The 71,137-nt window shown below is 47.1% G+C and overlaps 3 protein-coding genes and 1 long non-coding RNA gene across 11 annotated transcripts; 2 read left to right on the top strand and 2 right to left on the bottom strand.

Annotated features, from left to right (window-relative positions):
- The first annotated feature begins 27,754 nt into the window (after positions 1 to 27,754).
- Positions 27,755 to 31,293, top strand: LOC125537666 (Homeodomain-like superfamily protein). 2 transcript variants are annotated; one of them, XM_048700984.2, is made up of 3 exons: positions 27,755 to 28,759; positions 29,413 to 29,454; positions 30,727 to 31,293. In XM_048700984.2, exons 1-3 carry the CDS (start codon positions 28,078 to 28,080, stop codon positions 31,017 to 31,019), a joined length of 1,017 nt encoding a protein of 338 aa, XP_048556941.1. In that variant the 5' UTR covers positions 27,755 to 28,077; the 3' UTR covers positions 31,020 to 31,293. The 2 variants fall into 2 exon arrangements, with proteins under 2 accessions (XP_048556941.1, XP_048556940.1); XM_048700983.2 differs by having other exon boundaries at positions 30,724 to 31,293.
- On the bottom strand, positions 30,538 to 33,739 carry LOC125537665 (uncharacterized). 2 transcript variants are annotated; one of them, XR_015616739.1, is made up of 4 exons: positions 33,150 to 33,739; positions 31,630 to 32,562; positions 31,167 to 31,371; positions 30,538 to 31,058 (listed from the first exon to the last, which is right to left on the bottom strand). XR_015616739.1 is itself a non-coding variant. In XM_048700982.2 (3 exons), exons 1-2 carry the CDS (start codon positions 33,579 to 33,581, stop codon positions 31,657 to 31,659), a joined length of 1,338 nt encoding a protein of 445 aa, XP_048556939.2. In that variant the 5' UTR covers positions 33,582 to 33,739; the 3' UTR covers positions 30,538 to 31,371; positions 31,630 to 31,656. The 2 variants fall into 2 exon arrangements, 1 of the variants encoding a protein (XP_048556939.2); XM_048700982.2 differs by having other exon boundaries at positions 30,538 to 31,371.
- A 1,064-nt stretch (positions 33,740 to 34,803) lies between these two features.
- On the top strand, positions 34,804 to 35,904 carry LOC125541630 (uncharacterized). Its single transcript, XM_048704986.2, has 4 exons — positions 34,804 to 34,983; positions 35,077 to 35,190; positions 35,285 to 35,347; positions 35,655 to 35,904. The coding sequence occupies exons 1-4, from the start codon at positions 34,950 to 34,952 to the stop codon at positions 35,756 to 35,758; spliced, it is 315 nt and encodes a 104-aa protein (XP_048560943.1). The 5' UTR covers positions 34,804 to 34,949; the 3' UTR covers positions 35,759 to 35,904.
- Positions 35,905 to 57,288: 21,384 nt separating this feature from the next.
- On the bottom strand, positions 57,289 to 60,642 carry LOC147985521 (uncharacterized). Of its 6 annotated transcripts, none has more exons than XR_007296022.2 (5): positions 60,326 to 60,641; positions 59,526 to 60,248; positions 58,836 to 59,113; positions 57,828 to 58,732; positions 57,289 to 57,630 (listed from the first exon to the last, which is right to left on the bottom strand). It is a non-coding gene; the product is annotated as an uncharacterized LOC147985521 (long non-coding RNA). The 6 variants fall into 6 exon arrangements; XR_015616737.1 differs by having other exon boundaries at positions 57,828 to 58,051; positions 58,686 to 59,113; positions 60,326 to 60,639; XR_007296019.2 differs by having other exon boundaries at positions 57,828 to 59,113; positions 59,526 to 60,254; positions 60,326 to 60,642.
- Positions 60,643 to 71,137: the final 10,495 nt, after the last annotated feature.

Here is a 71,137-nt window from a genome sequence, read left to right as displayed (position 1 = left end):
ACAACGTAATCTCGATGAGACCGATTACACAAACTCGGTGGGACCGATTTTGGTAATAAGCTAACCAGAGAGTTGGTCAGGCAAACTCGGTGGGACCGCTTCGCTCATCTCGGTGAGACCGAAACGTTACGAAGGGGAAACAGAGAGTTTACAGTGCGAACTCGGTGGGACCAATCGCTCATCTCGGTTGGACCAAAACATTACGAAGGGAAACAAAGAGTTTGCAATTCCATCTCAGTGAGACCGAGATCCCTATCGGTGAGACCGAAGTGACTAGGGTTTGTGGCAGTGGCTATGTCAAGAGAACTCATTGGCGCCGGATGGAATGTTTCAGTGGGGCCGAGTTTGACTTTTGGTTTGTGACATATGTGGATATGAGAAAGTGGTTGAGGGTTTTGGGGGCATATCATTAAGCATTTTGAGCAAGCAACCCATTAAGAAACACCTCATCCCCTTTTAATAGTATTGGCTTTTCCTATGGACTCAATGTGATCTTGGATCACAAAAAGTAAAATGTAGAGTCTTGAGCTTTAGATCTTCAGCCAATCTTTTGTCCTTAGCATTTTGAGGGGTCCACATTTCTAATCCATGACATGCCAATCATTTAGCTTTCCTGAAATATTTATCTTGAAATAGCATTAGCTCAATGAGCTATATGTTGTTAATAATTACCAAAACCACCAAGGGATAGTTTCACTTTCAATCTCCCTATTTTTGGTAATTGATGACAACATATAGATCAAAGCTTCGACAAATGATCATAAGATTGAAATACATTGTCACTTTGAGAAGTATGTGATAAGCAAGAGCTCCCCCTAAATTTGTGCATTATTTAAAATTTTCTCTTGAATGCAAATGCACAATCGATTAGGATCATGGATTACTCTTCCATGTCACATACATCTTGGTGGAGCGCTCAAAATGATAGAGATTAAAAGCTTGCATTCATCACCAAGCAAAGTGAATGATCATATATGGGATATAAGAGGTAATATCATCCAAGCAAGCATTAAAGTAGCATATGATCAAACACATGATCAAACAAGTATCTCACACAATCATAAAGTATCAACCAAGCACACAATAAAGTTCAACCAAAAGCAAGAGAGACAAAGAAGCAAAACACTCTCTCTCGAAGCCTATGATGTATATATTTCTCCCCCTTTGGCAACAAGTTACCAAAAAGATTAAAAATGCATAGTGTTATGCGTCTCTCAGGCTCGGTCTTCGAGAGGTGGTGTAGACAGAACTCCAAGGACAAAGACATCTATTGATGTAGTTGGAGCTGGTGGAGTGGGTGCTGGAGGTGGCACTGAAGTAGTAGCTGCTGGTGCTGACGATGTAGCTCTAGAATCTGGTACTGGCACTACAGCAGACCTCTGACCTCGTGGACACGCTGAAAAGCATCCATAGTTGCCTTTCCTCTCCTCTCCTCAGCTTCCTCCTGGAGTTGCTCAACAGTTGTCTGTATCTCAGTAACCTTTAGATCAAGATCATAAAATTTTGTCTCAACAATCCTCTTCAAGCTCTCCTGATTCTGAGTCAGGGTGGCCAAGCCCTTCTCAATCCTCAAAGTAGACTGTCAGATATGCTAGCTGATCTTGCTTGCTGTTCAGGAACACCTGAGATGCTTCCTCTACACTTGGCATCCTTGCAGCTTTCTCTGCCTTAGCCTTAGCTCTCTTCTCTTGTGCTTGAGCTGATGAAGGTTCATTCTCAGCCATCACAACTGTGTTGTCTTCAAATTCAGGGTACATAGGTAAGTGCTCCTTGTCCAACAAGTAGGTGCCTATGCCCATCTTTGAGTTGATGAGCTCCTGAATGTGTGGAGAATACCCCCAAGATCTTTTCTAATCTGCTGCTGTCCTCTTGATTGTATCTACAATCAGACTCATGACCTTGAATTTCTGAGGCACATCAAATATTTGCAGCAAGTTGATGGAATGTCCTCTAATCATCTTGTGTTCTCCAGACTTGGGTAGCAAAGTATGCCTTAAGATGGTGTTAATGGTAGGCAGACCAGACAACAGATAGTGTGCAAATCCAAGCTTATGTGTCTCCAAAGCTTTATCAGGGATCTCTTTGTACATGTTTTCCATAGAGTTGTGGTATTTCTTCTTCTTGGCATACACATCCAAGTCATCCTCATGCTCTTCTGGGGCATTGATCATCTTGGCCCATTCTTCAATGGTAGATTGGTACCTTGTACCTTCAGACATCCATACTATCCTTCCATCTGGATAGAAGTGAGCAGTGGAGTAAAATTGCATAACTAGCTCATCATTCCATTTGGTCAACTTTTGACCCACAAAATCATCAACTCCACAAGCTTTGAAGCTGTCTTGTACACATGGGAAGTGATCTTCAATCTCTTTGATGTATTCCCAATCAACCCATCTAATGTCACAAACAATTGGCTTCTTTTCAAGAAGAATAGTCTCATAGAAGTCTTGTTGTTCCTTAGTGTGAAACATGTAATCAACTGCAGTCCTCCTCCTCACAGCATAGGGATCAGACTGTCTCCACAATCTCAGTCCTGCATCTTTCCTGATATGCATGTCCTCAGCCATAGGATGAGCATCATTGTGGTCTGGAATCTTGGCTTTCAGTTTCCTCAATACAAGGGATTCATCATCCTCTTCTTCAGCTTCAAGCACTGGGGCCTTGTTCTTCTCTTCAGCTGGGATATTTCTGGTGCTTCTCTTGGGCTTAGAAGGCTTCTGAGCTTGAGTTGTTGCTTCGGGAGCAGTTTTGGGCTTTGATGTGGCAGCCCCTGACTTGATTGCATCTCCCATAAGCTTTTGGGACTTTGGTGCTGGTGCTGTCGTGGTTCTAAGTCTGACAGTAGAATGGGGGTAGGAATGTAGAGGCAAGATCCTAGCTATGGAGGAGTTGTACACGCGAGTTTTACGAGTTCAAGCCTTTCTCAGAGGAAGTAACAGCCCTACGTCTCGGACCCGGAGGCGGTCGACTAGATATATGCGTGTGAGTTACAGGGGGTGCGAACCCTTGTCCCAGAGGAGGGGGGTGGCTTATATAGAGTGCGTCAGGACCCCAGCTCCCCTACGTTACACAGGGTTCAATGTTCATAAAGGAGGAGCGTTACTGGTAACGTCCGGAGTAAAGTGCTATAAATGATTATTAAAGCTATGACTTAAATCCTGACCGTTGCGGAGTGAGTGGCTTCACATCTTCTGGTGGTCGAGTGGTTGTTCGTATGGTCGAGTGTCTTCAAGACTGTCGAGTGGAACATAGCTTGGTGGTCGAGTGGATGATGATTTCTCTTTGACTGCTTCTGGTTCTTTTAGAGATGTCCTCAGGGAGGGTATCTTGGACAGATCCATGACCCTACCCTAGGTACATAGCTTTGTCATTAGCCCCCGAATGGATCAGGGTTTGAGTGGGGAAGGAGTTGAGAACACTTCCGACTCATTCTTCATGTTGTCAGTATAACTTGCTCCGGAGCCATGAACTGAGGAGACAACGTCAACTTCTTTTTCAGTCGCCTTGGTCCATTCTTGGTTTTTGTCGAGTGAATTTTCACGGTAGAATTCCGAATGATAATGCCGAGGACGTTTTCAGTCTGACAAGCTGCTCTGCTCCCCGCGGATTTCGTGGGATTCGAATTTTGGGAAGCGCACCGGACGGGTGAGGCCGTGGTAATCGGGATGGATTAGGCTGGTTGCCTCGATCTCCGCGCCACCTTTTTCGCCACGTATTGCGCACGCGACTGTTGCGGGATTTGTTTAGATCGCCTGGGCCTACCAGTCAGTCACTCGGGGAATGACCTTATAAAAGGTACCGGACCGGGTCTTCGCACCGCACGCTCCCATTCTCTTTCTTCTTCCTCAGACCTCTCCGCCATGCATGCTTCCGCTCTCTGCGTCAAAACCTCGCCCGAACTCGATCCACCGCCATGGGAAAAGAGAAGACGATGGCGCTGGAGCGCGCGAAGAAGGCAACCGCAAAGGCGAAGGGCAAGAGGACCAGTCAGGGCGGATCCTCATCAAGACCCGGCCTGCCGCCGGGCTGGATCCAGGGCGATTGGATCCGCTCGACGATCAGCCAGGACGACCTCGACGACCTGGTGGAGGGGGGACTGATCCCCCACAAATTGGCGCGGCTCCCGGGGAACGAGACCGAGCCACAGCCGCGGGAGGGTGAGTGCATTCTCCTTGCCACCCACGTCGATCGCGGGTTTTCTCTGCCTCCCCATCCTTTCTTTCGTGGCTTTCTGAACTTCTTCGGGGCTCAACTTCACCACTTCACTCCAAACACCATAGTTTATCTGGCTGCCTTTGTGTCAATGTGTGAAAAATTCTTGGGCTGTCGACCGCACTGGGGTCTCTTCAAACACATCTTCACCTGCTGCTCCCAGTCAGTCAAAAAGGCCAATCCGAGTGATGAGAGGACGCACGTGATTCAGATGTGTGGGGGTCTGGGGATCCAGATGAGGGACAAGAGCACCTTCCCAGCGATGATCCATCCCGACTCGGTCCGGGGCTGGCAGTCGACTTGGTTTTACTGTAAGGACCAACCGACTCCGGGCCAGTCGACTGGACTTCCTCCCTTTTCCCTAGCTCGAGTGGAGAAGTCCTCCTCCTTGAAGGTGGTCCCAGAAGACAAGGCGCAGGTCAAGGTGTTGGTCGAGCGGGTCGTCCAACTTGTCCGCGACAGGGTGACTGGGATGGACCTGCTGGAGGTCTTTCTCAGTCGACGCATCCAACCGCTTCAGGACCGTGACCATCCGATGTGGATGTACTCGGGCTTGAGGACTCCACTCGGATCCACCCGAAGGACGTCAGCGAAGACACCTTGGAGAAGTGGCTGAAGGGAATCACCAGCAACAAAGACAATCCCCGGGGGTCTAGGAGGGTGATTCCATTCGACCACTCGTGCCAGCCGGAACAGGTATGACTCTGCTTTGTCGAGTATCTTCTTGATTCTTTGTGTGACACCTTGTTGATGGTCGACTGAATTTCTTTCGATCGTTGTCCTTTCAGGCCCTCGTTGACATGTACTCGATGCCCAATGGAGTGCAGGGGCAAGACGTCGAGGAAGGAGCAAGCGGGGGTGTGAGCGGCGAGTGGCACTCGGATGCCGAGGAGGACGAGGAGAGCGATGACTCGAGTGATGACAAAGAGGTCGACTCGCCTCCTCGCAGAGAGAGAAGATCCAAGCACGCTCATGACCCGGCGAGCACCCCGGACCTGGCGACCGCGCCGACTGGGCAGTCTTCGAAGCGCCCCCGGATGTGTTCCCCGGCGATGATTGAGAAGTCTCCGAAGCAGCCCAAGGTTGTGCCGCCTCCAGTGCCAAAAGCATCGAAAGCCACCTCCTCCAAACTGCCAAAGGCTTTGCCCAGGATCAAAGTGACCGTCCCTACCATCTCCGGGTAATCATCTGACTTGTTCTTTTCGTCGACTCGAGCAACAGAATGTAACCAACTGGGTGCGGGCTTTGCAGTGCTGCTACATCAGGAACCTCTTCTTACCAGTACCGAGATGAGGAGATGGAAGATGCGGTCACCTCCAACCCAGGTAAAAACTCTTATGATCTTGCTCTTGACTACTCGGTCGATTGAATTCTAGCGGTTCACTTTGGGGTCAACTGATCTTCTCCGCAGCTCCATCCAGCGTCAGTGATCTCCCAGATGACGATGAAGATGTGGCTCCTAGGCCCAGGAAGAATAAAAAGGTGGCGGCTGGTAAGGCGTCTCAGCAGGGGCCGACGACAACACCAAACGTCCATCAATCTGAAGAAGCGGGCGGGGCCTCTGTAACCTTCGCTGTTCCCTTGTCGAGTGAGCGCCCCGCACCGTCGACTGTACCGGTGATTCCTTCAGTCGTCCCATCTCACGCCTCGGAGATCCAAGCTGCTGCACCTGGGTCGTCTGCCCTCTTCTTCACCAGCTACCCTGTCCCGGAAAACCAGTCGGATGCGGCTGCGGAAGCCATCTGTCAGGCTAACGTGATGATGGAGCGGATGAAGACGGTGCACGACAATAGTCAGGCCGCCTACGACGCCAGCGCTGCTCTCCGGGCCAAAGTCCAGGTAAGTAAACTTTCAACTGACCTTGTTCTATCAGGATATGCTACCCGAAATTTTTTTCTTCTATACAATCTCCTGTCGTTTGCGTCGAATCAGTGCACCCACTCGGTGTTTTGTTGTCTTTGGTAGTTGTGTTCTTCCACTCAGTCTGGGCGAGTAGGATCTGAACCGATGGGGGCACGCTAAGTGCACCCACTGGGTGTAGTCCCCGAGACCGCAGTCGACTGCTGGCATTCGACTGGGGTCTGAGTTCTTCCTTCCTTTCTTTTCTTCCACTCGACCCAGGCAGACCGGTCGAATGAGATCTAAACCGGTGGGGGCACGCCAAGTGCACTCACTGGGTGTAGTCCCCGAGACCACATTCGACTGCTGGCAGTCGACTGGGGTCTCAACAGTTTTTTTTACTTGACCCGGGCGGACCGGTCGAGTTGGGTCTTAATCAGCGGGGGCACGCCAAGTGCACCCGCTGGGTGTAGCCCCCGAGACCGCAGTCGACTGTGTGCATTTGGCTGGGGTCTAAGCGAACTTCCTTAAGTTTTATCCACTCAAAAGTGAACAACCTTTGATCTTGTCGATTGACACGTCTTTTGCCTTCTGCAGAAGTCTTGTACTCTCATTTCCAAGTTTGCTGAACTTGAGGAGAAGCAGAGGCAACTCAACCTCGACTTGGAGTTGGCCCAGCAGAATCTGAAGAAAGCTCAAGACGAAGCTACTGGTATGGAAGGTAACTGCCTGTCGACTGTCTTTTTAAAACATTTCTTCGAGCTCTTGTCTGATCTGATTGCTTCTTTTGCAGAGAAAATGAAGTTGGCTCTGGAGAAGAAGGACTCGGACCTCGCCGCTGCACAGAAGGAAGCCCAAGATAAAACTGCCCTTGTAGACCAGAAGTTGGCTTCAGTCGAAGCACTGGAAGGGGAGGTGACCAAGCTGAAGTCATGTCTCAACGAGTCTAACCGAAAGGTGAGTCATCTGAAGAAGGACAAAATTACCCTGAATGAAAAGTTGGAGTCTGCGGTCCACAAGAGGAATGACACAGAGGCTTATCTGAGAACTCTTGCCAAGAAGCTTTATCCTATGCTGGAAGGTATTTCTTTTAAACCGAATGTGTTGATGCTTGCGAACGGATCCTGTCCGGTCGACTCACTAATTTTTGGCTGCAGAATTCTGCCAAGACTTTGACGAGGAAACTGGAAAGGTCGAGACAGGTCTGGACCCTATCGCTTCTCCAGTTTGCAACGAAACTGCAATGAACGTGCTCCGACTGGAGTCTCGTGTCGCCAGCGTCACAAGCTACCTCGCGCGTCTGAAGGAGGCAGTCTCACGAGTCGACTCATTGCTCTGGCCAAGGGCGACGCTTCAAAATGACCTGGAATCCCTGATGGCTCAACTCAACGAGATCACTGACTGAGTGCAAGAATGGAAGAAGTCCTCCACCCGGTGTGGTGTTGACGTGGCGCTGTCCTTGGTGCGAGTCCACTGCAAGGAAGCTCGTGAAGACAAGCTGGCGGCGATCAAGGTCGCTAACACCAAAAGGCATGACTTCTAGTCCTTCATGGAGACTTTCATCGCTGCTGCCACTCGGATCGCGGATGGGATCGACCTGGACGAATTCGTCGAGCCTGCCAGCCCTCCTCCTGCCGAGTGAACAAACTTATGAGACTTGAATCTGCTTTAAATTTTCCTCGGAATGCCGAGTGGTTGTTGTAACCGTTAAACTCCTTCGGGCTTGATGCTCGAATACTTTTGGTTTGCTGCTTGGAACTTTAGGATTTATCCGAATTTGGTTTATTTCCGAATATGCTTGTGTTTTGCCTTCAAGTGGACTTTGTTCTTTGCTCGGAATAGTCTTCGCGTTGGAGATGCAGCTCTGAGGTGGCGACTCCAGTCGACCTTCGCTTCGTCGTCCTTGCGGATAGGGATGGAGCGCACATTGTACTTGTGGCATAGTCCCGAAGGAGAAGGTTGTAGTCGACTTGCACCTCGTCGTCCTTGCGGATAGGGATGGAGCGCATGTTGTACTTGTGGCGTAGCTTCGAAGGAGAAGGTTGCAGTCGACATGCACCTCGTCGTCCTTGCGGATAGGGATGGAGCGCACGTTGTACTTGTGGCGTAGCTCCGAAGGAAAAGGTTGCAGTCGACCTGCACCTCGTCGTCCTTGCGGATAGGGATGGAGCACACGTTGTACTTGTGGCGTAGCTCCGAAGGAGAAGGTTGCAGTCGACCTGCACCTCGTCATCCTTGCGGATAGGGATGCAGCTCTGAACTTAGGCGAGTAATAGACTGCAGCTAAGCCTCCGAGTGGGAGGGTTGCTCTCCACTCGGTAGGATTTTTTAAACTTATGCGAGTACTGGACTGCAGCTAAGCCCCCAAGTGGGAGGGTTGCTCTCCACTCGGTAGGATTTTACGAACTTAGGCGAGTACTGGACTACAGCTAAGTCTCCGAGTGGGAGAACTTAGGCGAGTACTAGACTGCAGCTAAGCCCCCGTGTGGGAGGATTGCTCTCCGCTCGGTAGGATTTTACAAACTTAGGCGAGTACTGGACTGCAGGAGCCTCCGAGTGGGAGAACTTAGGCGAGTACTAGACTACAGCTAAGCCCCCGAGTGGGAGGATTTCTCTCCACTCGGTAGGATTTTACAAACTTAGGCAAGTACTGGACTGCAGCTAAGTCTCCGAGTGGGAGAACTTAGGCGAGTACTAGACTGCAACTAAGCCCCCGAGTGGGAGGATTGCTCTCCACTTGGTAGGATTTTACACACTTAGGCGAGTACTGGACTGCAACTAAGCCTCCGAGTGGGAGAACTTAGGCGAGTACTAGACTGCAGCTAAGCCCCCGAGTGGGAGGATTGCTCTCCACTCGGTAGGATTTTACACACTTAGGCAAGTGCTAGACTGCAGCTAAGCCTCCGAGTGGGAGGATTGCTCTCCGCTCGGTAGGATTTTACAAACTTAGGCGAGTACTGGACTGCAGCTAAGCCTTCGAGTGGGAGAACTTAGGCGAGTACTAGACTGCAGCTAAGCCCCCGTGTGGGAGGATTGCTCTCCGCTTGGTAGGATTTTACAAACTTAGGCGAGTACTGGACTGCAGCTAAGCCTCCGAGTGGGAGAACTTAGGCGAGTACTAGACTGCAGCTAAGCCCCCGAGTGGGAGGATTGCTCTCCACTCGGTAGGATTTTACAAACTTAGGAGAGTACTGGACTGCAGCTAAGCCTCCGAGTGGGAGAACTTAGGCGAGTACTAGGCTGCAGCTAAGCCCCCGAGTGGGAGGATTGCTCCCCACTCGGTAGGATTTTACACACTTAGGCGAGTACTGGACTGCAGCTAAGCCTCCGAGTGGGAGAACTTAGGAGAGTACTAGACTGCAGCTAAGCCCCCGAGTGGGAGGATTGCTCTCCACTCGGTAGGATTTTACACACTTAGGCAAGTGCTGGACTACAGCTAAGCCTCCGAGTGGGAGGATTTCTCTCTGCTCGGTAGGATTTTACAAACTTAGGCGAGTACTGGACTGCAGCTAAGCCTCTGAGTGGGAGAACTTAGGCGAGTACTAGACTGCAGCTAAGCCCCCGAGTGGGAGGATTGCTCTCCACTCGGTAGGATTTTACACACTTAGGCGAGTGCTGGACTGCAGCTAAGCCTCCGAGTGGGAGAACTTAGGCGAGTACTAGACTGCAACTAAGCCCCCGAGTGGGAGGATTGCTCTCCACTCGGTAGGATTTTACAAACTTAGGCGAGTACTGGACTGCAGCTAAGCCTCCGAGTGGGAGAACTTAGGCGAGTACTAGACTGCAGCTAAGCACCCGAGTGGGAGGATTGCTCTCCACTCGGTAGGATTTTGCAAACTTATGTGAAATGGATTCGCGGCTAAGCCTCCCGAGTGAGAGGCTTACCCATCACACGGTGGGATTTTCTTTCGAACTTAGGCAGAACGGATTCGCGGCTAAGCCCACCCACTGGGGGATTTCAGAGGTAAATAAAAGCAACAACAATCATGCGAGAAGACTGAAAAGCTCTTATCTTTGACGAACAAATTACAAAGGTACTTCTTATTACATTTTATTCGAATGAGTGCTTAAGTATAAAAGGCGCGGAGCAACTCTGCGTTCCAAGCCCGTGGCTCGTCTTTCTGATGCTCAACACTGTAAAGATGGTATGCTCCATTGTGGAGAACTTTGGTGATGATGAAGGGGCCTTCCCAAGCCGGGGCGAGCTTGTGTGGTTTCTGTTGATCCACTCGAAGAACCAGGTCTCCCTCTTGAAAGGTTCGGCCCCTCACGTTCCTGGCGTGGAATCGACCGGATCAAGGCCATCTCTCTTTCCTCCTCTAAGAGATCGACTGAATCCTGTCGGGCCTGCTCTGCTTCTTCTTCGGAGAAGAGCTCGACTCGGGGCGCATTGTGGAGCAGGTCACTCAGCAGAACAGCTTCGGCTCCATAGACCAAGAAGAAAGGAGTTCGTCCAGTCGACCGATTGGGAGTTGTCCTCAAACCCCACAGAACTGACGGAAGTTCATCGACCCAAGCGCCTGCTGCGTGTTTGAGGTCACGCATCAGTCGGGGTTTTAATCCTTTGAGAATCGGGCCATTAGCTCTTTCTGCTTATCCGTTTGACTGCGGGTGAGCGACTGAAGCATAGTTGACTTGTGTGCCTTGAGAAGCGCAGAAAGCTCTAAACTCGTCAGAATCGGAGTTCGACCGTTGTCCATGATGATGATGTGTGGAACTCCATATCTGAATGTCAATTCTCTGATAAAACTGACAACGGTGCTGGCTTCAAGACTCTTGATAGGTTTAGCTTCGATCCATTTGGTAAACTTGTCGACTGCCACGAGCACATGAGTGAAGCCGCTCCTACCAGTTCTCAGTGGTCCAACCATATCCAAACCCCAAATAGCAAAGGTCCAGACGAGAGGAATGGTCTTTAGGGTTGACGCTGGCTTGTGAGACATGTCCGAGTAAAACTGGCAGCCTTCACATCTGTCGACTATATCTTTCACCATTTCATTTGCTCACGGCCAACAGAATCCGGCTCGGTATGCTTTAGCCACGATGGACTGAGAGGACACATCGTGGCCACAGGTCCCTGAGTGGATGTCGTTGAGGATCATTCGACCTTCTTCTGGCGTTATGCATCTCTGACCGACTCCGGTCACGCTTTCCCTGAACAATTGTCCTCTTATCACAGTAAAGGCCTTGGATCGACGGACGATCTGCTGAGCCTCTTCTTTGTCTTCTGGGAGTTCTTTTCTGATGATGTATGCAATGTACGGCACTGTCCAGTCGGGTGTGATGACCAGAACCTCCATGATTAGGTCGACCACTGCTGGGACCTCGACTTCAGTCGGATCTGTGGCGCTCTTAGGCTGCGGGGGCTCTTCAGTAAAATGATCTTCTTGAACGGTCGGTGTGTGAATATGCTCCAAAAACACATTGCTGGGAATGGCTTCTCTCTTGGAACCTATCTTTGCCAAGTCATCGGCTGCTTGATTTTTCAGTCGGGGTATGTGATGGAGCTCTAACCCCTCAAACTTTTTTTCCAACTTCCTCACCGCGTTGCAGTAACCAGTCATGGCCGGGCTTCTGACGTCCCACTCCTTCATCACTTGATTGACTACCAAATCTGAGTCGCCATAGACCATGAGGCGACGGACGCCGAGTGAGATGGCCATACGCAACCCATATAGGAGTGCTTCATATTCAGCTTCATTATTGGAGGAATCAAAGTGAATCTGGAGGACATATCTGAGCTTGTCTCCTCGGGGGGATACCAGAACCACCCCAGCACCAGAACCATTCAGCATTTTGGATCCATCAAAGAACATGGTCCAGTGCTCCGAGTGAACTTGAGTCGGCAGTTGTTGTTCAATCCACTCGGCAAGGAAATCTGCTATTGCTTGGGACTTAATAGCTTTCTTTGCCTCGAACTTGATATCTAAAGGAAGGAGTTCAATCGCCCATTTTTCCACTCGACCAGTTGCATCTCTGTTGTGCAGAATCTCTGACAACGGAGCGTCGCTGATGACTATAATAGAGTGATCAGAGAAATAGTGTGCAACCTTCTTTGTGGTCATGTAAATCCCATAAACAAGCTTCTGATAGTGCGGATATCTCTGCTTTGACGAAGTCAGAACTTCAGAAATATAATAAACTGGGCCCTGAACTTTATAGGCTTTTCCCTCTTCTTCCCGCTCGACCGTAAGTACTGTACTGACGACTTGTCCAGTGGTTGCTATATAAAGCAGTAAAGGCTCTTTGCTGATTGGGGCAGCAAGCACCGGCTGGGTGGAAAGCAGGGCTTTTAGCTCTGCAAATGCTGCATCAGCTTCAGGAGTCCACTCGAACTTATTTGATTTCTTCATCAGTCGGTAAAGAGGCAGTGTCTTTTCACCGAGGCGAGAAATGAATTGACTTAGAGCGGCCAAACAACCAGTAAGCTTTTGGACATCGTGCACACGCACAGGGCGTTTCATCCGGAGTATGGCACCCACTTTCTCTGGGTTAGCATCGATGCCTCGTTCAGAAACAAGAAAACCGAGTAATTTTCCGCCTGGAACTCCAAACATGCACTTTGATGGATTAAGCTTGATATCATACCTTCTGAGGTTGGCAAAGGTTTCAGCGAGGTCAGTCAGTAGGTCGGAACCTTTACGTGACTTGACCACAATGTCATCCATATATGCTTCCACATTCTGACTGATCTGAGTGAGCAGGCACTTCTGAATCATCCGCATGAATGTGGCTCCAGCGTTCTTCAAACCGAATGGCATAGTGACATAACAGAAGCATCCAAATGGGGTGATGAAAGCTGTTTTTATCTCGTCGGGTCCGTATAGACGGATCTGGTGGTACCCAGAGTAGGCGTCCAAAAAGGACAAACGCTCGCACCCCGCAGTTGAGTCGACTATCTGGTCGATGCGAGGGAGAGGAAAGTGATCTTTCGGGCAGGCCCGATTGATATGTTTGAAGTCGATGCACATGCGAAGTGAGTCATCCTTCTTTGGGATCATGACAACATTGGCTAACCACTCGGAGTGGTAAATCTCACGGATAAACTCAGCTGCCAAAAGCCGAGCCACCTCTTCACCGATTGCCTTCCTCTTCTGTACGGCGGGCCGTCGAAGATGCTCTTTGACTGGTTTCACTTTTGGGTCGACCCGCAAACGGTGCTCAGCTAGTCCCCTGGGAACACCTGGCATGTCAGAAGGTTTCCATGCAAAGATGTCCCAGTTCTCACAGAGGAACTGGATGAGCGCTTCTTCCTATTTGGAGTCGAGTGTGGTTGAAATGTGAGTCGGAGCAGCATTGGGGTCTGTCGGGTGAATGTGAATTGACTTTGTCTCGCCAGACGACTGGAATGCTGAATCTGTGGCGGGCCTCTTGGCTCGCAACAAATCACTCGGATCTGCATTTTTATGATATTCTTGCAATTCTACTACAGCCATCTGTGCATCGGCAATCTTTGAACCCTTCTGGAAGCACTCTTCCGCCTTCTTCAGATTACCAGTGATAGTGATCACCCCTTTGGGACCAGGCATCTTCAATTTGAGGTACACGTAACATGGTCGAGCCATAAAACGTGCATAAGCTGGCCTGCCCAGAATAGCATGATATGCACTCTGAAAATCCACAACTTCAAATGTCAACTTATCTTTGCGGTAATTCTTGGAATCACCGAAAACCACGTCAAGAGCAATTTGGCCGAGTGATGCAGCCTTCTTGCCTGGAATGACCCCATGGAAACTCATATTACTCTCACTGAGTCTGGACATCGGAATGCCCATTCCTTTCAACGTTTCTACATATAGTATATTCAGGCCACTGCCACCATCCATCAGAACCTTTGTCAGTCGGGTGCCTTCGACTACTGGGTCGACCACCAACGCTTGCCTCCTAGGGGTGGCTATGTGCGTTGGGTGATCGGACTGGTCAAATGTAATGGCGGTCTGGGACCACTTCAAATAACTAGGTGTCACCGGAGAGACCATGTTCACTTCTCTGTTGATGACTTTCAATCAACTTTTACTCTCAACGTCAGCGAAAATCATCAAGGTGGAATTCACGTGGGGATAACCATCATCATCCTCTTCCTCATCCTCAACCTTGTCTGCTTCCTTCTCCTTTTCCTTGGGTTGTTTCTCTCGGAACTGTTGGATTAGGAGTCGACACTGTCGAGTGGTATGCTTCGGGTAAATGAAATTACCCTCTTCATCTTTTTTGGTGTGGATGTGGCATGGCAAATCCAGCACATCGTTTCCATCTTAATCTTTTACTTTCTTGGGGTTCCACGGCCCCTTGGGCTTCCCTTTGAACTTTCCTTGAGTCACAGCTAAGGCTTCACCAGGGGCGGCTGGCTCGGCCTTGCGCTTCTGTTTCCGACTGGAGTTGCCTCCTCCGGTTTCATGGGCGACTGTTTTGTGCTTGCCACTCCGGAGTCGGTCTTCTTCTTCACCGTTGGCATACTTGGTCGCAATTTCCATCATCCGAGTCAGGGTCATATCTCATGTCCGACCGAACTTCATATTCAATTCCCGATACTTGACACCTTCCTTAAAGGCACAAATTGCATGGTGATCAGACACATTCTCCACCGTGTGATGCAATGTGATCCATCTCTGGATACAATCCCTCAAAGACTCATTCAGTTTCTGCACGCAACACTATAATTCGGTCAGCCCTGCCAGCCGTTTGCAAGTCCCTTCGAACATTCTGACAAATACTCGGGCAAGATCTTCCCAAGTGTAAATACTGCTTGGTGCTAACTGGTTCAGCCATGCTCTAGCCGAGCCCTCTAGCATCAGAGGAAGGTGTTTCATGGCCACTTCATCATTGCCGCCACCAATCTGGACAGCCACTCGGTAGTCTTCAATCCAAGTATCAGGCTTGGACTCACCAGTGAACTTACTGACTCCAGTCGCCAACCTAAAGTTGGGAGGAATCACTGCAGCCTTGATGGCCCTGTTGAAGCATTCCGGACCTGAGACATGCACCCTGCTACTGGTTGGTACATCTCTGTCACGACCCTCTCGGTGAGCTCTGTTTCTATCGACCAAGCCCTGAACGAGAATAGATCTCGCATCAAAGCCTGGCTCTCTGGGGTCGACTGGAACCCCTCGCCCCATACTGTGAGGGTGTCTGTCATCATGCTGCCGAGGCACGTACGACCCACTCCTTGGGGGAGGTGTGGGCACTCGACGACGATCATCGCGATCGACTCGGTGATCATACTGCTCACGGTTTCTATACTGATCTCGTCGGTCTCCACGTCCCTCACGCCTCGGGGGCGATCTTGGGCTGTGAGCCGACTGAACTATGTCTGCAACCACGGACCTGTTATGGATCCTATTCCACGACTAAGATACTGTTGTATTCTGCTCTCCTGCTGCACGGAGCAAAGCTCGGATCTGCACCAGACCTCGACCAGCTTCTGATTGGGAAGGTTGGATCGACTTCGCTATCCAGGCTGCAGCCGCGAGATTCTGGATCGGAGTTCGGTATACCTGAGTCGAAGGCAGAAAGAGTTGACGTCGACTGGATTCAGGAGCACGCTGTCGAGCACGCTCGTCGAGTGCGCGCTGGAGATTCTCCAGACGAGTGCGCTCAGCCAAGTTGGCCAGGCGCGCCTCCTCCAAGGCCTGGGCCTCAGGGGTTTCTCCAACGATAGGAGTGTGAAGTGCATCCATGTTCCGGTGGTGAAGTTCTTCTCTCCGCTGCGAGGAGAGCGGTTCGGGGCGGTACTCTTCATGAACGCGCGACGGATCGCCGTTCCCATTGCCTCCGTCTTCACGGGTGAAGCCAGGAGGACAGCGTGGTCCATTGACCATCAAAACTTATGCCGCTGGGTCGCTGCTATCGCACTCGGATGCGGTCTCTATGGAGCCAGTCGACAGATCGAACAAGCCATAGAGGGTTTCGTCAGGCTCGATTGCCGCGACTTGAGGGGTGGCCGACTGACGAGCCATCGCATGCTTCACCCACCGCTGAAGCCTCGACCGACCTGAACGTTTGCTTCGGCGGGCCGCAGGGAGGGGGGAAGCCATAGGAGCCGATCGATATTGGGTCGACGGCTGCCGCAAGAGGACGCCGTGGACGCATGCGCGAAAGTGTGTCGCCCCGCGGACGGGGAGTGCGTCGACGTCGAGTGGAGCCTCCTGAAGCCAAGTGGAGTCGTTGGCAACAAACACGAGCGCGCCGAGACGGATCTCACGGCCCTCAGCCAAACCTCTGCCTGAAACCATGATGAAGGGGATCAGAAAAATTGCAACTTCTCCAAAAAGTCGCTAAGAAACCTGCCCCATGGTGGGCGCCAACTGTCGTGGTTCTAAGTCTGACAGTAGAATGGGGGTAGGAATGTAGAGGCAAGATCCTAGCTATGGAGGAGTTGTACACGCGAGTTTTACGAGTTCAGGCCCTTCTAGGAGGAAGTAACAGCCCTACGTCTCAGAGCCCGGAGGCGGTCGACTGGATATATGCGTGTGAGTTACAGGGGGTGCGAACCCCTGTCCCAGAGGAGGGGGTGGCTTATATAGAGTGCGCCAGGACCCTAGCTCCCCTCCGTTACACAGGGTTCAATGTTCATAAAGGAGGAGCGTTACTGGTAACGTCCGGAGTAAAGTGATATAAATGATTATGAAAGCTATGACTTAAATCCCGACCGTTGCGGAGTGAGTGGCTTCACATCTTCTGGTGGTCGAGTGGTTGTTCGTATGGTCGAGTGTCTTCAAGACTGTCGAGTGGAACATAGCTTGGTGGTCGAGTGGATGATGATTTCTCTTCGACTGCTTCTGGTTCTTTTAGAGATGTCCTCGGGGAGGGTATCTTGGACAGATCCATGACCCTACCCTAGATACATAGCTTCGTCAGGTGCAGCATCGTCTTCCTCTTCTTTTGTTGGATCTTTAAACATGGATGATCTCCCAAGGACTCTGGCGGTGGTCTTCTTGACCCTCTCCTTCCTCTTCTTGCCATCACCAACTTCTTTGGGTTCAAGAGTGAACTCCATAGTTTCTTGAGTGGAGGCTCTAGCCTTAGACATAGGAATACTTTTTTGCCGGTGCCTTCTTGTTCAAGCCTGGCTTTGTTGCAGCAACTGTGACATACTCCTTCTTCAAGACTTTCTTCTTTGACCTGACTTCTTCTTCTACAGCCACATAATCCTCATCCTCAAAATCGGAGGTTCTCTTCTTCCTTGACCTGGTGGCTGCCTTGGGCAAGTTACTAGGTGTGCTCCTGCTGCCCTCATCATAGCTGCTTGAGGGATCAGAACCCTCACTCAATTGCACTTGTTTTTCAGATCTGTTCTGACTGTCACTCTGGTCAGACATCTTGGCAAACACACTGAGAGAAAACCCTGTAAATAGATGTAGATGAGGTAGAGTGGATGAGCATCACAAAGTGCAGAGTTTTTGCAAAACAGATGACTCAAAAACTTAGTTTTAGTTCTCCACAGAAAGCATTTCGGAGCTACCGATTTGTTAGACTCGGTGATACCGAAGCAATTTTGGAACCTAAACTAGTGAACTCGATCAGACCGAGTCACAGTTCGGTGGCACCGAGACCGTTAGGGTTTCACAGAGAATCAATCTCGGTCACACTGATTTGCAATTCTCGGTCAGACCGAAAATGCATGTGCAGTGGCCTTAGCCAAATCGGTGAGACCGATTTCTACAACTCGGTCGGTCCGAGATGAGTTCGGTGGAGACCTAACCCTAAATTTTCGAATCAAATCTAACCTAAAGGATGTTTTCTCTGGATAGAGTGTGCTCATACGTGGTAAAGATCATGGAAAAGCAATGTGCTATGAATCGGAGTAGGGAATAGCACAAAGAGTCGAACCCATACCCTAGTTTGGCGGGAGTTCACTACGGCGGAAACGGCGGAGCAGATTTCCGTTGACGATGATGGAAACCAGCGGCGGGAGGTCGCGGCGGCGAGGAGATGATCCGGAGACCCGAGGAGGCAGAGCAGGACACGCGCGGGCTGAGAGGTTTTGAAGAAATTTCCAAAATCTCACCCATGGGTTTATATATCCCGACCCTGTCGGTGTGACCGAGTGGAACAACTCGGTGGCACCGAGATGCAGAATCGCAAGCGGTTACTGCAACTTGGTGTGACCGAAAAGTTCAAAACCTAAATCAACTTAGTGAACTCGGTGTGACCGAACTGGATGAATCGGTCATACCGAAATGCACAAAGAGGTTTTGGAAGTTTAAGTCTATGACGAATCGGGGACTCCGAGTGCTCCTCACACAGAGTGGTTCGAATCTGACTTGATCAAACTTTGTGATGTAGCATTAATAGAGTTTGAGACGAGAAAAGCATAAATAGCTAGAGGAGGTTCTTAGGCATCCTTGTGCATCCACTTGGCAAAGGAGAAAACGTCAAACAATCAAAACAACAAGTGGATGTCCTTGAATGAGAGAAATATGCAATCAACATGCTCACACAATAAAATGGCAAATTGAAATATGTGACAAAGCATGCACAAACACTCTAGCATCTATCAAGCAATTGGCGATGACTAGGTCATCTATATATGAGTATATTGACTGAGGAGTCAAATGAAAACATTTGATCGTAGGTAATACTCATCGTTTAAGCACAAGTAGGGTTACCACTTTTACATGATGCATTGTTGTGTTCACACCATTAGAGTTGCTTTAGCTCAATTGGTTAGAGTAAAGCTCCCCCTAGATGTGATATCCCCCGTATGAGGGATGAACTAACCTTGGGTTATGTCAATGATGACTTCATGTAGGTGTTGAAGATGTAGATGCTCAATGTTGATGTATATCATTCGGAGCAATCCATTGGAGTGAGTTGCACTTTCAATACCTACACGGGTTAGTCCCACAAGGAACAAACAAGGATATCCATAGACATAGAGTGATGTTCACATAAGATGGTGTCCATGAAAGCATTAGGTTACCTTGTCCCTTGTCTTACCAACAAGAGGGTTTGTGACTCCTAGAACTAGTGCAAGATGTGGAAGTTGTTTGCACATGTCCTTGCCAAAAGATATGAGTGAAGTATGTTGGCAGAGTCACCCTCAAGAACTCTCTAGTTCTTCTTCTTCGGGATCCACATCATCTTGATGGGAATCCTTGGAGTTGTAGTCATACTTGATGTAGTCTTGGGAACCCACTTGACCAAGACCTTGGGAGCTTCTTCAAATGTATCAATCTCCTCTTGAAGCTTGTCCTCCCCTTTTAGCTTGTGGTCTTGTGGTGGAAGATCATCTTGAGCTTGTGTCCCTTGAAAATAAGTAGGATCATACTTCTCTTGTTGAGGAACAAACTTCGTCTTGGGGTATTGATCTTCTTCCCACTCAACTCCATTGGCATTGAACTTCCGTTCAAAACCAACACCTTGATTCTTCCGGTGTCTTCCTTGCGTACAATTTCCTCAAATTGCTTACTTCCAGCAAGCCTCTTGTAAACACCTTTCTCTATAATTCCCTTCAATAAACTATTTTCTTGCTCAAGTGTAACTTGGCTAAGAGAATCGTTAGTGGAATCAAGAGAACTACTAGAAGCAACAACATTGGATTTAGCATGATTATTGTTACTACTAGATGAAGAATCTTTCTTACTTTTGTTGCTAGATTTAACTTGTGGCATGTAAGTAGACAAGAGTAAACGCTTGGCAATGTAAGAAGAACTTTTCTTGCGAAGATCATCATTGATTGCTTTTAAGAACCCATGCTCTTGCTCAAGGTTGAGCTTTTCAAAGCGTAACTTTTCATGAGTCTTTAAAAGCTCTCAATGATTTTCCAAGGTAGTTTCATGAGCTAACTTAAGAGTGTTTAGTTCTTTAGTTAGACGCTCAATCTCCTTCTTATCATCATCATTCATTTTATCTTGATTAGCATGATTAATAGCAAGTTCATCATAGTTCTCATCACTAGAGTTGTCAACAAGTAAATCATCATCACCTAGCAAATCATCTTCATCACTATTGAAATCAACATACTCGGGGTGTGATACCTTTGGGCCTTTAGCCATGAAGCATCTTCCAATTCCTTCATTTGGTGACTCAAATATGTCGTAGGAGTTGGTTGACACAAGTGCTAGACCGACAACACCTTCATCTTGAGTATATTCGGAGTCGGAGTGATAACTTCTCTCGGAGTGATTGTCGGAGTTGGAGCCGGATACCCATTCACCAACATGAGCTTGATATCTTCGTTTTGTGTAGCTCCTTGATGATTTGTCCTTCCTCTCCGAATCCTTGCTTCTCTGTGATGTTCTTCGTTCATAACGGCCATCTCTACTCCTTCTCTCTCTTGGTGGTGATTCTTCTCTTCTACTTCTCCTTTTGGGTGAATCTTCTCTTCTTGTGTAGGGAGTCGTACACTCATTGGAGTAGTGTCCGGGTCTTCCACAATTATAGCAATTACGTTCATGACTCAAAGATATTTTGTCATTGTAGGACCTTGACTTGGAACTTCTTTCCTTGCTTCTACTCTTGTAGAACTTGTTGAAGTTCTTCACCATTAGGCTCATTTCTTCATTGAAGGCTTGTTTCTCACTTGATGATGTAGGAGCATCACATGAGGCTTTGTAAGCACCACTTGACTTGTTGTGAAGCTCTTCCTTTTCCTTGAGTGACATCTCATGAGCAACAATTCTTCCAATGGCTTCCGTAGGCTTGAAATCTTTGTAATTGGGAATCATTTGGATCAATGTGCACACGGTATCATATTTTCCATCCAAGGCTCTTAGGATCTTCTTGATGATGAATCTATCGGTCTTCTCTTCACTTCCTAAGACGGCAATCTCATTTGTGATGAGAGCAAGCTTAGAGTACATTTCAGCGACACCTTCACCATCCTTCATTTTGAACTTGTCAAGTTGACTTTGAAGCACATCCAATTTCGATTCCATGACGGAGTTGGTACCCTCGTGCATATCAATCAAAGTATCCCAAATTTACTTTGCATTCTCAAGATGACTGATTTTGTTGAATTCTTTGGGGCACAATCCGTTAAAGAGGATATCGCAAGCTTGAGCGTTGTATTGTAGCATATTCAACTCTTCCACGGTAGCTTCACGGTTTGGTTCTCTCCATCAAAGAATTCACCTTGCAAGCCAATACACACAATAGCCCAAATGGCGGGGTTATGTCCAAGAATATGCATTTTCATCTTATACTTCCAACTAGCAAAATTAGTAACATCAAAGTAAGTACCTCTACGGTGGTAATTTCCCTCGCTAGATGCCATACTCTCCTAGGTTGTGAAACCAAGGCTATGATCACCAAGAGCTGTGGAAATTAAGGAAAATGGATACCAAAGCTCTAATACCACTTGTAGGATCGAAAGTATGTCTAGAGGGGGGTGATTAGACTACTTGACCAAATAAAAATCTAGCCTTTTCCCAATTTTAAGTTTTGGCAGATTTTAGCAACTTAGCACTAGTCAAGCAATCAACCTACACATGCAAGTCTAAGAGAGCAGCGGAATGTAAAACATTGCACATGAAGGTAAAGGGAGGAGTTTGGAGGGAGGAAACACAATGTAGACACGGAGATTTTTGGTGTGGTTCCGATAGGTGGTGCTATCGTACATCCACGTTGGTGGAGACTTCAACCCACGAAGGGTAACGGTTGCGTGAGTCCACGGAGGGCTCCACCCACGAAGGGTCCACGAAGAAGCAACCTTGTGTATCCCACCATGGCCATCGCCCACGAAGGACTTGCCTCACTAGGGTAGATCTTCACGAAGTAGGCGATCTCATTGCCCGTACAAACTCCTTGGTTCAACTCCGCAATCTTGACAGAGGCTCCCAAGTGACACCTAACCAATCTAGAAGACACCATTCTCCAAAAGGTAATAGACGGTGTGTTGATGATGAACTCCTTGCTCTTGTGCTTCAAATGATAGTCTCCTCAACACTCAACTCTCTCTCACTGATTTGGATTTGGTGGAAAGATGATTTGAGTGGAAAGCAACTTGGAGAAGGCTAGAGATCAAGATTCATATGGTTGGAATGGAATATCTTGGTCTCAACACATGAGTAGGTGGTTCTCTCTCAGAAAATGAATGTTGGAAGTGTAGGCATGTTCTGATGGCTCTCTCCACGAATGAAGAGTGGGTGGAGGGGTATATATAGCCTCCACACAAAATCTAACTGTTACACACAAATCACCAAACTCGGTGGGACTGAATCATGAAACTCGGTCAGACCGATTTAGTTCAAAATGTGAACGTTGGGATTTTCGGTGGGACCGACGTGTCAACTCGGTGGGACCGATTTCATTAGGGTTAGGGCATAACCTAATCTCGGTGAGACCGATTACACAAACTCGGTGGGACCTATTTTGGTAGTAAGCTAACCAGAGAGTTGGTCAGGAAAACTCGGTGGGACGGATTCGCTCATCTTGGTGAGACCGAAATATTACGAAGGGGAAACAGAGAGTTTACATTGCGAACTCGGTGGGACCGATCGCTCATCTCGGTTGGACCGAAACGTTATGAAGGAAAACATAGAGTTTGCAATCCCATCTCGGTGAGACCAAAGTGACTAGGGTTTGTGGCAGTGGCTATGTCAGGAGAACTCGGTGGCGCCAGATGGAATGTTTCGATGGGGCCAAGTTTAACTTTTGGTTTGGGACATATGTGGATATGAGAAAATGGTTGAGGGTTTTTGGAGCATATCACTAAGCATTGTGAGCAAGCAACCCATTAAGAAACACCTCATCCCCTTTTAATAATATTGACTTTTCCTATGGACTCAGTGTGATCTTGGATCACTAAAAGTAAAATATAGAGTCTTGAGCTTTAGAGCTTGAGCCAATCTTTTGTCCTTAGCATTTTGAGGGGTCCACATTTCTAATCCATGCCATGCCAATCATTTAGCTTTCCTGAAATATTTATCATGAAATAGCATTAGCTCAATGAGCTATATGTTGTTAATAATTACCAAAATCACCCAGGGATAGTTGCACTTTCACTTTGATTAGAGAATTCCACTTGAGCCTTGGTGTCGATGTTTATTCTTGGCTCAAGTTGGAAACACAATTTTGATCACGACACTTGGTGAAGACATCAAATAGCTCCGCCCATAAACCATGTGGGAAGCATTTCTTTGTATTACATCTTCACACGCCCATCATGTGATCATCCACAAGAAACAAGCATGTAATCCTTTGTTATGCCTATGTTCAACTTTCCCTTGTCAACCATGAACATCACCACTTGATGTCATCCTCTCATGGGCTCTTGGAATATTTCTCTTGATGCAAGCTCATGAGAATCACCTAACCCACATAGACATAAACAAGCACATAGTACGGGTTAGGACACACAGCACAACTGACAATTTCTTACCTAACCACAAGATCCCATGTGATACATTATTTGCACTTGTGTGTTGACCATTCAGAATTTGATCTTCAAGCTTTATCTCGGTCAACTTTTATCTCTATTCCATGATCAACACTTGATGTCTGGCGGGGCATTTATTTTCATCATAATAACGTCCCCAAAACAACCTCAAGCGAAATGTGCTCAACACGATTTTTCTTTGTTCTGTTGAGTTGAACGATTTTGCTTTTTAAATCATTCCAATCCGAGGTCATACGCAAAATTTGCAGCCCCAACAGTCTGACCCTGACAATGAGGAGAAAAGTTTTGCCCATCACCAGACACCCAGACACTAATGTCTAATACATGGCGTGAGCTATTCGGCCACCAAGATTTCCTCGAATGAAAAAATGTTGAACACGAAAAGTCTTCGTCTCCTTGAGCTGAACAATTTCCGTTTTCAATCATTTCAATCCGAGGTGTTGTTTATGGTATTCATTCCAAAATCGTACAATATCCATACTGCATCACCACTAAAGCATATCTTCATATTAGCATGATTTCGTTGTTGTCCATGGGAATTATCATTCATTACCAAGTCCTAATGCATATATTTGGATTCCATTCTTCATTTCATCTAATATACTTCATGCATTGCCAATGGAGCTGCCATTCAAATGTATATCTCAATGCAAATATTAGTCCATAAGAATTGTCATTAATTACCAAAACCACACACAAGGACTGCATGCACTTTCACTTGCCATGTTGGCGACGAGGCCACTGGCCTCGCCAAACGTTGCCAAGATGGCGGGGATGGCACACAATTCATTCTTAGTAGAGTTCACAAAAATACCAGCATCATCCGGGAAGAGGGAGATCCTGCATCTCGCAGTGCGGGTGCATGGACCTAAGAATACCCCTCTGAGTGGCCAATTAAAGGATGCTTGCTCAGGAGCTCTTCAAGTTCACTACTTGAAAGCGCATGCCGGTTCACGTTGAGCTCAGTGGGGATAGTTGGATCAGGGCGGTTGCAAGTATTTGTTAGCCTATGGGAATGGATCAGCCAAACCCAGCTTACGCCAAATCATGAAGACACATTCTCCTGGAATTTTACCCCCAATGGGGGTCTACTCTTCATCTTCGGCCCATGCGGCCCAAACCCATCTCATCCCATGTTTGACTCTGCCAAGATCTGGTCCACGCATGCTAAGCCCAACTGCAAATTCTTCGAACGGCTCATTTTTTACGATAGAATTCTCAATGCGGATAGGCTTGCCGCTCATGGATGGCTGCATGACCCTTTGTGCTAGCTTTGTCTCTAGGCTTCGAAAACAGCGACACATCTTTGTAAGGACTGTCCATTCTCTATTGTTATTTGGAACCACGTGAGTGCCTGGACGGGAGAGACTTTACCTGTTTCCAACTTCCTGCCAGAGCCTAGCGGTATATCTGTCTGGTGGGATAATATCATTGACTCGACATCAAATAAGGTCCGAAAGCACTGGAGCAGTAGGCCGGTCTACGCCATATGGAATCGAAGGAGAGGAACAAACATATTTTCACTGGCACGCGCATGCCTCACCTCGAGGTGGTCATGTTAGCTGTAGAGGGCATAAGGCAATATCATATGGCATTTGATGGCGCCATGCCCACCGTGGGAGTCGATTGAGTCATTTTTGTTTTGTTGGTTTTCGGTGGTTCAGCCATATTCCCCTCAGAGTGCGCCTCCTGTACATATTATTTCTCTCTTTTTCGTCTATATAAAAAGGCAATGCTCCTAGCGGTTTCTCGAAGTTCTTTTTTTTTTGAACCGAACCAGAGGTGTTTGAGTGGTTGGGATTTGTTTTCAATATATCCAGTACCGGTCTGTAGCACAATTGACTTGTATCCTTGGTGAGCAGTTGAGTGAGTGAGTATATATACAAGCTGTGAACCCTCCTCTCAACACTAGAGAATGACGCAAATAGTCCTAAAATATTCAGAATTGTGACAACGTTAACAAGTATAAAAAATCACCGTGCTATGAAAAATTGAAGACAAGTCAGAGACAAAAATTCGTGTAGCTTCATACGTAGAGAGGGGATACATTTGTTGGAGGAGTGGGGAAGCATATGCATTTCTTTCTCAACGCCTCCTAAAGTTGGAGATGGACGTCCCTTGCCTCACCCCACCAGCCTCCTATTAAATCCTCGCTTGAGTGAGAGAGCGTCCTTCACACAATCCTACCTACAGAAAAAATAAATTGAACGGGACCTGGCTGGCCGGCGACTTGATTGGACAAGATCGAAGCAACAGGTCTAGAAGAGCCAATCGTCTGAAAGGAACATATATACAAGAAGAAGAGGAAAAAGAAAGGCAATGTGATTACTGATTAGAGAGATGTGTATGGGTGGTGGAAGGCAGTAGGGGCTGTACAAGACATGGCACTAAGCTAGCTCTAAGCACCTTTCTTAATCAGTGGTGCCATGATTATATTAGTAGGTCTACATGGAACAAACCCACAAAACATAGGGTATAGCTTGTCCACCAATCAATTAAAATCTAGAACTCCTCCATTATAGACCTCCCTCCAAATTTTAATCGGAAAACTAGTGGAACTGCTCGCAATAATTATAAATAAAATAAAATATTTTAAGTTGTACCAAAGCAAAACCCATAATACTATGTATATTTATCTGATGTATCTTTACGCGATTGGTGCCTAATATGCTCCACTAAAATAGAAAGAAAGACCTCGCCTTCACCATGAACCATTGCTTAGTTCTGTTTGAACTGAATTATTGCTTAATTATGTGGCTGATTTTTTTCCTTGGTTAGGAAAGCAAGGTGAGCAGCAGATTTAAGCGTATCCACAAGGAAGTTACCCAAACAAGCTAGAACTAGTTTTGCTACAATTTCAGTTGTGCAAGAAAGATATACCTAAAACGAAAAGTATTTCTAGGGATGAGCTTCCAGCTCAAAAGCGGCCGGTACCGCAACTTGACTGATACAGAGGGTACACGCCACTTTGCACATAGGTACATCTACGTTTTTCCGTTGCACCTAGCCCATATTGTTTTCCGTTTATTTTAGCATGAATAATTTTGAAGTTATCCTTTGTAAAGTAATCTTGCTTTTTTTCTATTGTCAAAAAAAAACTTGTTTTCTTTTTCTTTTGTAGGGTAAAGCAATCTTGCTTTGAGGGTTCGCTAACTGGAAAAAGGACGATATCGTGTAGCATCCTGTCAACGCAAACACACCCTCCTCTTCTCCAAAAATAGAAGCTTAGGGTTTCTCTGCCTTCCAACGGCACCATCGTCGGTCCGCCTCGTCTCTGCTGGTCCTAGAGCCACAATGGACCCCACTTCCTGTTGGATGAAGGGATCTTGCTTAGTTTTAGGCGTTTTTATAAGTTAAGTTCTCCTTGCCTAGCTCTCATTCCAATGAGCATCACGTCCTTGGAGAGCGTGTGAAGGTGTGTCTCCGACAGATTTCGCAGGATTCAGTTGGTGCCGGTCTTCGGTGGATCTGTTTGAATCCAACCTTTGTCCATCTTCGTTCATGTGTCTTTCGATCTATACTTCTTATCATTGGCGACGGTTATTGTCTGCGTTGGTCTTGTGGGGCCTTAGCACGATAACTTTTTGACTGTCCATTACAACAAATTCGGCACAACTCCAGCGAGAAGCGGCCGGGGGGGGGGGGGGGGGGGGGGGGGAGGAGCCGTTTAATGCTTGCAGTTGTCGTTGGGTGGTCTACGAACATGGATGCAATTTTTATTCTTTGTACTGCCATGGTATATGATAAATAGATCGAAAATTTTCTTGAAAAAAAGTAATCCTGCTTTAAGTGCATGCACCCGCAATGGAGCCGATTTATCTGTCTCGATCTCAGCAGGGTCATTGGCCAAAATCCTGAAACAGAGAAGGCCACATATCTTCTTACCCAAAGGCCAAGGGGCAACCCAGTGGTAGGACTAGGTAGGACTGCGGGCGGATGGTGAAGATGTACTGATAACAACAGATGATAGATTCTTTTTATTTTTGAGAAAGATGATGATAGATTGATAGGGACTAGAAATGGTTTGAAGAAGAGGCTATTTTTCTCAAGTTGTACGCGGATAACATGAGGCCTTAGTTAGGCGACACGAGTAGGATAGAAAATTTTAGACTGCCGAGTATGCACCAATACGATCGATTTATTAAGCTACAGTGAAACAATTGTGTGGTACCCCCATGAGCGTATCGCAGCGGCCCTTTCAATTATTTCATCACGTAAATAAAAACCCCAGAGGATCCGAATTTCCGGCCAAAATAGAAAACGAAAAAGGCACAGGAATGAATATCACAACAGTACTAGTCTACCTCACCCTACCCTACCCTCTACTAGTACTAGTATTGCTGAAAACCGGAAGGGAAACAACAGGTGCCCGCCCGCCCCCCTATTCCCACCCGACTGCTCCATGATGGAATTGCCCTCCATTAATCCTCCTCTAATCATTCCAACCACTCTTCCTTTTTCCTCCCTCCCTGGAGAATCCTCCCCGTAATCCCCCACTTAATCGCCATTAGTTTACACCTAATTAAGACCACTCTCTCCTAATCCGCGGCTTAAGGGTTAAGACACACACCCTTCTCCTCCCTCCATTGGTTTGCTTGCCACACCTCCCTTCCCTCCACGCTTGTTAGCTCGCAGTTGCACCGGCGCGCTCCGAGAGGGGACGAGGTCGCCGTGCGCGCTGCGGCATGTCTAGCGCCGGTGATCCCGGCGGCGGGATCGCAGGGCCTGGGCGCGCGGCGCGGCTGCCGCGGTGGACGCGGCAGGAGATACTGGTCCTCATCGAGGGGAAGCGGGTGGTGGAGGTACGCGGGCGCGGCAGGGGCAGGGGAGCAGCCGGCGGAGCGGCCGCGGAGCCGACCAAGTGGGCGGCTGTGGCGGAGTACTGCCGGCGGCACGGCGTGGAGCGGGGCCCCGTGCAGTGCCGGAAGCGGTGGAGCAACCTCGCCGGCGACTACAAGAAGATCAGGGAGTGGGAGCGCTCGCTGCCGTCCTTGGCGGGGAAGGAGGTGTCCTTCTGGGCCATGCGGAACGACGCGCGGCGGGAGAGGAGGCTCCCGGGCTTCTTCGACCGCGAGGTGTACGACATAATCGAGGGCCGTGGCAGCGGCGGCGGCGGCATCCGCGACAGTGGCAGTAATGCGGCCGCGGTGCTCGCGGAGGTTGGGGAGGAGGAGGGCAAGGAGAAGGTGGTGTTCGACAGTGGCCGCGCGTCCGTGGCCGGGGACGACGGGCTGTTTTCGTCCTCATCGTCGTCTGAGGAAGAGGACGAGGAAACATCCACGCCAGCGCCAGCGCCTGCGCCGGTTCTGCCGGCGGCTCCATATCCGCCTCCATCTCTGGCCGTCGCCGTGCCCGTGCCTGTACCCGGTGAGCGCGCCGCTCCCTTCCTTCTTGCATGCGAAGAATGTGTGCTTTTTGAATTGATGGTGCAGTTGAGCCGCTGGTTTGTTGCTGATTCTTGGCGGTAAAAGCGTGAGCTTCATCGGTACTACAGTACAGAATTTCGCCCTTTTTTTCTTGTGCAAATTTCGTCTTGGGGGTGTGACCTTTTCTGCATCGAAGAATTTGATTTGGTTCTTGATGTGCTCTTGAGCTCTTCTGATACACAAAAGATACGCATTTAGGGGCATGTTGAACAAAAAAAAAAGGTTTTGCCGCGTGATAATTTGACCTGCAGAACACTTGCTACTATTATCCTTTCCAGGATGCTTAATGATTCTTCAATTTGGGGTGACAACTATGCCAGCTCTATACTGCTGAATGTAGGAGCTGCTCTGCTGTTGTGTCGATTAATCAGTTTTGTTTGTGTCGACGGGTTTGACATCCATTCAAACGGAAAATTTGGTTCCTTATTTTTTTTCTTGTTAGTTATTCGATGATATTGGGCAGGGCATCTGAATTAACTATTCTTTCTGATTCCTGGAGTTACATGTGTGATTGCTTAGACTCTTTTAATACTGTCATAGTCTGGTTGGTTGCTTGGCTGAAATAGTTTTTGCTTCTTGTGGTGTTGGTCGCAGAGAAGAAGACCGAGGCACCTACGCAAGGGAGCTCAGAGCAAGGTAAAAAAAAAGAACTGAATTTTACATGGTTCCTATTCAAACATTTTAGATTTTTCCCTTCCATACTTTTGCGCTCAAGTTTCTTACGGTCTTCGTTTTGGACCTGTTCCCACTTATAACAGCATATATATATATCCCACTGGTTTCATCAGATAAAAAAAATCTTATCTTAAACATTAAATATTTAAAGTTTTGTCTCATTCCTACTTTCTAAAATCCGAAAATATACTAAAATCATCACAGAAATTTCTCAAGTAAGAATATTAAAGAATACCTGTGTCATTCAACCCTGCTAGATGGTGAATGCTATTGCTATTTTTTTTCTCAAAGATGCCTCAGTTTCATTAAGAAGAAAGTTCAATAGACCAAAATTACATATCATTTTCTTCTTTTTTAAGAAAAACTGACCGCAGGCAGCAAACACAGATGTTCGGCCTGTTTCAGTTGACAATATAGTGAATAATTTGGCAGTTAACAAGTACACAAAACGTGCTTAAGAAGCGATAGTTTTGAACCTGAATTTATAAAAGAAAATGAACCAAATTGTGCTGAAGCTTAGGCATCAAATCCACCAGGTTTGAGATGTTCACAGGAGCATGTCAGTTTCAGGCAGCTATAATTCAAAATTGTTTGCCACACTGTAACGTTTCAGGCAGCGCCAATTCAGAAACATTGCCCATGATGTTAATCTGTTGACTAGGGTCCTTGTCTAGCTAGTGATTAATAAACTACATTATGGTCAATCCACTTGGAATTTTATTGAGAAAATTGACCAGCCTCATTTTCAATTGAAGTCTTGCACAGATTCTGAAATGACCAAAAGTATTTGTGGTATTCACTCTATTCACTTCACTGACAATCTAGCATGACTTTAGTCTCTTCCTTTGCTTAGAAAAATAATCAACTAGCTGGTACCTCATTTTTACATGTAGATTTTTGAGTTATTCTTATCATCTACTACCTCTGTCCACTAATTTAAGCCGTTTGGCAGTTCAAATTGAACTGCCAATTTGAATTGCCAAATCGTCTTACATTAGTGAACAGATGGTGTAAATGCAACTCACAAAGAAATCAAAAGCATAAGAACAGAGCCCAAAACTTTTAGATTTGCTTATGAGAGTTGAGAAGAAACAAGAGTTATTATACTTACTTTATTTCAGCAAGATGAAGTTCTCCCAAATCAACAAATACAACGCCTAAATTTAAGCATGATGTGCAAGCAGTGTGAGACAAACAACAGCGCTACCTAACAATCCAAATTTTTAACAGCAGGGACATCCAAAGGCAAGCAACAAGAAGAAATTAGAATTACCGATGAGCCGCCACCACCGCAGGGTGGGCACAAGAGGCAGCGCAGCGATGATGCCCCAGGAGAAACCGCTGACCTGCAGGGCAAGCTTGTTGAGATTCTAGACCGGAGCAGCCGGATGGTGGCGGCACAGCTGGAGGCGCAGAACATCAACTGCCAACTGGATAGGGAGCAGAGGAAGGACCAAGTGAGCAGCTTGCTAGGTGTGCTTGGCAAGGTGGCTGATGCCCTCTACAGAATTGCTGACAAGCTGTAGTTTGCCCGCTGTAAACGTCTTGAGCAAAGTAAATAATTACTGCAAATAAGAAGGGAAATAGCATGAAATTATAAGAATGTACAGATTGGTAGAGTATCTCGGCATTCGATTTTTCTTGTAGACTGGTTCTGAAATTTAGTCAGAAACCTGAAGGAGATGGCTTGTTTTCCTCATGGGAGATGCAAAAGCTTGATAACATTTGTTGTACATCAGAAGGGCACAACCTTGTGTATTCTGGTGAATCTGAATCCAGGGGAGGAATCTTGGTGCTTAATTGTGGACTGCATGGATGTTCTGTTTCTCTCCAAGTTGATTCTTGAATGCACAGTAAAACACTATGTTTGTCACGAAACTACAAAGGGAAGTAAAAGATGTTTCAGCATACACTGCTCATCACTGTAACTTGTTGAATTCTAGGAGTGCAACTGCATTAACCACAGCTCCCAGCACAAGAAATTCAAACGTGAATTAACAACTATAAATAAAACCGTAATTAACAACAGCTGGTCAACTCGGATCACAAAACCGAGGCATAGGTACAACAAAGTATCCACTAAACACATGTAGCATCATCGAGAAGTTTTAAACTTGTAAATTTTCTTAAACATACATTGACAAAGGCTCCAGAATATCAGCTTTACTCATCATCTGCTCTACTTGACCTGTAACGCCGGGAGTTCATCTTAGAGTTGGTCTGCATCAGTGGTGGTGGTGGTGGTGGTGATGCTTTAGGGTCATCTTCATCCATCTCACATTGGTCAGTTCCATCAGAGGCTACTGCTGCTGCTGCACTAATGATAGATGGGTTTGCACTACTAAATCTGGGGCCCTCATCCACCACCATGGCATCAACTGACTTCTTCCTAGGGATGAATGTGACTGAACTAGGAATCTCAGCAGGTGTCTCAGGCTGCATCTTGTTGGGATCTGATCTGCCTAACAGATTGTGCAAGTCTGCAAGAGCTCTCCTGTTAGATTCGTCGGTACTCTCTGGTGTCTCCAGAGTGTAACATGTGTACTTTGAAGGGTTCCTAACATAGTCAGGAACCCCAGATGGCGTGGAGGAGTTGCCCGAGTTGCCCTTTGTTGTGACCACATCCATGGACTGAGGAACCATGGGAGAATCTTCATCATGTTCAAGAAGCTCCACTGGTTGTTCTTTAACATCCGCATTAAACCTCACACGTTTCCTTGGTTTTGAATCGGCTTGCTCCTCCTTCCTCTTCAGTATAGGTTTCACACCGATATCCTGAGCTCTCATTGCTTGCATTCCAGCAGTTGCACACTCCTTGGTTTGAGTTGGAGAACGAAGGCCAATTTTAACTGAACCATTGTCTTCTCTGAGCCTTGCAGATGCTGCATCAAGATCTGCCCGAGGATCCTTAGATAAACCGCAGATCTCATCAGTGGTATCATCAAGGAGGTCAGGCACTACAGTATTGATGCTCATATTAATGCCCTCATCCATGATTTCACTCATGTACACACGTTCTGCAGCATCTTCTTTACCAAATGCCACTCTATCATATTTGTCCTCCTCTTCCTGAAAGATAAACACCCAATCAGAACAAGGTGCAAATAGATAGGTATGCCAAATACAAAAGCAAAAGCTCCTTACCTGCATTTAGTATCAGATTTTGATAATTTTAGTGTTTGCATGTTATAAAGTCATCTTATATAAGTCTATAAACAGTCTGGTTTACTTTATGATTTATCTTAGTACTAGTAATTAGCAAAGGCAAATGGCCTTCAAAAGAAATGAACAGTCCTTAAGGTTCCATTGAAACTGTGGAATAGACTCTTATCCCCTGCGGCATTTCCCTGGAAAAAGACCCCATTGCAAAAATCAAAAGCAAAAATCACAACAAGCAAACAACATGAAATGAGCAAATTGATGACAACGATACTCCAATCCCCCATACTTAGCGCTTTTTCTACCCCGCTAGGAGACTGGAGATCAATACACTCTACAGATGAAACGTTTCTTCAGCAAGCCGTAGGGTATGAGTAGCAAATGAAGAAGCCAAATCGGCCTTACTATCTTAATAAATGCCCTAATTTCCACAAGCAATACAGCAACGAATAGCAAATGGTCAAATCAAATAAAATCGAAAGTTATTTTTCTCTCACCTCCCGATCCAGAGTCGGGTCGAGGCCGATCGAAACCCTAACCTCCTCTTCCTCGTCCTGCTCCTCCTTTCTATGGTCCTCGCCCCTCACATCCTCCTCATCCTCGTCATCATCTTCGGGGTCGTCCTCAAAGTCCTGCTTGGACCGCCGCCTCCGGCCGCGGAGGCACCCGTTGGCATCGTAGAACGCGGACGAGCACGGCGTGTCGGCGCGCTCGGCCGCGGCGCGCTCCTCCTCGTCGTCGCGAGCCTCCGACGGGCGCGCCCAGCGCTGGCGCTCAACATCTCCGGCGGCGACGGACCAGGAAGCTGCGGGGAAGGAGGAGCTCGGTACGTCGCCGAAGAGACGCGACCCGAAGAGGCGCTTCACCCGCTCCTCGAACCCCTCCCCGGCTCCGCCGCCGCCTCCTCCTCCGCCCCCCTCGGCCGCCATGGATCCGACGCGAGGCAGCGAGCCAATCTTACAGAAGCTTCTCGAAAGTTCCTCTCGGCCCGGCCGTGCGCTGTGGGTTTGAGATGGGGGCTTGCTTCGAGTCTGAGAGGCTTGCGAGGTTTGAAGTTGAAGACGGCAACTCGCGGTCGATAATCGTTTCCGGCTTGGGTTTGGGCCCGGGCTTTGGTGTCGGTAACGAAACGGGCTAGAACGTCACATGCACAGTTAATACGTATTTTTTATTAGAAAAGCAAAAAGTACAGTAGTACAGTATTACTTTGGACGTCGATAACTGCCGCACGTCTGGCATATCAGGTGGTTGTGCCGCACGACCTGTGTGGCACGGAAACGGTCCCGCCCGCACGACCGTGTCCGGGCGCGCGCAGCCACAGCTCGCACGTCCGGTGTGTGGAAAATCGACCACACGTCCGGGAGAACGATCGTGCTGCCCGCACGACCGAACACGCCAGTCGTCCCGGCCTCCTTTCGAACCCCATACCGACCTGCCGCCGTCGTCTCCTACCTCTCGATCCCCTACCTCCATCGTCTTCCTTCTCTGGTAGCCATGACAACCAGAGCAGATCCCTGGCGCCTCCCCGCCGCTAACCACCCACCCACCCCCACCCCCAAACCCCGTCCTCCCAAGACGACGAGCTAAAAACAGGTGGATCTCCGATCTTCTTCTATTTCTCGTCCTTCTTCTGTCCAGAAATTTGAAATTGCAGATTGCCCACGAAGATGTCGACTAGATCCACGTTGTCAGGGCAAACACCCCATGAAGTTGTGTGTATTCGCATTTGCCCACCAACATACGCCAGATCTGCCATATACTATGCTAGAGTTGAGCTAAGCTTATGGGTTGGCTTGGTGCGAGTGGTTGGTAATGAAGGATGCGTATGAATCACTAAAAAAGGAAGAGAAAAGAGGAATTTGGCATAGGGAGGGAGGAAAAATAATTGCCACTTGTATATAACGTCAGATGCCATCTATCGTTGTCGTCAGCTGCCACCACGTTATGTTGTTGCTTGCCATCCTATTTTACTGGCTGTTGGCATCCCTTCAAAATGATAGCTGGCATCCAGATTTTAGAAAAAGAGACTAAATGTGCATGTCCTACTTGCCATGATGTGTTGGTTGCCTACGCAGGAAATGTGATAAGATTGCTGTGTTATCTTTTATGTGCAAACAACAAGAATGCATTTTGCGAATTGTTGATGCGTTCTTGTTCATGCAGTGACTGAAAACCCAGTGGCAGAAAAAGTGGAAGAAATGAATCACAAAGACGGCACTGATTCTTGGTTTTCTCAAAGGCCGGAAACGCCCCCTAGGGATGCAGCAGAGTAGAATCAACTAATTTCTGTAGGGCCGATGCTGCCACTACTAGAGCAGTACGCGGGCATCGGTACGATGCATGACAAAAAAGAAGGAACAGTTGCCATGTTTGTGACGAGGAATATGCCATTCTACTTATGTCATACAATGTCATTTTTCGCAGGTTCTTATGACTCAACCACACTCAGGGGGATACCATGGCAAGTTCAGTCACAGGGCGCTAACGCTGACAAATGTACGGGCGACCAACTTCAAGTAGCTAATGTGGCAAATCAAGGTAACACATATGAAAAAGAAACATACGGGTGTGGCCGTGAAATTAAACTTGCAAGGATGGCAGAAGACTCACCAGTTATATGGGAAAAATGTAGGACCTTCATGCAGCACATGGCATCAGGCGGCAACCATGTACCTGCCATCAACATCGTACACAGGTGAGTCCATAAAGTGAAGTTATGGACAGTGAATTAGGAGAAGGAACATAGGTGACATTAGGGTTGCCATGCCTGGACAGCTGCGGTTGCCATGCCTGGACAGTTGCAGTTGCCATGATTGGGCAACTGCAGTTGCCATGCCTGGACAGCTGCAGTTGTCATGTGTCATAAAATATGATTGCAAATGTCTAAACAACTCTGGATGCCAGTTGTGAACAAATCTGTGTGGCATGGATGCACCGCTACATGTGCCATGTTGTACAAACTACAGTTGCCATGCATTGACCAACTGCTAACATGATCACAGGTTGTTATGGTGCAACCACATCGGCAAACGTCTCATGGAAAGCTTCACAGTTGCAGGACAACGTTATTGCAGATAGAGCACATCAAAATGGAATGACAAACTAGATACGATCAGCACATGTGACACAACAAGGTAAAAAAATTGTGAAACAGAAAAATAGTAGTGCATTTGCTTTTGTGGAAAAAGCACGGGAGGAAAAAAGTAGATTTGTCACGGTGGTGTTGGAAAAAACAAACAAAAAATGCTACCAAGAGTGGTGTGCAAAAAATCATCTATTGTCTTCACGATTTGCCAACTGCTATATGATTGTGTGCAACATTCATGATTGCTCGCATTTGTCTAGTGAACTCATACCTAGAGTACAAGTTTTGATGCTAAAAAAGATGTTGGTTGCCATGTATGTTGGATTGTAGCTGCCATGGATATAGAATCCATGTTTTGATGCTAAAAAATGATGGTTGCCATGTCTTGGTAACAGTAGTTGCCATATTTGTTGGATTGTAGCTGCCATGACTGGAGAACTACAGTTGCCATGCATGGCCATATGTAGATTCCACGGCTTGCTTTGTGAATGATGTCATGCAGGATCACATGCAGTTGTTGTATTCCGTTATGATAAACATGCCATCCAAGCAATGCTTACACTCATACCTGTTTTTTTATTGCAGGACCTTCAACTACAATCAACAGCGGCGTGGGGACATCTACTGCGGGAAGCTCTGAGCGCATGGAAGAAGCATTCAACCAGCCAGCCAACAATCATGCCACAAACTATGCGGAGTCAGTGTCGGAAATGGCAATCGTTCCAGCAATGTCGACAAGCACACCTTTGCACACCAGCACAGGCAACACTTAAGCAGATGAAACAGCAGCCGATACTGAAGTGAATGATGAAACTGACGACGAAGCACAAGGGGATGAGGATGGTGGGCAATCAGAAATCATGGTACCTCAGCCACCGTATGTTGGGCAGAGATTTGATTTGTTCGAAGATGCCAAGGAATTCTACCAGAGATATGCAATGTTCCATGGGTTTGCGGTCAACACCGAATACCATAGGAAAATTAAAAAACTAACGAGTACAGCAGATGTGAGATGAGGTGCTACAAGGCCCGAAGGAACAAGAAGGGTAAAATGTGTTGCGCCTGTCGTTCCGGAACGTAAGAGAGGTATCATTGTCAAGACGGAATGCCCTGTCCGGTGTAAGCTAAACGTAGATGGAGCACGGTGGGTGGTCACTTAATATTTTGATGAGCACAACCACTAACTCATAAAGAAGTTTGACCTGGTAAAATTTCTGAGCGCCCACAGAGGATTCACTCCCCTCGAGAAGAAATTCATAAAGCTGCTACATGATTGTAACGTCGGTCCATCAAGAATGGTCCAAATACTGTCCCTCATCCACAGCGGAGATGGTAGGCTGAGTAGCATGCCCTACATACCGGCAGACGTCACAAACCTAAAGGCAAAGTACCATAGAGAGAGAAGGTTGGCTGACGTAGAAGACACGATAGCCTACTTCGATGAGAAAGCAAAAGCAGATCCAGATTTCTTCTACAGGATAAGATTGGACGATGAGGACCATGTCAGGAACATGTATTGGGTGGATGGTGTTGCAAGAAGAGCCTACAAACATTTCTGAGATTGCATTTTGTTCGACGTGACATATCTCACTAATATGTACAAGATGCCATGCGCTCCATTCATAGGAATAAATAATCACAATCAGTCATTGCAGTTCGGATGCGGGCTCGTTCGGAACGAAGACACGGATGGGTACACTTGGCTGTTCAAAACCTTCTTGGAGTGCATGGGTGGACTTGCTTCGATGAACATAATAACAAACCAGGATTTTAGCATGTGTGCAGGCACAGAGGAGGTCTTTCCGTTGGCAGTGCACAGGCACTGAAGGTGGCACATTATAAAGAAGGCTGAGGAGACACTAGGACCGTTCTTTGTTGATCGTCCAGAGCTGCACAAGGCATTCGAGTTGTGCACGGACCACAGCTTGATGGTGGAGGAGTTTGAACGGAGCTGGATGGCTATGATTGAAACATATCAAGTCCAAGACAACGAGACGCTTGCTAGCCTGTGGGAGAAACGAATGTACTGGATGCCGGCCTACTTCATGCAGTGCTTCTTCCCATTTCTGCAGACTACACAGCGCAGCGAGGGGTTCAATGTTGTTCTGAAGCGGTACGTGAGCCCTGGCAACTCATTGCTACAGTTTGCCAAGCAATACACGGCTTTGCAACAAAAAATACTGGGATCTGAGCTATAGCAGGAAGCAAACACCGCGCTCAAGCAGCGTAAGTTGCTAACATATTTACCAATGGAGAGGCAGATGAGCAAGACATATACCAACAAGATTTTTAACAAGTAAGTCAGTTGTGTTACAGTCTTATTTGCACAAGCATGATGGTAGTAGGTGCCATATAGAATGCAATGCAGTTGCCACCTTTTTTTAAATGCTGAAATATTGAAAGTAGCCATTGAGTATGGGGTGACCATAGTATGTAGTTGCCATGTTTAATGAACTGCAGTTGCCATGTGAAGTCAACTACAGTTGCCATGTTTAATGAACTACAGTTCCATTTGCCATGATGGTATGAAATGCACTTGCCAATTAAAATGTTATGCATTTGCCATGTGAAAAATATCATGCAGTTGTCGTAGCCATCATTCATTTTAGATGCCTTTCCTACGTTACAGCCTACATCAACATAAGGTGCTACAAAACATCATATAAGAGTTTAACAAAACCACAACAAACTTGCAGATTCCAGGAAGAAATAAAGCGTGCCAGCATGTACATGGCTTACCAGGTGTACGAACATACGTTCAAGGTGTGTTCTCTCTTGGGCATGTCGGATTCAGAACCTGAAGACCCAGACAAAGGAAGGAACTACTTTGTGAAGGCCTCAATAAGCGAAGGAGAATACTACTGTCAATGCTGCAAATTCAAACGGGACGGGATTGTGTGTTGTCACATACTAAAAGTAATGGACATGAACGCGGTGACATGAATGCCCCGCCATTTCATACGGCGGTGATGGACTTGGGACGCTGATGACGTATTGGGGCCACAAACATCAAATGCAGTTTTGGCTGTGCATGATGAGAGACCAAAGTCAACCATGGAAGCCGTGAGGCACGTTGTGTTGACAAAAAACTATGCTGAACTAATAGATGAAGCGTGCAAGAGTGATGAGATGTAACGCCCTCGATGCGGCTATATCTCCCACGTGTCGAAGCACGACTTAGAGGCATAACCGCATTGAAAGCAAATGTCGCAAGTGAGGTAATCTTCACACAACCCATGTAATACATAAGGGAAAGAGATACATAGTTGGCTTACAATCGCCACTTCACACAATTACATGAATAAAGCATTACATCAACCAGATACAATCAAGGTCCGACTATGGAACCAAAATAAAAGAAGACTACCCCAAATGCTACACAAATCCCCGATCAACCCAACTGGGCTCCACTACTGATCGACTAGAACGAAACAACACAAAGGACAAGATCTTCATAGAGCTCCTCTTTGAGCTTGGTTGCGTCATCTGCACGGTATCCTCGGCACCTGCAAGCTGGTTTTGGAAGTATCTGTGAGTCACGGGGACTCAGCAATCTCACACCCTCGCGATCAAGACTATTTAAGCTTATAGGAAGGGTAAAAGGTATGAGGTGGAGCTGCAGCAAGCGACTAGCATATATGGTGGCTAACATACACAAAAGAGAGCGAGAAGAGAAGGCAAAGGCACGGTCAAGAAACTATGATCAAGAAGTGATCCTATAACAACCTACATCAAACATAACTCCAACACCGTGTTCACTTCCCGGACTCCACCGAGAAGAGACCATCACGGCTACACACGCGGTTAATGCATTTTAATTAAGATAAGTTTCAGGTTTTCTACAACCGGACATTAACAAATTCCCATCTGCCCATAACCGTGGGCACGACTTTCGAAAGTTCAATCCCTGCATGGGGGTCCCAACTTAGCCCATCACAAGCTCTCACGGTCAACGAAGGATATTCCTTCTCCCAAGACAATCCGATCAGACTCGGCATCCCGGTTACAAGACATCCTTGACAATGGTAAAACAAGTCCAGCAAAGCCACCTGAATGTGCCAACAAATCCCGATAGGAGCTGCACATATCTCGTTCTCAGGGCACACCGTATTGTCCAAGGTTCCGGTAGGCCAGCCCAGAGTTGCCCCTGGTGGCCACCGGCAGCTGACAGGTTGGACCAACACTCAGAGGAGCACTGGTCCGGGGGTTTAAATAAAGATGACCCTTGAGCCTGCGGAACCCAAGGGAAAGAAAAGGCTAGGTGGCGAATGGTAAAACCAATGTTGGGCCTTGCTGGAGGAGTTTTATTCAAGGCAAACTGTCAAGGGGTTCCCATTATAACCCAACCGTATAAGGAACGCAAAATCCGGGAACATAACACCGATATGACGGAAACTAGGGTGGCAAGAGCGGAACAAAACACCAGGCATAAGGCTCGAGTCTTCCATCCTTTACCAAGTATATAGATGCATTAAGTATGAATAAGAGATATTGTGATACCCCAACAAAATATCCATGTTCCAACATGGAACAAACTCCAATCTTCACCTGCAACTAACAACGCTATAAGAGGGGCTGAGCAAAGCGGTAACATAGTCAAACAACGGCTTGCTAGGAGAAGGTGGGTTAGAGGCTTGGCTCAACAATAGGGGAGGCATGATAAGCAAGTGGTAGATATCGCGGCATAGGCATAGCAAAAGAGCGAGCAACTAGCAAGCAAAGATAGAAGTGATTTCGAGGGTATGGTCATCTTGCCCGAGATCCCACAAGGAAGGAGTCCATGAAAAAGACAAACGGACGTAGACGAACGGGTCCTCACAAACGCGACGTTATCGGAACCAACCCGAAGAAGTAACACCGGAAAGAAGCACACAACATAGTAAACAACCACCACATAAACATGGCATGATGCACAATCAAGTATGATGCATGTCCGGTTTAAATACGCATGGCATGGAAAAGGGCACAAACACAACTACAAGTTAAGTGGAGCTCAATATGCAACGAGTTGCATATTGACGACACCACAACAATTATTTAGTTCTCTCTCATTTATGTACTCAACAAAATTAAATGTTGGTTAGCATGGCAAGGGGTGAAGCAAAGTTAACTAACTATCTAGTCAAGTTTAAATGAGGCCGGAAACAACGAACAACAATTCCGGTAAATCCTCATATGCATATATTAGGTTTGGTACTGTTCTGCCCTAAACCATATTTTAGAGTTATTAAACATGCAAGAAAAGTGCACCATGTTAAACTAGGCATTTTTCACCCCATTTACATATAAAGTTTATTAAGTTCGGAGCTACGGTTAAATAGTTATGCATTAAAGCATTTTAACATGACATAGGAGCAAATTTAAACAAACAACATTTTAAGCATTTTAAACATAGATGAAAATGGAAAATTATTAATCTACACAAAATTCTAAGCAAGTTTCATATATAACTTATTTTAATCCGATGCACGGTTTGTGAGATATTAAAAGCATGAACAAGGAGGGGTTTTCTGTAAAACTGTAGTCTTAGGATAATATGGAAAATCGTTGGACTGGAAAAAAATACCACGGGCCAAAACCGGCAGGCCCAGAAGTGCATAGGAAAGGGGGCGCTGGAGGGGCTGCTCACTTTGGCCATGGGCCTCTGGAGCAGAGGCTAGGCTGGGCGGACTGGGCCTTTTCGCGGCCCACGCGCGGGGTCAACGCAGGCGCTGGAGGCGTCGGCCCCCTGGTTCGAAGCAGAGGCGGGGCGTGCTCGTTCCCGAGCAGAACGAGTGGGTGCCGGCTGCGTCTTGAAGCAGGAGTTTGGCGGCGAGGAAGAGACGGAGGCGCAGGGGATGGAGGGGCGCGTCTCCAGGCGCGGGACGGCGGCCTCCGGCGATGGGCGTCTAGATCCGGGGCGTGGGCATGCTGAGAGCGCCGAAACCGGGCGCGGGCAACGCATCTTGAAGACGAGGGTGGCCATGGCGGGTCCCTCCGCAGGTCGACGGCGACGAGGCGAGGGAAGGCCCTAGGCGGTGGAGGTCGTTCCCGGCGGCGGCTTGACGGATCGAGGCAAGAGAAGACCCTGGGCGGCCATGGCGCTTGGCGTGCTCCCTGTTGCAGTGGAACAGAGAGAAAGAGAGATGCGTGAGAGAGAGAAGAGAAAGAGGGGAACGGCCGTGGCGGTGCTCATCTTCGGCGGCGAGCTCCTGCGGGCACCGGCGGCAGCGGTCGGCGACGGCTTGCAGGGGGCTTGGCGGGGCTGGAGTGACGGGAGGCGGCAGGGCTTGCCGGGGTGGTCGCCGGTCGAGGCAGGGGCGAGGTCAAGCTCGGGGACGAGCTGCTCCGGTGACGAGGTAGGCCAGCAGGAGGAGGCGGGCGCGCTCGGGAGCAGCAGATCGAGCAGCTCGATCGGGAGGCGGCGCTAGGCTTCAGGTGGAGGTCTGGTTGGTGGGATAGGATCGCAAGGTGGGAGGAGGAGGCCGTAGGCTTCGGTGGTGGGCTGGGCAAGGGGATCGAGGTAGATCGAGTGAGGGGATCCCGAGAGAGAAAAGGAGTCGGTCGGGTGACGGCGGAAGGAAAGGGATGGATGGGAACAACTACCTAAAATTTAGGGTTAGACTGATATATATATACTAGAATGGAGATAGGAGGGAGTATTTTGGATCATCCGATCAAAATCGGACGGTTCAAGAAAACTAGGTTAGGAAGTCCAATTAACAAAACGGAGACATTTTGTAGATGTTTGGGGATGATCCGAACCCAACGGTGACGACTGCCCGGGTCGGGTCCGGGGAAGTTTCGGACGCGCATGTGAGGGGTTCGATGTACTATGCAGAGAGGGTTTCGGGGTCTGGCGGTTGACAGCGGACTGTGCAGAAAGCTTTGGGCTGAGAGAAGAGAAGAGAGAGAGAGACCCGGAGACTGTTTCCGAAGATCGAAAACATCCGGCGTTTGACCGACTATAATGTCGCTATAGTTATCTGTTGGGCTATCAAACGAACCCCGAATGCAATGAAACTTGGCAGGCGGCCTACCTACACTACTAGGGAAAAGCCTATACACAGAATTTTACCAGTAGCGCTGTACAAAATCAAGTGCTGCTGCTACTTAGTAGCGGCGCGCGTAAATAAACCGCGCTACTGCTATGACTTTAGCAGTAGCGCGTACTAGCGAAAAGCGCTGCTGCTACGTTTGAACTGGGCGCACATGGCTAGCCCAACCTAGCAGTAGCGCGTATAATGGCCCAGCGCTACTGCTAATCGCTATAGCTGCAGCGTGTATTCCAGAACGCGCTGTAGCTAACGTAGCAGCAGCGCCCTTTCTGGAACGCGCTACTGGTACTTCTGACTTAACCACGCGGTTCGTCCTTCCCCACGGCCACTTCATCCCCCAAATCAACTCCACTCTCGCCGCTGCCGTCTCCCCTCGGCCGCCGCGCGCTCTCCCCACGCCGCCCCCGACCCCAGATTCAACGCCGGCCCCGCCCCCGACCTCAACGCCGCCCGGGACGCCGCCCCCGACCCCGACCTCAACGCCGCCCCGGACGCCGCCCCCGCCCCCCCCGACCTCAACGCTGCCCCGGAGCCCCGACCATGACCTCGACGCCGCCTGCCCCTCCCTCGTCGCAGGCACCCGAGGTGAGCACGCCTGCTCCTCCATCCCCCCTACCTCTGCCTAGGGTTTCTACCTCCATCAAATTAGTTAGGGTGGAAACGAATCGGATGCGGATGCGGCTCAAATGAGTTAGGGTTCATGTAAGGGTGGAAACGAATCAAATTTCCAAGATGAATCATAAAACGAGTAAAATTTGACCACTTATTTCACTTTATAGTTGGATAATTGGAATATCCGCTACCACTTTCCACCCCTATAGGTTCATCAAATTAGATGGTAATTAGGGCAGTAGTTCTTAGGTACTAATTAGTTAGTAAGAACTAGGTACTAATTAGGTACTAGAATATTTTTATTTATAGTAAGTTTATTTTTAGTAAGAACTAGTTGAATTAATAGAACTAGTTAGTAAGAACTTGTTGCTATTTTTTTAGTTAAAGCAATTTTCCCGCATCGACGTGGACGATGCCTATCCCGCATCCTCGTCGTCGAGTCGGCGGAGGACGACACCTGCTTGACCAGATGGGCCATGTCCGGGACTGGGCTCCGCCGGGGTGGTACTGGGAGGCGCTACCTACCGGGGGGCGCAGGTTGGTGAGGAGCCAGCCTGTCGTTAACCCAAACCTTCTTTGGTGGCGGTCGCGTGGGCCAGTGACGGTCCAGAGGCTCGAGGACTCCGCGGAGGTGGTGCGTCACCGTGTCAGTGAGGAGGACGCGCACGTCCGTCGCTACTTGTTTGCGTTGGAGCACAGGTTCTCCAATACCTGGCAGGTTCTCCAAGGATCTCATTGGAGCTATGATCCCGTGATGGTTCCTTCTCTGTGGGTGTCCACCGCCCGCGCCGATACCCGCCGTGTGCTAGGGTTTTAGTTGTACTAGTGATGTTATATGTATGACACTATTCGGGATGTATTAGTGATAATATTCGACGATGTACGGACGCATGAGATGATTTACTTTTGCTTATTGAATGCATGCTAATTTGAGTCTTATAAGATATTTTGAAATGTATATCTTGTGTTGCTCAATATCCAAGTGGCCGGTCATGTTTGCAGGTTACACCTCCGAGTGGCCTATGTTTTGCCGGAGTGTTGATTCATTTCCGTTCCGGCAAATTTCAGGTGCTCGATATATCCTATTTTAGCAAAGGTCATGCCGGATTTTTCCGTGAATTTTGGCATGACTTTTGCCAGAATATGTAGGAAATATCGAGTGCCCCAGATTTGTGTGTTGAGTATCCTAGTAGTTGTCTTCTATCGATTTTCAATTAATGTTTTAACTATGAACATAGGAAATGTCTGACGACAAAAAGGATTTCGGTATTTGCAAATACTGCGAAGACGAGCGCGGCCTGTGCGACGGAATCTTCCTAGATGATGATAGGCGCTTCAGCATCAAGCTGGACGAGAACTTCGAAGTGGATACAGTAAGTCACAATGACAAGTCTTTTTTCGTAATTAAGCATGACATCTGCTTCATTTGCTTCAACTTATATTTTTTTACTATTCTACTAGCGTATCCCCTGCCATGCAAGAGTTTTTGTATTGGATAAGATAGGTTTCAGTCATACAATGGAGGTAAAGAAAGTTTATTTGAAGACCGAGCATGGTTATATTTTCCACGCAAAATTATACAATTCAGACGACTACACCTATTTTGGATGCAAAACATGGCGAGCACTATGCAAGACTTATGCATTTCAGCCTGATATGGTTATCACCTTTGATATTCGTCCGGAAGATGATACTGAAGGTAATACCGACATCTGGGTCGATGTGCAGACGCCTCCAATTACACCAAAATGTAAGTTTCTCAACCATATTTATGTCTTTGATATTGTTTATTCCAAAATAGTTGACAACTAATTTGTATTGTCAGCTTATTTCGGTGCAAGCAAACATGTCTAGCGCTTGGTAGACAGGACCTACTACTGTCCCGGGGCTGAACTAAACTGCGAGGAGCTAAGTCATTATGTTTCATGGCTTGAGGATCTTGATACCGTCAAGACAAATTTTCTTCCTGGACTTAGAAATCTTAGTACTGAAAACGTGCGACCAATAGTGTTCGTCATGAACTACGGTCACATCTATTTAGGAAGGATGGTAAGATTTTTACTATTTGTCCTCAGTGCATCTTTTCCATACATTATTTGTGAAGCTAAACTTCATTGCTAAGTATGTGACCATACGATGTTCTTCAACAGGGACTCCCGATGAATGTTGTGCCTTATGGGATCGAGACTAAAGGTACCATGAGTATTATTAGCTTATGGCCAAGATATCCTACATGTTACTTTAGTGCATTCAAGATCAGCGATGAATGCTTAATAGTGCAAGACTGGACCAGATATGTGATGGGGGAGCGCAGACAAGTACTAGGGGGCAGCAAACAGATGTGCTACCCAAAATTAGGAGACAGGTTCATCTGCATGCTCCAACTTGATCAAGGAGGAGAGCTACACATGTTTTATGTTGTTTTACCTAAGAGAGAGCAACAGGAGTGATTAGCTAGAAATGAGTTTGAGGATGATGATGTGCTACACTATTACTATGATGATAAAATAGCTAGTGTTGGTGGTAATGACTGATGATTATTATTAGCTAGTGTTAGTGGTGATTAAATAAATATTGTTGGTGCTAATGATTATGATGATGATTAAATAGCTTGTGCTGGCGGATTAGATTCAAGTGGAGGCAACATGTGGTGCACATCGAAAGTACTACTAGTCCAAACTAGATCAAGTTTGGATTAGTAGTATACTTTTGACATGCACCACATATTGCCTCCACTTGAACCTAATCCACCTTCATTTGACACACTGTTATGGACATAATGATGTAAACCTCATACCTAGTATTGTACCAATATTTGTACGATGGCGCATAAATACACTAAAAATAAAAAAATTAAAAAAACAATACTAGTAGCGATGGAAAGAAAACACGCTGCCAGTAGTTACATTAGCAGCAGCGTGGGAGTGAACAAGCGCTGCAGCTATTTGTCCTAGCAGTAGCGTGTGCGGCACGCGTTACTGCTAAGCAATAGCTGTAGCGCCTTATTAGTAGCGCGCCTACCCGCGCTACTAGTGAGCACAAAACCAGCGCTACTGCTAGGGTTTTCCCTAGTAGTGCTACAACATAACAACACCGCATGCCAACTTTCAACCCATTCCGAGAACATTTTTTGGTCACTTATAAAATAATATTTCAGGCATGCCGCGGGCGCGTGCAAGTGTGTCTGGGCTCAGAACGGACAACGGACAGAATGAGGAGACCGGGACGGATGCAAGTTTGAAAACATGATGATGCAATGCGGATGGTGACATGGCAAGATGCAACATGCAAACGAATGACAAGGCAACAACAATGAATAACTGGAAGCCACCTGGCACGTCGGTCTCGGGGCGTTACAACACTCCACCACTACGATAGGATCTCGTCCCGAGATCTAGAATGGCACCGGAGGGAAAAACGGAAGAGAAAAAGAAGAGGTAAAACTAAGTTGCTTCTTTGACAAACGAGTGAAAACAAAGAAACCTTGAAAAGTTGAACAACTTGAAAGGAATAAAACCACGGAGGTGATCGAAGTTGACAAACACTCCGATAGGAACGAGGAATAAGGGTGAAGAAATTCGGGCAACACTCTGTTGAAAAGAGATGCGATACTTGATAAGATTAAAAGAACTAGAAGAGAAGCCACAACACTCCGGATAAAAGGATAAGCAAGGAAAGAACACGATCCTGACAATTCAAGATGATGAGTTAAGAGAGAAACATCATAATACCTCCGGAAGAGAGAATAGAAGATAGATCATTGGAATGAATGAATGGAGAAGAAAATGCCCACTTTTGCCACAAAAGAGCTTGGAAAGCACCCTTCCAAGAAGGTTATAACGGAGTTGTTGGAAAACCAACAGCGAAACGAATAAGCTTGTAGTGGGCTTATGGAAAACTTCTCAAAATTATGAGGTGAAATTCTGCCACTAACGGAAACAATAGATTGGATTGATATGAACAAGGCGACGAGAAACTTATTTCACCGGGAGGATAGATGAAGAACTTGGGTCATTTATGAGCACCATAAATAGCAACAATCCTTAGGGAAAGCTTAAGGTGAAATATAACCCAAGATAACTCCAAAGAAGAGATTGATGGATTTAAAATACCTCATTCTTAACAACATGTGAATCATGAAACATGAGCTCAAATTATCAAGAATGACATAATACCACCTCCAATGATACGGAAGAAAGAATTGCACTCCGGATTGCAAGATGAAGAAAACTTGAGCTCCTTAGAAAAGAATCTCGATGAAAACTTCGAGAAGGAATTAAATCCTTTATGAAACATCATGTAGAGCCTCCATGAAGGACTCCGGTAAACAAAAGGATGATCACACGAAAGGAAAGAGAAGTTGAAAACACAAGGTGAAGACTTGCAATGATTAGATGGATCTCTGTGGTGAAATAATTGAAAGAGTTTGGAACTCCGGGAAAAAGAGAAGATGAAACAATTGAAATCAGAAATTTGATGAGCCTCCGGAATAGGGAATTGAGTTCACTCGATGAAACAAGAATAAGAATTACATTATGCTTATCCTTCACGAATTAAATTGATGACAATCAACGGATTTGGCATATTACTTATTCTCATAGAAAAGATGAAGAGAGATATAACATAAATTTGAGAAGGTCTTCAAGAAACCAGCGGTAGGATTGGAAAGAACGAGTGACTTGATACGGTAACGAAGGAAGATATCTCTTGAACGAACCACCGTAAGAATTAAAATGACCGAAGAAAAGATAAAGGAACACCGTGAAGAATTGGGAAAACGAATGAAGATACTTGAGACAATCTAGATACATGAGAATGAAGGGATCATGAACTGAATAGAGAATATATGAGCGATGCACCGGTAAGATTTAGAGAAAGAGAGCTAAAAGCTGAGAATGAACAAATCTTGGATGATGGGCTCTGGATAATCAAACTTAGAAGACTCTTGAATTGCTCCGGATAGGTGAAAATAATTCTCACAATCAAAACAATTATGAGAGGAAGGCCTCGAACTAGAACCATGAATCTCTGAGAGAACGGATAAGATATGGAGGTAAAACTCTTCTTCGGTCTTCAAATGTTGAGAATGACGACGAGAAACACCACCAAGAATAATTGAGGCACACCGGAATGAAGAATGGAAAGGTTGGAAAAGAATTTGAAATATGTTGAAGAAAGACATTTGACTGATGATAAATCATTCTTACGTCAAACTTTAGAAAAGAATTTGAGAAGCTCCGGAAAAAATAAGAAGAGTCAGGTAAGATCCTGGGAAAAGACCTGTGGGTTAGGGCCCACTCAAAAGAAACACCGTAGAACAATTTAAAAGAGAGAATGCACCAGTTGAATTAAAAGGCTTGAATGAGAGAACGTCCTCGAAGATATTGAACAACTGCAGAGTGGAAACATGAATCTTTGAGATATCTTCAGCACTCCGGAACAATTGAATAGTAAGCGGGGAATGATTATGAGGTGCACCGGCATGAGTAAGCATTGGAAAAAATGAAAGGACTATGGTCAAAACCAACGCCTGAATTGAACCCACCGGAGAAGAAAAAAGCAAATAATGATGAACTTGAGGCTCCGTTAGTATCTTCATGAGCATCACCGGATAAGAACATTGACGGAAAAGGAAAGGAGAGGCTTCCCATCAATAAAATGGATAGTAGAATAAGGAATTCTAGTCCTTGAAGAAACAAGGGTGGGAGGGTGGGAAAACAAAGGCAACTTGGCACGGATGAAGCAGACACCGTTGAGAAGAACTGAGATTGGACCTTGCAAATGTTGAAATTATCGGATCCACTTGAAAAGAAACACGCCGGTGAAAAGGATTGACATGAAAATCTCGATTATCATGAAGGATTAGTATTCACATTGGAGTATGAGAACACCGTCTAGGAAAAAGGTATGGAATCAACATTTGACTTCGAAGCAACTCGAATACCACAACTCCAAACAAAAACAAAGGATTGGCTTGCAGAATAAGCCGGAACAAACATATGATAGAGATTTCATTCGAAGTTTTCGTGGTGGGGCCTACACAGGCTCGATCGTATAGCACCATCATGTACAAGGCAGTGCACATGACATACGAAGCATCCCCGAGTCAGCATAGCCAAGGACTCTTTAAGACACAACGAGACCACTGTAAAACCAACCGTGGATAGGCGGACCACTAGACGTTGAACCCCAATTTTATATCATACATTTGTCGAGAAGGTATCCTAAGAGCTACATGAATTCCCACCTATAAAACTCCCAAAATTCTCCCGGTTATGCAATCAGGTGTTGGGGATACAGGAGGAAGCATAATATCTCACCCAAAGCTAGCAAATCCTACATCCAGTTGTATCCATCCTTCAACACATAACCAAGAAACCTTCGGAAATCATTTACCTCAACCTTCGAAAAGCATCCATTATAGGAGTTATGGCAATACTCCCTAACTCCCGCCCCAGTACTGGGTGGCGTCGAGGTTATCTCACCAACAACTGCATAAAAGAGATTTTCGATGTCGGCGAAACTCAGGTATTCCAGAACTGCAATGATAAAATTGTGACGACAACACCTCGGAGTTCAACTCCCCGGGACACTGCCACAACCCCTAAATGTCAGGAGGCACCAAGAACAATGTTCTCGTCACAAAACCATCGGAACGATTCCAAGATACCCGCGTGATCCTAAATTTTTTTTGTGACGTATTGGGGCCACAAACATCAAATGCAGTTTTGGCTGTGCATGATGAGAGACCAAAGTCAACCATGGAAGCCGTGAGGCACGTTGTGTTGACAAAAAACTATGCTGAACTAATAGATGAAGCGTGCAAGAGTGATGAGATGTAACGCCCTCGATGCGGCTATATCTCCCACGTGTCGAAGCACGACTTAGAGGCATAACCGCATTGAAAGCAAATGTCGCAAGTGAGGTAATCTTCACACAACCCATGTAATACATAAGGGAAAGAGATACATAGTTGGCTTACAATCGCCACTTCACACAATTACATGAATAAAGCATTACATCAACCAGATACAATCAAGGTCCGACTATGGAACCAAAATAAAAGAAGACTACCCCAAATGCTACACAAATCCCCGATCAACCCAACTGGGCTCCACTACTGATCGACTAGAACGAAACAACACAAAGGACAAGATCTTCATAGAGCTCCTCTTTGAGCTTGGTTGCGTCATCTGCACGGTATCCTCGGCACCTGCAAGCTGGTTTTGGAAGTATCTGTGAGTCACGGGGACTCAGCAATCTCACACCCTCGCGATCAAGACTATTTAAGCTTATAGGAAGGGTAAAAGGTATGAGGTGGAGCTGCAGCAAGCGACTAGCATATATGGTGGCTAACATACACAAAAGAGAGCGAGAAGAGAAGGCAAAGGCACGGTCAAGAAACTATGATCAAGAAGTGATCCTATAACAACCTACATCAAACATAACTCCAACACCGTGTTCACTTCCCGGACTCCGCCGAGAAGAGACCATCACGGCTGACCACGCGGTTGATGCATTTTAATTAAGATAAGTTTCAGGTTTTCTACAACCAGACATTAACATATTCCCATCTGCCCATAACCGCGGGCATGACTTTCGAAAGTTCAATCCCTGCAGGGGGGGGTCCCAACTTAGCCCATCACAAGCTCTCACGGTCAACGAAGGATATTCCTTCTCCCAAGACAATCCGATCAGACTCGGCATCCCGGTTATAAGACATCCTCGACAATGGTAAAACAAGTCCAGCAAAGCCACCCGAATGTGCCGACAAATCCCGATAGGAGCTGCACATATCTCGTTCTCAGGGCACACCGTATTGTCCAAGGTTCCGGTAGGCCAGCCCAGAGTTGCCCCTGGTGGCCACCGGCAGCTGACAGGTTGGACCAACACTCAGAGGAGCACTGTCCCGGGGGTTTAAATAAAGATGACCCTTGAGCCTGCAGAACCCAAGGGAAAGAAAAGGCTAGGTGGCGAATGGTAAAACCAATGTTGGGCCTTGCTGGAGGAGTTTTATTCAAGGCGAACTGTCAAGAGGTTCCCATTATAACCCAACCGTGTAAGGAACGCAAAATCCGGGAACATAACACCGATATGACGGAAACTAGGGCGGCAAGAGTGGAACAAAACACCAGGCATAAGGCTGAGCCTTCCACCCTTTACCAAGTATATAGATGCATTAAATATGAATAAGAGATATTGTGATACCCAAACAAAATATCCATGTTCCAACATGGAACAAACTCCAATCTTCACCTGCAACTAACAACGCTATAAGAGGGGCTGAGCAAAGCGGTAACATAGCCAAACAACGGTTTGCTAGGACAAGATGGGTTAGAGGCTTGGCTCAACAATATGGGAGGCATGATAAGCAAGTGGTAGGTATCGCGGCATAGGCATAGCAAAAGAGCGAGCAACTAGCAAGCAAAGATAGAAGTGATTTCGAGGGTATGGTCATCTTGCCTGATATCCCGCAAGGAAGAAGAACGAGTCCATGAAAAAGACAAATGGACGTAGACGAAAGGGTCCTCACAAACGCGACATTATCGGAACCAACCCGAAGAAGGAACACCGGAAACAAGCACACAACATAGTAAACAACCACCACATAAACATGGCATGATGCACAATCAAGTATGATGCATGTCCGGTTTAAATACGCATGGCATGGAAAAGGGCACAAACACAACTACAAGTTAAGTGGAGCTCAATATGCAACGAGTTGCATATTGACGACACCACAACAATTATTTAGTTCTCTCCCGTTTATGTACTCAACAAAATTAAATGTTGGTTAGCATGGCAAGGGGTGAAGAAAATTTAACTAACTATCTAGTCAAGTTTAAATGAGGCCGGAAACAACGAACAACAATTCCGGTAACTCCTCATATGCATATATTAGGTTTGGTACTGTTCTGCCCTAAACCATATTTTAGAGTTATTAAACATGCAAGAAAAGTGCACCATGTTAAACTAGGCATTTTCACCCCATTTACATATAAAGTTTATTAAGTTCGGAGCTATGGTTAAATAGTTATGCATTAAAGCATTTTAACATGACATAGGAGCAAATTTAAACAAACAACATTTTAAGCATTTTAAACATAGATGAAAATGGCAAATTATTAATCTACACAAAATTCTAAGCAAGTTTCGTATATAACTTATTTTAATCCGATGCACGGTTTGTGAGATATTAAAAGCATGAACAAGGAGGGTTTTTCTGTAAAACTGTAGTCTCAGGATAATATGGAAAATCGTTAGACTGGAAAAAAAATAGCACGGGCCAAAACCGGCAGGCCCATAAGTGCACATGAAAGGGGGCGCTGGAGGGGCTGCTCACTTTGGCCATGGGCCACTGGAGCAGAGGCTAGGCCGGGCAGACTGGGCCTTTTCACGGCCCACGCGCGGGGTCAACGCAGGCGCTGGAGGCGTCGGCCCCCTGGTTCGAAGCAGAGGCGGGGCGTGCTCATTCCCGAGCAGAACGAGTGGGCGCCGGCTGCATCTTGAAGCAGGAGTTTGGCGGCGAGGAAGAGACGAAGGCGCAGGGGATGGAGGGGCGCGTCTCCAGGCGCGGGACGGCGGCCTCCGGCGATGGGCGTCCAGATCCGGGGCGTGGGCATGCTGAGAGCGCCGAAACCGGGCGCGGGCAACGCATCTTGAAGACGAGGGTGGCCATGGCGGGTCCTTCCGCAGGTCGACGGCGAGGAGGCGAGGGAAGGCCCTGGGCGGTGGAGGTCGTTCCCGGCGGCGGCTTGACGGATCAAGGCAAGAGAAGACCCTGGGAGGCCATGGCGCTTGGCGTGCTCCCTGTTGCAGCGGAACAGAGAGAAAGAGAGACGCGAGAGAGAGAGGAGAGAAAGAGGGGAACGGGCGTGGCGGTGCTCATCTTCGGCGGCGAGCTCCTGCGGGCGCCGGCGGCAGCGGTCGGCGACAACTTGCAGGGGGCTTGGCGAGGCTGGAGTGACGGGAGGCGGCAGGGCTTGCCGGGGTGGTCGCCGGTCGAGGCAGGGGCGAGGTCAAGCTCGGGGACGAGCTGCTCCAGTGACGAGGTAGGCCAGCAGGAGGAGGTGGGCGCGCTCGGGAGCAGCAGATCGAGCAGCTCGATCGGGAGGCGGCGCTAGGCTTCAGGTGGAGGTCTGGTTGGTGGGATAGGATCCCAAGGTGGGAGGAGGAGGCCGTAGGCTTCGGTGGTCGGCTGGGCGAGGGGATCGAGGGAGATCGAGTGAGGGGATCCCGAGAGAGAAAAGGAGTCGGTCGGGTGGCGGCGGAAGGAAAGGGATGGATGGGAACATCTACCTAAAATTTAGGGTTAGACTAATATATATATATATATATATATATATAGGGTGGGTCTATTATGATAACACCCTTAAGAGTCTTATTCTGCACACCGAATCGCTTATTCTGCTAACACCTCTCTCCGTACCGCACCGCGAACCGAACCACCCCACTGCCACTGACAAAGCCCATCCCCAGCTCCCGCACGACACCCACCTCCCTCTTCCCCCGATCCAAACCCCCACCTCCCTCCACCTTCTACCAACGCCGCCGCCGCTAGAGCACCACCTCAACTTCTCCCACCTTTCCCCCGCCTTGCCCCCACCTTCCTCCACCGCGCCCACCCCGGCGAGCCCCGCCGCGCCACGGCTCCACCACCCCCGACCTTCTCCCCTTCCAACCCCGCGCCGTCGGATCCCCGCCCCACCACCCCGCCGCGCCGGATCCATGCCCCGCCGGACACCCGCGACGCCCCGCCGCCGGATCCAGCCCCTCCGGTCCGCCCCCTCCGGCCAGCACCACTCCCTCCTCCCCATCCATGGCGATCGCCCCACCACAGCAACCTCTCCCTGTGTTGGATCCGGTGGGATCAGCCTCCATCGCGTCCCGCCTGGACCCCCGCCGCTGCGGCCGGGGCATCTCCCCCGTCCGGCCTTCTCCCCATCCTGGACTTGACGGCTGATGGGTCCATGTCGCTCATGCCTCCGGTGGCTCCTGGGCGAGAGGACTCTCTGTAGTTCGGTGGCGCTCATGGTGCAGCTCGGTGGCAGTGCAGCTCGGTGAGTGCATGCGTTTCAGTGCATCTCGTGTTGACCCCGACCACCATCCTCCATCGTCGTCCGTCTCATGCTGCCCCTCCTGACCACGCGCCCCTGGATCCGGGCAACCAGGCTTGCGCGCCATGCCACGCGCAGCCCGCTGGACTTCGACCGCTGGGGGTGTGGTGGTGGTGGGCTGCAACTTCATCTCCCTTATGCCCGCAGGTGCCGCCATGGGCATCTCAATCTTGTCTCCCATCACCGGCATTCAGTTGAGGATAGGGCGCAGCCGGCTTGCAGTTCACTTGGTTCCCCACGCTGTGGTGCGGTGCGTCACCGTCGTTCTATTGCACTTTGGGACCTTCTTTTTCTTCAGATTTTGCTTGTCTGCAGTTCGCCTATGATCTTGGTGCGGTGCCGTGGATGTGCCAGCGGCCGCTCTTTGTGTGGTTGGCCACGCTGTCCTTTGCAGATCGCTGGAGTGAGAGAGGAGGTGCTCTACATGGCGTGTTGCAGTTCCTGGTGCCACTCCAGTGCAGCTCGGTTTGTGCAAAAAAGTGGAGTTCTTTTTTTGTTGTTGTAGTAGTTCTTCGTCATTGTAATTTGTGTGTGTTTGTACTATGGATTAAAAAGAGGATCACTGTAGTTCGTTCGCCCCGGCTCGTAGTCCAGATATGTACATATCGCAGCTCTCTCGGAAACATTCATTGAAGAAAACAACAAAAAAATTGTTTAGGTGCAGCTCACTTGTTTCATTGTCGCAGTGATCTTCTCTCTCCCAGTGGTTCACTATGTTGCCGAGTGCAAAAACAAATTGGAAAAGTTGATTTTTTAATGCAGCTCACTCTGTTGTTGTGTGCAGTAGAAAGAATATTGGAAAAAGAAAAATTGATGCAGTGCACTCACCTCGTCCCTGCAGTACCAACGCTCGACACGAAGTGCACTCCACCACGTTTGGAAAAATTTACGTCCCACAAAAAAAACCATGCAGTGCACTTGCCCATCTAATGACGTGCGGTATTCCGTCTGAAGCAGTGCGTTCTTCTTTCCCCGACCGAGAAAAAATACGTCTAAACAAAAAGAAACCATGCAGTGCCCTTGACCATCTAATGAAGTGCGGTATTTCGTCTGAAGCAGTGCGTTCTTCTGTCCGATGCAGTAAATATGACGATTTTGGTCTCGCGAAGAACAGAGTGTCCGCTTTTCGGTAAAATCGAAACTTCTCTTAAACCGTAAGGTATTAGAGAGTGTTCTACATGAAAAAGTTGCATCTCGTCGATATCTTTCCAACAGCGTATGATTTGAATTATTCTGACCAGCCGTTCGTAAAAATTTCGCGAAAAAACAGCCGCTGCCTCTCGAAGTCAGCCGCACGATTTTCAAAATTAACTAAAATCCATAAGGAATCTCAAAACCATTTCAACATATGGAAGTTGCGCCTTGTCCGTAGCTTTCCAATGGCGTATCATATGTCTCGTTTCGACAAACGGTTAGAAAACTGGAGCAAAAACAGTACCGAAAATTTCAAAAAATTTGAAAAACAGAGTTCCGCGATTTAGTAAATTTGAAACTGCTCTTAAACCGTAGTGAATTAGAGAAAGATTTATATATGAAAAAGATGCGCCTCGACGATATCTATCCAACGGCGTATCATTTGCTTCATTCCAACAAGCGGTTTAGAAAAAAACACGAAAAAACGCTCGCTGCCACTCGTCATCCGCCGCACTATTTTCAAAACTGCTCTTAAACCGTGTGGAATCTCGAAAAGTGTTCAACATGTCGAAGTTGCGCCTAATCCATAGCTTTTCAATGGTATATTACACGCCTCATTCCGATAAACGGTTAACAAAAGAGCGAAAACAGTACCGAAAAAAATAACGCGTGCAGTTTTTTCCGACGAGAAGTTCACTAGTCTCTATTGCAGTGCTCGTCGTCAAAATGATGCAGTGCGCTTCTGTTGAGCGTGCAGTGCCGAAGTGGTGTGCAGAATAGTTATTCTGCTAATATTAGCAGAATAGACCGTCATATATATATATATATACACCGAGGGTGCAGAATAAGTTATTCTTCACCCGAAGTAATCTTACAATCATTTCATAATTAAATTACGTTTGGAATTCAAATAGTTACATTCCTATTGATTCACTACGTAAAATTTGACATAAGAAAATAAAAATATAGGTCATAAGACAAGAAAATTTACAGTTTATGTGTATTTTAGACTATGTTTTTACGTTTGTAATTTTACATAACATAAAATATTTTTTACGGCGATTATATATTTTCGTACGGTCTTTTTTTGCGTCAGAAATAAGACAAAACTTACGAAACGTAAAATTACGATGGATTGATGGTAAAATAGAGAGGGGGTGAAGAATAACTATTCCTCACCCATATATATATATATATATATATATATCGCGCTATTCGTCACCCTGGGTGAGGAATTCATCTCCCATGACTACTACATGGAAAGATAAGAAGTGAAAGCACTTGAGGTAGGATTACAGGTCGAAGAAAGAATCAGCTTCCATTCCATAAAAAAAAAGAGGGAGGTAAACTTACGACATGCAAGTCCCGTTTTTAGGTCGTTCATGGTTGCAACTAATCTGGCGGATCAAAATGACTGCAAAAACAAATGATGCCGTTGTAATATTATGGAATGAGCAGTAGAGGCGTTCCTGACTTTTTTACCCATAGGATGTGTGCGTATATTGTACGTATCTTTGGCCAATTACATCTAGTCTCTAGCAAAATTGAAAGGCCTGCATACTTTGGATTGTTCTGCAAACTGCAAGACTATTACGAAGGGAAAACAACTGTGAAAAATTGATTTAGTATTACAATCGGAAAAAAGTAAAAATAGATAAAGTCTTCGAAATTTCATTTCTTTTCTCAAAAAACAGTCTGAACACTTTACAAAAGACATCCAACTGGAAAATGTCTGTTATGAAACTAACAGCCTCATGAATGAGACGACATGCCACCTCCTTCCATTGCCACAATTGGCAGGCTCACTTAGTTGACATCAGAAGCTACACGTTTCCTGTCTCCATTGTGAGTAGTTGGTGTTTGATGTTTGAAATGGCAAAAAAATATCTATAAGAAGCATCCATAACACCAGTTGATCTGTTGGATATCCGGCAATGGAAAACTTGTTTTGTGGCCTTGCCACATTCACATGAGAGCTATGGACGGTGGCTATCTGCAAAATAACTCGTTAGTACATATCCCACTCACCAGATCTTGGAATTCAACATTAAATAATTAGGAGTGATAAATTAATAGATCCATGCATGTATTGCAACACACGAAGAAATTACAGGTAGTAAAAGGAAGAATGCTACACAGCTTCACAAAAGGAAGAGTAAGAAAAATCAACGATATGAAGGAAAGTTCTACCTTTTCTATTTCATGGCAGAGTTCGATATTTTCAGACCAACTTCAATTGAGAATGGACATGCCATGCTACCCACCGAAGCCAGCTATGTGCTGCTCAATAGACAAATACTGCCGAGTAATTGTGAAGCAACGTTTTGGAACTATTGGCTCGCTTATAGATATCGGCATGCTGCCGGGATGAAAATGGAAATGATCAATAGCAGACTAGTTAGGCTATCGACGTACTGCCGGGATGAAAAATTGAAATGATCAATAGCGGACTGGATAAGTTATGTATGCAAAAGCATGCATATAACAATGTAGATGAATCAATATTAAATGGGGTGAAAAAAGAGCATGTCAATGGCACTATGACAGTGTTACAAATATATTAAGTCACAGAGTATAAATTGACCATACTTTAATGGACAGCTTTGCAAGATAGGAAAATGGGTTGAAGATGAACAAAGTCGATTCCTTACAGTACATGAACCTAATGTAAAAATGATATTTCGATCTTCCATATAGAATCCATGGTTACGATTTGTTTCAATAATGTACCAAAATAGATGGTAAATCTGCAAGCTTCGACGGAATGTAGAAACTTGGCAGATATGATTTTGTTTTAATGATAAGTGGCGATGTATGTGTTAATTTTTTGTAGCAACTAGCCGCATGATAAGAAATAAAAAGAAATAATCATTATCTCATTATACATCAGAAATTATTCCTTGGAGACATGCAGAAGAGGAGCCAAGCATTTTTTAATTTGTGCATGATAAGATGCATAGATAGTCATCCTACATACCAACATTGTATTGAAGTCAAGGAGCATCATTTGAACATGAAACTTGAGCGACAAATCAAGCAAACACTTACATATGGACCTACAAAATGTGTACCTCACAAGCATGTGGAACGTATACCTGAATTAAATAGACAGTATTCATCTAAATTGCATACAAAATTAGAATAGAAAAATTAAGAGAACTAGTAACCCCATAGCATCGACTTGTTGGCAGGATTTACCTTACAAACGAAATTTGATGTCAGGACATGAATTTCTGAAACAAACAACTGCAAATGCTAGGTTTGCTCACCATGAAATCCCGAATGGAAAACAGTAACAAAATCTGAACGAAAAAAAGCCTAGCTGGACTCAGGATTTAGCTTGCCACCGTACCCTGACATCGAAGCTCACTCGTGTGCTCCGCCCACCATATAACCACCCGCAGCTGTGCCGAGGCGGGCCGGCGCTTGCTGATGTCATCCGTCGAACCGGCCGCAGGCTCCCAAAGCTTCAAAACCTTTGGGTAAAAGGAAAACAGTCTCAGAAATTGTCCTAGAAAAGAACGATTTAAAGATTCACGTACACCTAAACCATGTACTTGTATGAGCACACAACTAGTAAACACTCCTTAATCTAAATCGGGTTATTCATTTTTTGTAGATGGCTTAACAAACTCCAAAATAGAACACTCGCCTTGTCCTGTTCTTATGCAACTAACACAGTTAATGTTTGCTAATAGGAAAAATGGTTTGCTTTATACAAAATCTTTGATTTGTTGGAACTGCCGAAGACACTAGTTGTGAATTCCAATTAGGTAACTGCATAGTCCAGGTAGCTACGCCAGCAGCTATGCCTGATTGTACTATCTTTGAATCAAGCTAATTTCCTGGCGTACATGACAATCTCCTGAAGTGACTGATGCAACAAACCTTGATATAACAAACTGAAGAGCAGTTGAACCCCAATCCTAAGTTCCTAACCCATCAGAACAATAGTGTTCTCACCAGCGCACCATTGCCTCGTCTCCAAGTCCCTTGCATACATATTCTTCTACTCCTAGATTGCTTGGCAGAATTTCAATTCCTCGTTTGCATAATAAATTCATAAAACATAAAGTTAGCATCATCAATTCAAATCCTATCTTAAGAATAGCACAGAACAAAAATCCTCGTAAAGTGAATATTCTTTAATTGAAGAAATATTGCTCATACGTATGTGGAAATTTCAATTAACACAAAATTAGAGAGAATTAGCATTGTCAGCTAGGTACAGGTTGATTCTTTATTTACATCATTACAAACATTCAATTAAGTCGTACCAATCATTTATTGCTACAGGATGGAAATTAGTCAAATTTAGACAAAAGAAAAACCAGAGAGAGGATTCACATGTCCTGTGACAAACAAAAAAATATCTCAGCCAGATCGAAGCCTGATACTGTACTGTTGTTCCTTCGTCTCCGCAGCCTTGAGCTCCCCCTCTTCTATGCCATCCACATGGCTCATCTCCTCCGCTATGATCTACACCTCTGATCCCACAGCCAGGAGCCCGTCTCTAGCATTACCTCCATCGCCTGAGCTCCTCATTTTTCTTTCCTTTCATTTCTTGCCTTTCTTCCTCTTCCCTTGCACCGCTCCCAAAAACCAATAACCCTAAACCTAGAAATTCAGAATTCATGGAGGAGGATAGGGAAGTTGAGGAGGAGGAGGGGGGGGGGGGGGGGTCTTACTAGCGATAATACCGCCGGCGGTGGAGAGCGACGCCGGAGAAGGCCGTTGTCGCTGCCGAGCTCGCCCGGACCTTACACCACCCACGGCGCCTCTGAGTCCCTACCGCATGAGAGCGGAAAGGAAGTACTCCGCGCGCCAGAGAGGTAGTCCGCGCCGCCGGGTCGTCCCTCCGGTGCCGTCACTGCCGCTGCCTCCGGATGACGAGATGGGAGATTGGGAGGAGAGGAAGAGAGGAACGGACCGGGGCAGTGGGCTGTTTTTTTTTACATCCGGGGGAGGTGGGCGACCGGTTAACTTTTCCATCGATCTAAAATTACATCGACTAACGTTTCGCTCGGTCGATTGACCCGGGTGAAGAATATTATTCCTCGCCCAGGGTCACTAATAGAGTTTCTATATATATATACTAGAATGGAAATAGGAGGGAGTATTTTGGATCATCCGATCAAAATCGGACGGTTCAAGAAAACTAGGTTAGGAAGTCCAATTAACAAAATGGAGACGTTTTGTAGATGTTTGGGGATGATCCAGACCCAACGGTGACGACTGCCCGGGTCGGGTCCGGAGAAGTTTCGGACGCGCATGTGAGGGGTTCGATGTACTGTGCAGATAGGGTTTCGGGGTCTGGCGGTTTACAGCGGACTGTGCAGAAAGCTTTGGGCTGAGAGAAGAGAAGAGAGAGAGACCCGGAGACTGTTTCCGGAGACCGAAAACGTCCGGCGTTTGACCGACTATAATGTCGCTATAGTTATCTGTTGGGCTATCAAACGAACCCCGAATGCGATGAAACTTGGCAGGCGGCCTACCTACAACATAACAACATCGCATGCCAACTTTCAACCCATTCCGAGAACATTTTCTGGCCACTTATAAAATAATATTTCGGGCATGCCGCGGGCGCGTGCAAGTGTGTCTGGGCTCAGAACGGATAACAGACGGAACGAGGAGACTGGGACGGATGCAAGTTTGAAAACATGATGATGCAATGCGGATGGTGACATGGCAAGATGCAACATGCAAACGAATGACAAGGCAACAACAACGAATAACTGGAAGCCACCTGGCGCGTCGGTCTCGGGGCGTTACATGAGACAACGAGGGTTGCAGAAAAACACAGGAAGGCCCTGAAAAGAGAGCTTGATGAGATCAAGAAGAGAAAAGCTGAGGAAGCCTTACACAGGTTCCCCCGCACCTCAAGTGTGCCTTCGTCCACTAGGCCATCATCTCAAAACTCGGAGATAGGATCTGGAACAGCAAGCACACAAACCCAGGTCAGGAACCCGCCTCGTTCCATCACAAAGGGGCGTCCAAAAGACATAAGATACAAATCGGGATTGGAGATTCAAGCAAAACACAAGAAAGCAAAGAAAGGGGCGGGCAATCCGTAAGCAACATTGGAGCACTGTGACTTGGTTTGTTGGTGACATTTTCTGTAAGATAGATGTTCTAAATTTTTCAAAATGGGAGAATGACTCCGGAGGGGCATCATAATTTGAAGGAAAATGCCATGAATGAATGACTGTAGTTGCCCCATGTGTGGTACTGAATTTGCCATGCCTTTTCTCCTGAATCTACCATGCCCGTTTCACTGAATCGGCCATGCCTTTTACACTGAATCTGCCATGTTAGTTATACTGAATATGCCATGTTATTTATACTGAGTCTGCCATCGCGTAGATTTACATGTTCAGTTAACGCATTTTAGTCCACACATGTTGTATTGTGTGCAAACTGTGGAAAACGAGTTAAAACAATCACGTGCAAAAACCGCACGGTTACGGCTGTGTACGAACTACCATGCTAACCGATATAAGTTAGCAATGCAAAAAACCCAAAAAGCCAAACGAATAAGAACGATAACCTTCATTAACCGTGTCTGATCAACTACATTTGCCATGTTTTCAGACATCATAGACGCATTCAAGACACCAACCTGGTACTATCAACCACGAACGCATGATAATACTGAAAAAACATAAACGTAGCTGCTGTCACACCTAAGTAGGTTCACATCCACACACATATTACAAAAAAAATTCAAATGTCGCTCACACACCACCACTATATACTAGGCTACGGGGAGATGCTTTCATAACTTAGTACACATACATAGTTTTGAAAGAACAAGGTAATACTTACATTCCTCGGCAATAGAATGTAAGGTGGGCGTGCGGTATGGAGCACCACGTGATCACTTATACTTCTTGTTGGCCTTCTTGACAGCTTCCTCTATGAACTCTCGTACGTTGGACCGCGTGTTGAAATCTTCATTCATCAACCAATTCCATGTGTATATTTTACGGAGCTCAACGACCATTGCAACTGTGATGATAGGGACACGTCGGCCTTCCCACTTTGCAAGGTATTCCAACATGTGAAAGCCACAACCAGTCCTGTAAAAAATCAGTTCAACTCAAGAGAACACAGAATATCATAAACTTCAATGCAGAGGTGACAAAAAGGGTTTAGGGATTGGTGTAGATGACACATGAAAAAAAATAGTAATTACCGGTTTCCTTGCTTCGTAGTCGCGACATACTCGATTGGAAAATGGCCGATCTGGACCCTAGAGTTTTCGTAGTGACGGTTCCATGTCTCTTTGAGGTTGTTGATGAAGTATTCAGCATGTGTAGTAAGGTCTGCATCAGCTTCTGGACGCATTGAATCAAGCATCTCAAAACATTGGTTCTTCAGGTCAAGGCAAATCGCGTAGTGGTGACCACACTTGTCATGTGGGTCCTGTGGTGCAAGCTCCTGGAACATGGGGAACAATACCTGAAAAAGTAAAAATAAAGGGAGAAAAGCAGAGTTGAAATCAAAAATAGCGAAATGATGTAGTAGGAACAATGATTTGAAAAAGATATTGCCGGATGCAATTAGAGGTACATGAATGACAAAAAGCAGTGAGTGTCCATAAAATGCGCCCGCAAAGAATGTTTAATTAAAAGAAGTTGCCATCCATGTATGAACAAGTTGCCAACTATTCTAATTGATTTTGCCACATAAGTTGCATTAAAAAAGCAGTCAAACTTATTGTACGTGGCAGCTGTTGCCACATGAAACATCTGTCACAAAAAACAGTATGTAGCCACACATGTGAAGCATAGCTACTGACAAAAACATAACATGGGACAAAGAAAATGTGCAAAGAAGGAAGGAATACTCACACATTTCTTCATTGTGAGCTTGAAATCACCATGAGCAGCAAAATGCTTCCTCAGGATTTTGTGGTGGAAGTCACCATCCCATATTTTGCAGGTCACGCTGTACTGCATGATTGTTTTGTTGGGAGACATATCCATATGCCTGTTCATGAAGTCAATCCCACATGCAACTACATGCTTCGACATTTTGCCGAGTGGCCTCACAGACTCGGCAAGATCACCCAGGTCAATGTACATCGCATCGCATTGTATGATCTTGGTTCTGTCCAAACATGAGCTATATGAAAATGATATAACATGAAATAATCATGTCTACTAAGTAAAAAAAAGAAATAAATCGTAAACAGAGCATCTATAGAATAGCAAAAAGGAAGAAAAGTAAAGAGGAAAGCAAATGAGGGGTTATGCGGTGTGGTCATTACGCTTTAAGCTCCTTCATGTGCTTGCTGTTGGACCTCGCATTTCCAAAGCGCTTGACAATATCGTACAGCTGGTTCTGATCATTTGTGGCCTTGACTTCTGGCTCATAGTCATCCGCGGGTGGTGCATGAACTACCTATGCTGCCTCACAGAACCAGGGGTGGCACTTCTAATGGTATCCTCAGATACTGACTCAGTAGGCACGTTAGAACTTGATTGCCCCTGACCTCGTGAGGACCTCTTCTGCAATGCTGCCTCCTCAATCCTGCGGTAAGCTTCATCAAGTGACGGCGTAATCTCCTCAGGGGTGGCTGTAATGATAAAAAAAGTGGGTTAGGATACCTGGGAAATAAAACAAGTTAATTGTGCAAAGAAATGGTGTAGAATGTGAAATCTAGGTGCAAAAAGTAGGGAGTTGCCATGTGGAGGCAACTACAATTGCCAGGTGTAATGCACTGGAGTTGCCATGTGGGTTAAACTGCAGTTGCCATGTTGTATCAACTCCAGTTGCCATGTTCTTGCCAAATGGAAAATGCAACATGGCAACAAAATATAGGTGACATCGTGCAGCAAATCCAGTTGCCATGTGCATCAGATAACATTTGCCATCAACAGTGAGAAGCCAAAAAAAACTTGGGACAAAATTCAGACTAAAAAAATGTGTACAACAAAATAATAAACGCAGAAAAAATGTACCCTGCACAATCAGCTCTGCAAACTTCACAGCCTTCCTGCCCTCAGCCATTGGCTACGCCATCATTGGGGCCATGCCTGCCGGGAAAGAAAAGGCAATTGGCAGAGGATCGTGCGCCACTGGTACATCTTGACTGATGCCAAGGCTAAAGCTCGGTGGGGTGAATGTCATTGGGTGCCTCTCTGTTTTCAGACTAGCTGGACCACGAACAACTTGCTGGGCAGAATCCAGGGGTGAAAGATCAACAAACATTTCTGCCTCGTCTGCTGCAGAATCATCAGGCTTATTGGTAGGGCGGGGCGTGTTGTCAGCGGTATCAGTCGCAACTTTCTTGCCAATCTTCTTGTTTGGGCTGTAGGGGACACCAATGTTAACCGGGAGCTTAGAAGTGCGCAGATTTAAGCTGGGGTCCTCCACGGCGGGTAAAGACGCAGTCTGCTCCGAACGTTCACCTCCGTTAGTCGTGCCCGACTTGCCACCTGTGTCAGTTGTACTACGGTCTTCTGTTTTCTCCATAAAGTTGCTTTTGGCAGGTGGTGGGAATAGTGTGGACGTAGGCACATAACCAGAGTCATCTCTGCTGCTCCTAGCTACAGCTGGTGCATTGGGTATGTCTGCAGTTTGCTTGCGGGGGCTACGACGCCTAGGTGGAAGACAAGCTCGCGAAATGGCCACCTTAGCAACCTCTGGACTACCAGAAGCTGGATCTGTTGTGCCAAGACTCTCACCTGTGGATGGCATATCATTCTGAATTGTCGCCTTAGCCCCTTCTTTCGTGGACACAGAAGTGCCACCACCCATGCGCTTGGAATCCGTATCAGATGAGGGGGAATCTTCCTTGCTTAGGTTGATCTCGGGGGCGTCCACTTCAACACTTGCTGATCGGGTGGCATGGCTCACAACAGCATCCTTCATTGCTAGCAGAGTGGACAATATCTCAGTAGTCCTGGCAGATACTGACTCATCACTCCATGATGTACGGATGCCTGTTGTTGTAGCCTGCACATCTACAATCGGTAGGGATGGTCGGCCGCTTGCATCAGAGCTAGTGGGAACAGTGGATGGTGCAACAACAGTTTTGTCGACTGGCGCCTCATGAACATCTGAGTTGCCACCAGTCGATAGCTTCGAGTGAATGCGTTTGAGTGGGTCTCTGGGGTTCTGCTTGGTAGTTGTCTTCACCCTGCAAAAAAAGCACATGAACAGTGTTAAAAAATGAAGAAAATAGTTGCCATGGTAGCCATCTTATAAAATGAAAAAATGTGTGATGTGCCAGAGCTGTCATTTTAGAACTAGGCATGGATGAGCACACAAGACAATGTAGGGGGGTGGAAGCCAGTGGAAAGCTGGTAGTTGCCATGTAAGTGGAATAAGAATTGCCATGTAGCCTAGCTAGCAGTTGCCATGCAGAACAAACAGGAGTTTCCATGCAGTATAAAAAAAGATCATGAGAAAAACAACAGTTGCCATGTGGGACTGATGGCAGTAGCCCATGTGGCAAGCTGGACAGCTGCGTTGGAAAGCAAAGCGGGCAGTTGCCACATAAATGTATAAACTGAAAAGGCTGTACATGATGTACAGTGCATAAGGCAAAAATGTAGCACTATGACAAATGAAAAAATAGGGAACACCTACTTCTTGACTGTCTTCCTCAAGTGTACCAATACAACAGGGTCCCCGGTGTTGGACGTCGACCTACGAGGAGACGACCTAGTGGAAGGGGTGTCACCAGTAATGGGGGCTCCCTTGTTCAATCGGGCAGAAACACAGGTTGGTGTTGGTGCTTGTTTCTTCAAAACTGCTTGTCCATCAGCTGTCGCCTCACTGCACATATAAAAAATGGCAAAAAAGGTAACAAAGTGTCAGACACGAAAATCATTGCCACGCTTAGCAAAAAAAATGAAAAAAGGGTCGGTCTGTTAAAAAGGACAGACAAACAAAACACTAAAAACATGTCGAACCTCCTCCTAGCAGCTAAGGGACCAGTCCTAGACCTCTTGCCAGCAGAGACCTTCCCAACATCCTCTGGAGCCTTGCCCCTCTTCGAGGGTGACACCCCCTTGTCTCTCGCAACTATCTGTTCTTTGACTTTCTCCGGTGGCGGGACATCTGGTGCAGCCTTGTCCTTCTTACCACCTGCACGAACTTCAACTTGTTCATCCTCGTCGGTTTCATGTTGCACGTTCTCCATGTCATCATCATCGTCCTTGTCGAGACCAGCATCTCCATCTAGTTCGTCTTGTGTGTCAGGAAGCTCCTGGGAGCTGTTGTAGTCGTACCGGCCACGGCAACCAGTTGACGATGTGTCCATTCTGCAACGTCTGGAGGGTGCTCTTTAAGGCAGTGAGACACCTCCACCCTCGACCAAAGATCGCGGGCTCAACTTTAAGCGTCAGGCTAATTCGGTAAGCCATCAAGGTATAACCTTTAAGGACACACTTTCAAGGAAGGATACTAAGCCTTCTTACCAATTTCTTTTTCAGGCCTGGGTCGACCTAGCGAGACGGATTAATAGTCCGGCACCGCTGCCCGAAGGTGAGGGAACCCCTCTCCTGATGGAGATGCTATTTCCGGCGCCTTACGACGTGTCGGAGAAGAAGGTCAAAACCACGGCCAGGGGGACCAGGAGTGGGCTTCGCCAAAGGAACACCTTGGTCGTCTCATCTAACGATGAGACAGACCCCTCAGTTGCCAACGATGGCGACAAGGAGGGAGGTGACTCCCCTCCTGCGGGAGGGAGGAATAAAAGGGAGGCCTCCGTGAGTTTGGAGGCGGAGGCACCCAAGAGGGGGAGAGGCTCCCACGCGGATAACTCCGTGTGGGACGTTGATAGCAGCCCGGAGCAACCTCGCCAGACGAAGCCACGGGCCGCCTCGTAAGTACCATAATCCGAAAACGTCTGGCATTTCTTGTTTGTAGTATTGATGTGCCTTAAACTTTGTCATAGCAGTCCGGCACGTGATGGCTCCCCGCGATCCTCGACAGAGGAATCACTGGACTCAAAGGAGATGGCTAGCATGTCTCTACCGCCTGCTCATTCCGTCTCTCCCAAGGGTGACAATGAGGTGGTGTCGCAAAAGACCTTCCCCGACCAGGGGGAGGTTCCAGAGATCATCGGGGCGGCGCCCCAGGACGATTCCTCAGTCGTCGGACACATGGGGGAAAATGCCTTATGGGGACTGATGACGGGGGCCGAGTTCCCCTTGGTCCTGAGCAGGACAGTACTCCGGAGACCCATGTGGCTCCAGAGTCCGGCGAATGGCATTCCCCGAAAGAAGGGAGTGTGCCAGTCCCATTGGTGACCTCTGTCCAACCAGAGGCACCGAACAATCTACTGGAGGCACTACGAGGCGCCTCTATTGTGGATGAACACTGTGCCCTTATCGGCACGATAATAGAGAAGGTTCAGTTCGTCAAAAACGGACTGACCGAAGCCTACACTAGCCTTCTATTAGGCTTTGAGGTAAGTAATGCAGTTGTAGGAAGAATGTCACAGTATAGACAGTAGCCCCTGATGCTCTATTTGGTGTTCGGTAGGAAAGAGCCAAACAGAGGATCGAGAAAAAAATATCGCAGGAGTCTAACATAAGTTGTCTTTTGTGAATAAGCAGGTGTCGCTGCAAGCTGCCACTGCTCATGCTGCGGAGGTTTCCGAACTGAAGCGGACCAAGGAGGAACTTGGCCTCGTGAAAAAGCAGATGGAGGATAGCCAAGGTATGCAGTGACCTGCGGGTATATGTTAAGAAAAAATGAATAGTCCGTCCGGACTAAAGTGTCATAATCTTTATTAGGGGCCACAACCGAGGTGGCCGCCCTCAAGAAGGTGTTAGCCGAGGCCGAGGATAAAGCGGCCAAGGAACGCGCCTCGTGCGAGAAGCACGAGGCCCGGGTTGACGAGGCGCAACAGCAACTCCAAGGCGTGATCGAGAGATTTGAGTCCTTGGAGCGCGATTGTAAGGTGCAAGAGTCCGAATTGGATAAGGCCCGTCAGAGCGCACAGGATGCACAAGCCGAAGCCCAGAACGCCCACAAGGAGATTCAGGCGGCCAAGAACATTACGGCGGGTGAGTCTTTCGCCATGCACATCAAGTATGTAAAAGAAACGTTCCTTGTACTTATCCGGATTTGGGTTTTCCAGGGGTGTTTACGGATCTGCCGCGCAGTATATCGGATGCTACCGAGCATTATAGAGCCGAAGAGGGGATGTCTACGGAGAAGCTGTTCTGGTCCCAATATCTTGGACCCGAACATCCGGTGCCCTTCAGCGACCAGCTGAAGCAGTTGGTCGAGCTGCACAAGTCAGCAGAGCTAGCCATGAAGGACCTAATAGTCCGGCTGTGGCCTGCCGAGCCTATACCTAGCAGCTACTTCGGGCTTGTTCAGCGGCTTGTAAGTGCCTGTCTGCGGCTCGAAACCGTGAAGCGGTCGGTCTGTATTGAAGGTGCTCGTATGGCGTTTGCCCGCGTCAAGATACATTAGGCAAAGTTAGATGCCAAGAAGCTAATGACCGAGGGGCCGCTGGAGGGAAAGGAGCATTGTCAGCCCGAGCACTATTTTTATGGTGTCCTGGAGGGGTCCCGCCTTGTGGCGGAGCAATGTTCAAAGGATATCATATTCCCATGAGAACATGTGTATTACCTTGCCCTGTAATATGGAACAATGGTGTAATGTAATGTAGTGCTTATGATTTAAATTGACCTCCTGTGCGGCCATTTATTAACTCTGAGGGGTTGACCAGTCGTCGGCTTCTGCCCCCATGTAGATAGTACGGGGGTGTTCGGGATAAATCTAAACACTCTTTACTCCACATTCTGGTCCTTAAAGGAGGTGTTTAGCGCAATGAACAAGGCAATCAGACTATGCGGCCTTTACCGCCCTCACTTAGCCATAGGAGTTTGACAAATAGGAAAGTTGGCGAAGCCCCTGGTATTCGGAAGACCGAACTAGGGGTGCTATGCACGCCTAATCGGGGGAACCGATTCTTCACAAGAAGCGGAAAAATATCCAATGATTTGGAACCTCTCGAACAGCTGACCGGCTCTCGCCGCATCATGACAGTCAGTTTTCGGCTTTCTCTACTAAGGTGCTCGTCCGGAAGAACCGAGACACAATCGCAGTAGTTCTCCCTTTACTACCCTAGCCGATATAGTGGAACGTAAGGTAGTAAGCACAGGAGCCGGGCAGCCCAACTATTGACCAAAGACATGATTCGGAGCCGATGCATATAATGCTATAAGTTCGGGGTGCCGAACTATACTATAAAAGTGTTCGGACTTTTTATTGTCGTGGTGTTGGGTGTAATGAAGCCCCTGGCGTAGTAATATGTACCATGGTGTACGTTTACAGTGGGTAATTAATACCGAGGTGAGTAAACGGAAAAATGAAATAATAGGCTAACGCTACCGTGTATTCACCATCAAGGCGTGCTTTGTACAAGCGATGCGAAAAGCATGTGGGGCTATTTAACATGCCGTAACCAAGGGCGAGCTACGTGCGGGTATGAAAAGCAGGTCTGGTGATCGTTTAATAGAGGTCACCTAGGGATTCCCTTGTAAGACAGAGCTCCTTGCCTCCTTGGTGTGTTCTGCAAGCGGGTTGTCCGTATAGACCTTCAAAAGAGAAGAAAAAACCCACAGAAAAGAAAAAGTAAAAGCGTGCGAATCCCAGGGTCGGTCGAGCCGTACAGTGGATCACGAACAAGTTATGCCTCCGTCAATTCCCATGGGGGTTTGAGTGCGTAATTTATATATGCGCGGTGTTAGTGCCATTGACTCCTTGGGGCTGGGACGGAGGCCAAATTGCTACTTCGGCTCCTGACGAGCCTAGCTGTCCTGCTACAGTGTGGTCCGGACCCTCTTGATGATGTCCAGGGGCTCGGCAACCAGATTATAATGCTGCTTGAGAAGGTCGCTCTGTACTTCTGCTGCTAGGGCGGCAGTGTGCTCCTCTGTACGGAGGGAGCGTTCCGTGTTTCCATTTACTGTAATGATGCCACATGGACCGGGCATTTTGATCTTGAGATATGCGTAATGTGGCATCGCATTGAATCTAGCACATGCGGTTCGTCCGAGCAGGGCGCGATAGCCGCTGTGAAATGGGACGATATCAAAGATTAGTTCTTCGCTTCGGAAGTTATCCGGGGAACCGAATACTACTTCCAGATTTATTGAGCCCGTACAATGGGCCTCTATGCCTGGTATGACTCCTTTAAAGGTAGTCTTCATGGGCTTGACCCGTGAGGGGTCAATGCGCATTTTACGTACTGTATCCTAATAGAGCAGGTTGAGGCTGCTACCGATGTACATTAGGACTCATGTCAGGTGAAATCCGTCGATGATTGGGTCGAGGACTAGTGCGGCTGAGCCGCCATGGCGGATGCTGATTGGATGGTCTCGGCGGTCAAAGGTGACCGGGACTGATGGCCATGGGTTAAATTTTGGGGTGACTGGTTCTACCGCATAAACGTCCCTGAGTGTGCGCTTGCGATCCCTTTTGGGGATGTGCGTGGCATATATCATGTTCACCGTTTTGAC

Source organism: Triticum urartu, chromosome 2A, assembly GCF_056163025.1.
Source record: "Triticum urartu cultivar PI428250 chromosome 2A, HENAU_Tu73, whole genome shotgun sequence".
Taxonomy (NCBI): domain Eukaryota; kingdom Viridiplantae; phylum Streptophyta; class Magnoliopsida; order Poales; family Poaceae; genus Triticum; species Triticum urartu.
This window is presented reverse-complemented; position numbering and strand designations above follow the sequence as displayed.

Coding starts and splice junctions, on each gene's coding strand:
- LOC125537665 (XM_048700982.2), bottom strand. CDS start 33,581: ATGGCGGCCGAGGGGGGCGGAGGAGGAGGCGGCGGCGGAGCCGGGGAG. Junction 32,563..33,149: donor ACCCGACTCTGGATCGGGAG/GTGAGAGAAAAA, acceptor TTTATCTTTCAG/GAAGAGGAGGACAAATATGA.
- LOC125537666 (XM_048700983.2), top strand. CDS start 28,078: ATGTCTAGCGCCGGTGATCCCGGCGGCGGGATCGCAGGGCCTGGGCGC. Junction 28,760..29,412: donor CGTGCCCGTGCCTGTACCCG/GTGAGCGCGCCG, acceptor TGTTGGTCGCAG/AGAAGAAGACCGAGGCACCT. Junction 29,455..30,723: donor GCAAGGGAGCTCAGAGCAAG/GTAAAAAAAAAG, acceptor AATTTTTAACAG/CAGGGACATCCAAAGGCAAG.
- LOC125541630 (XM_048704986.2), top strand. CDS start 34,950: ATGCTGCCACTACTAGAGCAGTACGCGGGCATCG. Junction 34,984..35,076: donor AGAGCAGTACGCGGGCATCG/GTACGATGCATG, acceptor CATTTTTCGCAG/GTTCTTATGACTCAACCACA. Junction 35,191..35,284: donor AGCTAATGTGGCAAATCAAG/GTAACACATATG, acceptor GGAAAAATGTAG/GACCTTCATGCAGCACATGG.